A 72,089-nucleotide genomic window follows, 5' to 3' on the forward strand; every position below is an offset into this window, starting at 1 on the left:
ACATTTCGGATTTTAAAATCATTTTTCAAGCCAGTGTTATAAAGTATTCTAATTAACTGAGATAATGACTTTTGGGTTTTCATTGGCTGTAAGCCAGAATCATCAACATTAACAGAAATAAACACGTCAAATAGATCACTCTGTTTGAAATTGTGTCGCCCTCGCACACCCAGGGCAGCGGGGTACTCTGTACCGGTCCGTGGCCCTGGGCGCCCAATATCAATGGCGGTGATGTTAATGGTGTTAAAGTTTATATGAATAGTTCGTGACGCCACCCATGGTGTTTGGCAAGTAAGATGGTAAGCCAACGCTGCATACAGATCCGCTGGGACTGACGGTGTGGTGCAGCAGAGATGGTATAGCTCCCCACTGGTAGCTGCCCTGTAATCCCAGGGCAGTGTAGGTGCAATGGATGAGGAGAGGCACAGAATGGTATGGATGATGTTACCCAGATGTAGCGGTGCTGGAATAACTGGAGGACACCAGAGTATGCGGTTCCAAAGCTTTACTCACGGTTTGCAGTTCACACAACTGCCTGCCTCCGTACCGTGTTCTCCAGGTCAGGGCTCCAGCCAACCTCCAGGCAGGATAGGATTCTCCCCTCCACACTCCACCAACATGTACCTTACTGAACGACTCCTCCAATGCGCCTTTAGGTACGAAGCACTCCAGTACTTAGTTACCCTGGAATGCCTCTCTCTAGGTGTTCCTAGTCTTTACTTGTATGACAGACAGCTGTAGCCTGCTTCGGGGACTCCTCACTGCGTCCCGGCTCTCTATTCAGTTGCTGTTGTGTCCCAAGTCTATGATGGGAGCAAGGCGTTAGCGGCTCACTACTCCTCTGGTGTCTGTTGCTGGACATAAAGATCCAATCAGCCTCGGGGACCAGGCCCCGGCCTTTGCGCTCTCTGGACTGGAAGGGTTCTCTCTCTTTCTCAACCTGCTTCCCACCGTCCTTCTATTCTCCTTCATTCCGATCTGTTCTCTCTCTCTTATGGAAGGTTAGGTTATCAATCTTATCAGTCTCTTTCTCTGGTCTTTCTCGTGCCAGCAGCCCAGATCACTGGGACCTGCTGCAGCTCGTCCCTCAGACAACCATCTTCTCTCTTCTCTCTCCTCCAACCAACTAACTACTAACTTTCACTCTTCCCACTCTTTTGTATCACATCTCGTGTTACGAAGCAGGGTTCCATGAGGGGTGCTCTGCTGACCCCCAGCATGAAGCTGTTAGGTGGCCCCACTGAACTATCCTGTGTGTGGAATGCAGGTGTGGAGCGTGGTCAGGAGTTCCCACCTTACCTGGATGGTGGGGCACTACACCTTAGGAGAAGGTGCAGTACCTCTGTGGCGACTGAAGCCTCAGGGGCGCCACATAATGACTCTATATAATATGTGAGTTTCACTTTTTTGTATTGAAGAACGGAGATAAATCAACTTTTTGATGATATTCTAATTTTGTGAGAAGCACCTGTATTACATACTGTGTGCTATAGCCTTGTGGGGGATGGTGTATTGGATTTGCATGTAACAACTATAATATTTATTACTGCCGTGATAATGTATTTATTTTACTCATTTTATAGCACCATTAATTCCATAGCGCTTTACAGACATTATTGGCACTGTCATTCCCTATCAGAATGTCTTTGGAGTGTGAGAAGAAACTGGAGAACCCGAGGAAACCCATGCAAAGAGAGAACATACAAACTCCTTGGTGGGATTTGAACCCAGGACCCACTGCAAAGCAACAGTGCTAACCACTGAGCCACCGTGCTGCTGTCCGGCTGCTGATTTACTGTTTACAATTAGTGCATGGTGTATGCTCTCTTTTCAGTATATTTTATACATTGCTGCTAACGGTGATTATATCAGATCATGACACTGCATTACGCAGTTTATGCAATTCTGACCATGAGGAATTGTCCCATTTATTATTTTTTTGCACCTTATTAGATGTGTGTTCAGCCTTTTGTACTTATATTTTATAGTTTTTATGGATTGTACATTAATACAATTTGTCAGATTTTATTTGTGCGCATCCATATTGTATTTCTGTTTCTTTTCTGTGTTGTTTGCCATTGATACATGATGGAGCACGCTGTGGTCATATATAGCCTGTGCGCCCATTTTCCATATGTTAGGCAATAGGTAAAAAAAGTCTCAAAAGCGCTGAAAGAATTTATATCTCCCAATCAAAAAATGCACAGAAAAAAATGCACCTTGAGAAAAAGAGTTTAGACATCTCATTCATGTTGCTGCTGTAAAATGCTGAGATCCTTCCGCACAAGAAAAATGTTCGGAATTATGAAGCAAGACAATACCCTAGGGTTTTGCAGCATTTTTCTTGGTGATGATTCCTCCACTCTCACCCTGGCTCTCCAAGTATGAACTTATAACTTCACGGTGCACTCAAGAGGAAAATCCTAAATTATTTCCTGCATTTCCAGATTTGCTGCCCACTAGCAGACACGGGTGTGTATGTTGCTCAGGAAGCTTGAACGGAGACCAAAGGCTAATTGTTAGTGAAAGAGGCCTGAACTCCAGTTTCCATGTGTCTATAGCAACACTCCAGGATCTCTGTTGTGCCGTCCATTGACTACTGTGTCTTCAGTAGGAGACAGGTAGACCTTACAAAATCACCGCACATTCCCCGGTATCAGCGGCTTCAATGGCTGAAGCTAATGTGTCTCCGAGGAAGGAAAAATTTAGTATGTTAAGTCGCTTTGCACCATCTCCCTCCTTAGCGGAACTTCGGACGAGGGAGAAGAGGTTTGTTCTGGACTGTGTGGCTGTTGAAAGCATCTCAAAGGATTACGGCGTCTCCTTGCCAAAGCTCGGCTCTGTCATACCGCCTTACAATGCCCAAAAGGACCGCCATGTACAAGGCTATTTCCACAGTAGACCTGTGCCACCACTACTGAGGAGGACAGGGCAGGTGAGTACGCAGAATTGCCCCTGTTTGTAGCCCAGTCTCTTTAGTATACAGTTTGTGTCATATAGAGTCACTGTTGTGCGGTATTATAAGTGCACTATATGACACTATAATTTTGGTGTTTTTTAAAACAGCAATATCTTTTCCTTCTGTAAAAAAAAAAACAAAAACACCAAAACAGGAAAGGGGCACTAATGAACGTTTTGTGCAGGATCATCCGTAGACCTTTGCCTGATGCTGTTTACTAAACAAAAATGTTTGCATTTTAGGAAAGTTTAGAACGAAAAATGGTAAAGGTAAAGTATGTTGGGACACAATATATTTTAAAGAACATGAACACCTTCGGAGAATATTTTTTTTGTTTTGCAATTGGGTTTCACTGAAGATTTTGCACCATTTGGCTTTTACAGGCTTTTTGTATCACTGCAAATTGCTGTTTTTTTTTTTCTTATGAACTCATGATGATTTATGACCACAGATGACCTAAAAGTTGAGCTGAACTTTGATGTGGTCATAAATAGGCTAAAAAAAGGAAAAACTTTACAAACCCCTGTTAGAAAGAGCTCACTGCAGCCAAATGGTGTAAAAAATTTAATGAAATCTACGGTAACTGAAAAAAATAGTTTTTGACTAAAATAAATGCATTTACGGTAAATAGAAAACAACAAAGGTCTACAAATATCCCTTAAATAAAGCTCCCTTCCCTTGCAAGAATTATTGTCCTGACCATGAATATAATACGGCTGAGTGGTATTTGAGGCTTTAACGTAGTATAGCGCTCTGCCCTATGTTATTCTGCGGAGCGGTGCAGATCTGCATTAATTTCTCATGCCGATTCAGCATGAGAAAACAATCGCAGCATGCTGCAAGTGGCTCCGATATTCAAATCATACACACTATGGGTGCGTGTGAAACAATAGATCTGCATTGGAGCTGTATATATAGAGCAGTAAGGCATTTTTTAATCAAGACTGTTTACAGTAAAGTTTCTTCATCATAGCCGTAAAATTGGTTCTTAAATCTAAAGTTTGCTCACTAAGGTTTACCATACATTATCCTTATGAAAAGATGTTGAGGTTACACTTTCAAAAATGATCAGTTGTTGGAATCTATGGAATCTATCAGTTGTTGCTATATATATGGTGCAAAGACAACAGTTAGGCCAGGGTCACATTTGCGAGTGAAATGCGAGAAACTCGAGCAAGTTTCTCGCCTCAATACCCGGCACTGCCACCAGCACTCAGGACCGGAGTGTGTGGCTACATGTCTTTCTATGCAGCTGAACGCTCCAGTCCGAACCACCGGTAGCAGGGTATTGAGGTGAGAGACTCGCGCGAGTTTCTCGCATTTCACTCGCAAGTGTGACCACGCCCGGCCGTAGAGAGGGGCTTCATGTTATGCCCCTGATTCCTTTCTCTGACTTGTAACTGATACTTTGTTTTCACAGTCACACGGAGGGACATCTACATTTGGTGACCTCGCGGACCGTTTTCAACACAAGGGTGCAGCTGCGCTTTATCTACTAACCAGAAATAGCCTGGGGTCAGGTACAGTATCGTTTCTCTTCTATGAGGACATTTTTAGAAACTTTCTTTTAGCGGGGTATTTTCCTTACCTGTTTGCCTTCTTTGTTACATAGTTTGAAAAAAAGACCCAAGTCCATCAAGTTCAACCTTTCTCCACCAATTTGTCTTTTTATTATTTTATTTATTTCCTTCTTATTCTACTATTATTCTTATGTTTCTTCCTGGGTCTCAGTACAGGGATGTAGTCTCCTTGTGTACACCATTAAGGGCTCATTCTCACTTGCGAGAGACTCGCACGGTTCTCATGTGAGTGTAAGGGGGTGGTGCTCTTATGGGCAGTAAGAAACACACTGCAACTTTAAGAGACAGCACCCCCTTGTCTGGTGTGATGGAATGATCTGCTCCCCCTGTAAAGGACTGGGTTAATGAACTGCCCGAGGCTGAGGGGAAGAGTTGAGCCTGTGAGAGCGTGTGAGCTGAAAGCTGCTGCTGAGAGCTGCTGTGCATGGAGCTATCTAAAAAGGTCACACAGCCTGAGACTTAGTGGACTTGTGAGATTGAACAGACTCTTTGGGTGTAGCAAAGGTGGCTGTCCTGTGCTATTGTGAGAAGCCACGAAGATACCGAGAAAGGAATTTACAGTTTCCGGGGGCACCTCCAGGACCCTGAGGCAAGGAGAAGACCACGTTTCACTGATCTGCCAGACAGACGTGTGCACCACCGTTCAAGACTGTTGGGGGGCCCCCAGGACTGGACCAAAGTCCCCAACATTACCATGAGTTTGTTCCCGTTTGTGCACATGTTAGGGCCTAGTGTAGGCTTCAATAGAAAGAACACTGCAGTCGTGTGGCCTGTTTAGTAGAGGCCAGGGAGGCTACACGTAGAGTAGCATAATTCTGTGTTCATTGTTTGGATTTGCCTGTGTGAAAATATGTAGATCCTGTAATAGTTGAAGCACCATGCTATTTGACGGCCCAGCTAAAGAATACAAACTCTGGTAAATTATATTTTGCCACTGCATACCCCTGTTTGCACCTTCCCTATTCACTTCATTCCTTGCCTTCCAATAAATTTACCCTTTGTTGTTTGCACCTCATCTTGTGTACTGTAATCTCCCTGTACTGTGGTGGCTCCTGGCCATCACTTCACGAGTCTCTCGCATGAAAACCTGGCACTGCCGCCGGCACTCGGACCGGAGCGTGCGGCTAAATGTATTTCTATGCAGCTGCACGCTCTGGTCCCAGTGCTGGCAGCTGTGCCAGGTTTTCATGCGAGAGACTCGCATGAGAATCGTGTGAGTCTCTCACAAGTGAGTATGAGCCCTTATACGGATCTTCTACATAGTTTGAAAAAAAAGACCTTGATCCATCAAGTTCAACTTTTCTCAACCAATTTGTCTTTTTATTTATTTATTTCCTGCCTATTCTACCATTATTCTTATGTTTCCTCCTGGGGTCTCAGTGCAGGGGTGTAACCTCCTTGTGCACACTGGTAATACGGATCTGCTACTATCTGCATCTTTCAGGTCCCAGCAGTGGTCTGTATGGGCCGGTGTCAGTAATGAAGCCAGGGCAAAAAATTCTGCATGGTTTCTGAGCAATCTGGCTGTTAATGATTAGAGTTGAGCAAATTTTTCAAAATTTGGTTCCGATTACGATCAGTGGCGAATATTGTTTTTGCAATAGTTTCCGAACACAGCCGAATGTCATGGGAGTAGAAATGAACGTATATGTTCGGAACCGATCATCAAACATAAATTCGGCATGAAAAGGGTAAATTCAGATTCGTCAACTGATTCCGAACATATTCGCTCAACCATATTCTCTATCAATGATACAGTCTATAACCTTCTTGCCTATGACTGCACCGTGTCATCAGTATTCATGTCATGTCCTAGGTCATTCTGCAGAACACACCCGTGGCCATGGCTTGTTTTTATCTTCAATGAAGCCGGTGATTGGCTACAATGGATTCTACGGCTACCGACGAAACACCCCGTCGCTCAGAAGGATGCCTTCTCCATTTGGAATTGTCACCAAATCAGCAATTTACTAATATATTATTCTGGATTCATCAATTATTCTATTACAGGATCTCATATTCTATCTAATGCAGGTTCTATAGAAAGTTCCAACGTTACAATGTTGTGTTGCAAAGGTACATAGCACCATAAAATCTAATAAAAAATGTATATAGAGGGATTAGCTGCAAATGTAATTGTAATAATAAAAATCACATAAGAAGTTACTTGCCGGTCAGTTTTGTCATCATGTTATCACAAATATGGAATATTTAGGTGCAATTATTTCAAATAATGTGATGATGTGAAAAGTTGCCTTTTTGCCATTTTTCATTTATGTAATGTACTTTACAATTACTGTACTCGCAACACGATAAATAAACCAAATAAAAAATACAAAACCGCTATTTGTTATGGGTGAAGGCCAAGCCTATTCACACTAGTGAGATGTCACCTAGCTGCATTGTTCCTCAGTTGGTGTTGCGATGTCACGTATCCCGAGATATTAAACAGGAAAACAGAGGAGCAGCAGTTGGTGTGAACTCCCGTTTACTGGCTATATTGCCAAATCACAGTGGGTAAATCATCTATTCATCTATTGGTACTGAGGGACAGCCATGACCATTACATAACAGCTGCAGAGGTGTTGGAGAGTGTACAATGAAAAATGAGATTTCCCAGCGGTGTGCACCATTAGTGAGCTAAGACTGCCATCTGCTGGCTGGACAAAACCAGCCGGAATCAACTGGCACTAGAAGAATTGCAGGGGGACCTGGTCATGTACCTTGAGTTCTTGGATATAATAGCCCTGCGTGCCAAAACAAGAGCAAATTTGGTGCCAGGAAAGAGGTGCTGACGTGCACAGGAGAAAACACTGCGGCTAGAGTGTCAGGCCGCAGCAGGAAGCACGTGCCAGCAGAGTGCTGGATGCTTGCAGACAGGACCCAGATACTAGATAAGATCCAAAGACCCAACTACACCGGTCAAGACCCAAGGACCTGATCTACGCCGGTTAAAACTTAGCGTCCAGACTGTGCCAGTCCTGGCCCAAATTCAAGACTTGCACCAGTCAAAATACTGAACCCTGACAAGGCCAGTCAAGATTCGGAACCCAGCCCTCTTCTCCGAAGATCTGGGAGACAGCCGGCCTTGGTCGAGCACTGAAGATTCATGAGGAGTGGCGTTTCCTCATGAATCTTCAGTGGTGAATGTGTGGCGCAAGTGAGCCGGGCTGTTATTTCCAGTACTGATGTACGGTACAGGGGTCAGTCGGTGGTGGTTCAACACGCGGAGTGTGGACGGTTCAAAGTGCGACAAGCACAGAGAGCATTGGTAGACTTTGTCAAAAGAACTTGCGGCCTAGCGGCAAGAACCTGAGACCCCCTCTAGGGCTTACTAAATAAAGGTGATCATTATAGTAGTACCATTGGAACTGTGGACATTGCTCTCATAAGACATGAAATATCTGTAACGTACTGAGGGAGTGGGGACCCCAGGCAAATACCTAGCTTGCCTGCCCCTAACGCTGGCAAGGCAACAGGTAACCTCTTACCGCAGCTCCTCACTGGCCTTATCACCACCAATTCCAACTGCTGTTTCACAACTCCAATTTACTAACCTTCCAATCATTTTCTACCTACCATACAGGAGCAGTTAGCATTCCAAGTGACCCTCCAAGGTTTCCTCCTGTTATTTTCTCAGACCAACTGTAGCAGCCTGGTACCTAAACTATCCACTTGCCTCATATTTGAGGCTTGTCCCATTGGGTAAGTGCATGGTTTACTGTTTCATATTCTAGGCTTTCTCTACTGTTGTGGTGCAGGGCATCAACATTTCCCAAGCTGACACCAATACGTCTTTTGACCTGGTAGAACAATATTCTCCCTCTGTGTCCCTCTGAAGACTCTCTTTCCTCAAATACAACGTCCTTTGCAATGCAAAAGATGAACTCTGCAACAAATATGCAGTAAAAGCCGGATGTTAAACTTCCTAATATTGTAGGGGATTTTGCGGAAGATAAGCAGCGGCAAAAAATCAAACGCATATCCACTTTGTGTGAAGACATGCCTAACTTTTTTCAATGCAAAAAAATCAGCAGAAAATAATACATTCAGTGGGGAAAAAAAGTATTTAGTCAGCCACCAATTGTGCAAGTTCTCCCACTTAAAAAGATGAGAGAGGCCTGTAATTGACATCATAGGTAGACCACAACTATGAGAGACAAAATGAGAAAACAAATCCAGAAAATCTCCTTGTCTTATTTGGCAAGATTTATTTTTCAAATTATGACGGAAACTAAGTATTTGGTCATAAACAAAAGTTCATCTCAATATTTTGTTATATATCCTTTGTTGGCAATGACAGAGGTCAAACGTTTTCTGTAAGCCTTCACAATGTTGGCACACACTGTTGGTGGTATGTTGGCCAATTCCTCCATGCAGATCTCCTCAAGAGCAGTGATGTTTTGGGCCTGTCGCTGGGCAACATGGATTTTCAAATCCCTCCAAAGGTTTTCTATGGGGTTGAGATATGGAGACTGACTAGGCCACTCCAGGACCTTCACATGCTTCTTACAAAGCCACTCCTTCATTGCCCTGGTGGTGTGCTTGGGATCATAATCATGCTGAAAGACCCATCCACATTTCATCTTCAATGCCCTTGCTGATGGAAGGAGGTTTGCACTCAAAATCTCACGATACATGGCACAATTAATTCTTTCATGTACAATCATGGATCAGTTGTCCTGGTCCCATTGCAGAGAAACAGCCCCAAAGCATGATATTGCCACCCCCATGCTTCACAGTAGGTATGGTATTCTTCAGATGCAACTCAGCATTCTGTCTCCTCCAAACACGACAAGTTTTGTTTCTACCAAACAGTTGTACTTTGGTTTCATCTGACCATATGACATTCTCCCAATACTCTTCTGGATAATCCAAATTCTCTCTAGAAAACTTCAGACGAGCCCGGACATATACTGGCTTAAGCAGGGGAACACATCTGTCACTGCAGGATCTGAGTCCCTGGCGGCGTAATAATAATAATCTTTATTTTTTATATAGCGCTAACATATTCCGCAGCGCTGTACAGTTTGCACACATTTTCATCACTGTCCCCGATGGGGCTCACAATCTAAATTCCCTATCTTTGGAGTGTGGGAGGAAACTGGAGTGCCCGGAGGAAACCCACGCAAACACGGGGAGAACATACAAACTCCTTGCAGATGTTGTCCTTGGTGGGATTTGAACCCAGGACTCACCACTAACTAACCACTGAGCCACCGTGGCGTAGTGTGTTACTGATGGTAGCCTTTGTTACAGTGGTCCCAGCTCTATGCAGGTCATTCACTGGGTTCCCCCATGTGGTTCTGGGATTTTTGCTCACCGTTCTTGTGATCATTTTGACCCCACGGGGTGAGATCTTGCGTGGAGCCCCAGGCCAAGGGAGATAATCAGTGGTCTTGTGTGTCTTCCATTTTCTTATTCTTGCTCCCACAGTTGATTTCATCACACCAAGCTGATTGCCTATTGCAGATTCAGTCTTCCCAGCCTGGTGCAGGGTTACAATTTTGTTTCTGGTGTTCTTCGACAGCTCTATGGTCTTCCCCATAGTGGAGTTTGGAGTGTGACTGTTTGAGGTTGTGGACAGGTGTCTTTTATACTGATAGCAAGTTCAAACAGGTGCCATTACTACAGGTAATGAGTGGAGGACAGAGGAGCCTCTTAAAAAAGAGTTACAGGTCTGTGAGAGACAGAAATGTTGCATGTTTTTAGGTGACCAAATACTTATTTTTCACCATAATTTGAAAAATAAATCTTGCCAAATCAGACAAGGTGATTTTCTGTATTTGTTTTCTCATTTTGACTCTGAGGTTATGTGCACACGTATGCAGAAATTTCTGCATAAAACCGGACTCCCTTCCCAGAAAATGCGCGTTTTTTTCCGCGCATTTTCTGCACGTTTTTTGCACCAAAAAGTGCGGTTTTTATGCGTTTTTTTCCACACGTTTCCAGACCCATAGAAAATAACTAGAAACGTGGAATTTTCCGCGAAATTAAGGAGCATGCTGCGTTTTTTACTGCAAAGCGATTTTTTCACGGTGAAAAGCGCATCAATATGCACAAAAGGTGCAAAATGCATTGAAATGAATGGGAAGCTTTTTTTAAGCGTTTTTGAGCGGATTTTTTGGCATGTCCACGAAAAAAATGCTACGTGTGAACACAGCCTCATAGTTGTGGTCTACCTATGATGTCAATTACAGGCCTCTCTCATCTTTATAAGTGGGAGAACTTGCACAATTGGTAGCTGACTAAATACTTTTTTTCCCCACTGTACACACTGTATCTTGCAACAGATTATACTGCAAATCTGCTTGTATTACATGCAGATGTCCCAAGGCTTTTTGCTTTTGATTGTAACCCCCATCAGCTCCAATTTTTAATTAGTACTTGACTAGTTGACAGGACAAACACAAACTGACCTAAAGGTCCGTGCATGCTATGCAATGACCAATAAGCGACTGGCGAGTAGCGTTATCACCCGGTTCCTTCTGGGAAGTAATAGTGTAAACCTTTCTTAAGTGTAATGATCTTATGAAATGAACCCTGCAAAACAAATATTGTGTTTATCCAGCGTCTTGAATGCATTGAAGCAGAATCAGGATGGAAACAAAAGATCCACAGGTGTATACTGTGTAGAGCTGCCAGTCTTTATTTATTGAGATGGAAATGAGTTTGTGCCAAGGAGCCACTTGTCATTCATTTACATGCCAATACGGCCCTGTGATAATTTCAGCTACTTGATATTACCTTGTCCAATTAACATGGATGGTGTTGAGACAGCCGTGTGTATACAATATGTCTGAACAGAAACTCATCAAATTAAGCCCCTTACAACTGGCGGCGTGTGTTCGGGCACAAGACATAATGGAAAGACCTTGTTTTCGGTTCTGGGTGTTTAATTAAGTCTGACTTTCCCATGGAATCCAGGATATGTGGGAGAAATACCACAATGCCCCCATTGACCCCGTTTGTCATAGAAGGTAATTGTCATTATTAATTCTAAATAGATTTTCAACCGACGTGTTGTCACCTTCTATAAAGGGATAATGGAGATCTCTTCTGAACGAAGTTAACATTATCTCCTAATGCCATTAAAATATGAGAGTAGTGAAAGTGCTTATTATCTGCGAAAATAATAGGGGGATGTGACCACTCGTGGTGAAGGCCGGCCGTGTGGATGAATTCAGTAGTGTAAACTGTTACTTACAATGTACATCTGCTTGACACTGAATTATTTACTGTTCATAATAAGTGCGAAGTACTAATTTCAATGACTAAAAAAAGACAAAAATGAAATGTTTTGATGAGGATCATCTCATTAAAGGGTGCAATACATTGCTCTCTTTGTTAGATTATCTATTCTGGCTCTATTATAATCTATTTACCCCCACTTCATGGACCTAATAGACTTTGGCCATTACAGTCATTTGCTGTACTTTTGATGGAAATGGACTATAGGGGATGCAGGAGTAGTAAGAACACTTGGGTTCTGGTACTATCGTGGCTCAATGGCAACCGCTACAACATATGAAGATGCCAAGTTTATAAATGGTACATGGCATGTTCTGTGCTAATGTAAAGCAATGGACATACTGCCACGTACCCCCTTGAAGACATGAGCACCAGTGATGAGTGAATGTGCTTGGATAATGTATTATCCAAGAATCTGGGTGTGCTCGTATATTATGTTCGAGTCCCAGCATCTGCGTGACTTGCGTGTCACGACTCTGGTTTTGGGTGTCCTGAGACCACGGGACTGTTCCCTGTCCCTAATGCTAGGGGCGCCCTAGTTCACTCTGTTCCCCAGATTACTTCTGATGGTGAAGACGCCGGGGCCACGTACCTTGCCTTAACTCCTGAATCCATCTTCAGTCTGTACCCTTCCCCCACCCAGTGAAGAGGGAGTAGTATTCTACCATAATACACCAACCAGACTAACAAGGTAATACGAACAGGGGTAACAAAAAATACCAAACATTGAAATATACTCACAGATACAACAAAGGAATGGAATATGGGGTTAAACAAAAGTAGAAGGGAATTATCTCACACACAAAACCTAGCAACAGTCACAAATAAATCCACCAAACCTCCTTTTCCAATAACCACCAACAACAACCTCCAGCCATGCAGCACAAGTTTGCTCTGAAAATGAGTGCTAGCCATGGCCCAGATTATACAGGAGATGGGAGTTGCTGACAGTGCACAGCTGAGAGCTCCACAACCTCTCAACTGAGCAGTCTAATCCCTGCACTGCCTAAAGAAATTTACACAGTTTAATATGAAGGTGATGTGCTTGTAATCAGTGCAGGAGTAGGAGAAATCAGGCGCTGTGGTCTTCTGGCTCCACTCTGTCGCGGTAAACCCATTGAAGCTGCAGCCTCAACAAGTGGGGATTTCTTAACAAACAGGCAATCCACGCATATGTTGAGGTTATCTAACAGCCATAAATCATGCAGCCGCAGGGACTCTAACATAATATACGAGCACGCCCAGATGCACGGATAACACCTGAGCATGCTTTAATAAGATGTTATCCGAGCACGTTTCCTCATCAATAATTAGTACTGTTATGATGTATAATGTGTATTGTGACATGCATTATTAGTGACAGCGTTTTAGTTTGACCAATGGTAGGGAGAGTTAGGGTTAATGATTGGGACTAGCCCAGAGTGATAGAGGCTAAGGTGAAGGTACAGAGACTTTTTTCTGTCAGGATGTAAGATAGGGCCCAGTGCGCAAGAAAAGCAGACCTATGGTCTGACAAGTCAGCAGAGCTGTTTGATGAGGGTGTCCCTGATGTGAGAGGAGACCAAGACAGTGGTTAGCATGATCCTAAGCAGAGAAAGGAAAAGTGATAGAAGGATAGGGTGATGCACTGGAGACAGGTCCTGGGACAGGACACCTAGCAGTGTGGCCCCAAGTATATAAATTCGAGAGTTAACGAGCCAGGATGGAACAGAGTACGTAAGATGAAGAGAGTGCCCCAAGTGGGAGTTCCAAGGCGTCAGCAAGCAGAGAAGCTAAGTACCGTCCATATTGGCAAACTAGGTCCCTTAAGACAAAAGAGGAAACAGAACGTCGGGTTGAAAATAGGACTCTCACTAACTGGACTGTAGTAGTGTCCTGGGTTGTGGTGAAGGCAGAGAAACATGAGGCAGGTGTAAAGAGATGGACCAGCTGCCGTGTTCTCCAGTGAAAACATCAATGCTAGTGTGGTATACAATATGTAGGGTGTGAATATTTTGCTCTTGATATGTGTCCTGGTGATGTGTTAATTTCCCGGTGGGCTGAAGTACTAATGGTCACAAGATGTCACTGTCTAGAATGTAGGTGAATGGTGAAGTCTGCTTAGCAACACAGCAGGCACAGAGACAGTGTGAAAGTAAGGCCAGCCCATATTGGGGAGGGGGAACTGAGAGTTAGTGCCAAGTACATGAAGTAGAGTTCAGTGCAGAACCGTAGTGTGAAGTGTCAGCAGCAGTCTCTTGCATTAGGCTGCTAAGGACAACGTGGGCAGTGGATTGCCAAAAATACCTTTCCATGTGATTCTGTCTACTGGCCTGGGTAACCTCGAGATGGACGTCAGGGCCTTCGGGTGCACTCATCTTGTGAAGCTACAGGGAAAGACGGACTCCATGGGGCGGAAGGTATTGTAATCCTTGTGCACTGCTAGTGGTGAAGAAGAATTCCAAGGGCTATAGAAGATAGCAAGAGGGACACTCTACCCATTTCGAGAACCAGGGCTGAAGTTGTGTCCGGTACCTGTGGGAAAGATTACAACACATTGGACCTTATCTTATACCAAATTTAAGAAAAAACACACTGTGTTCGAAAAGGGGCCAGTATTTTATATCCTTGCACCTTACAAACCTCCAACTATGCCTATTTGGCATGTCGCATCAATGCCATTTGTTGTGTCCCACGAATGGGAACAACCTGTAATGTATATATCCCTGTGCTGAGTTTTTTCCTCCAATCAGCAAATTCTCTATTGTTACTAGGCAGAATTAGATTTTATGAAGATTGTCCCTATGCCCCTCCCATGGTTGGGCTCTGTATTAGGTTGCTCCTCCCTTCTTCCTCAGTTTAGTCTACAGCAGCCAGTACTCAAGACGCATGTGTACTTCCCTGTACAGATTACTGTTTTTTACCTACTCTTCATTGTAACTAATACAAGATTTTGGAAGAAAACAGCATTGTTTCTTCTGGTCTTTCTACAGTTGCAGTGCTGGTCGAGTTAAACTGTCTGCGGACGCCTGGTGGTGTTAGTACGAGTTATACAATTATCTAAGAAGTTGATAATTAGAAAGCTTGGGATTTGCAGCCATTAGGAAGAGGCAGAATACCATTGTCTTAAATATTCTAACAATAAAACTTGCTGGATTTTCACCTCCATTTGTGCACCTTGCTTCTAAGTCTGGCAGAGGCAAAATCTCATGCTCAATCACATGGAACATATTGGGAATCCTACAAGAGTACGCTGAATACTACTTTACTATGTATGACTTATCCTATATTCCAGATTGTAAAGACTGCCAACTGTCCAGTTAAAGTTTAATTATTCTTACCAATCCTGTGTCCCTTGGATTGATTGCTGTCAAGGTTCCAGAAGAGGAAAACCTGAAGGCAATGGAAGCCCGCGGGCAAGAAGTAAGTGTGATGCACCCTACGTACAGCAGCACACTGTGACAGGGACACATATTGTCTGTAGAGAGCCAGAGCGAGTGCGATCAGCAACTTTCCCATGACTACCTCGCTGGGACACTCTACACAGAAACAAGTACATCTGAATAGATAGAGACTGTGTGTGAAGTTTCATATTGTGAAAGAAACATTTGTGAAGTTTTGCTTACGTTTCCACCAACTTGATGCTGAGTAAAAGATTTTATTTTTGAGTGGTGGTCTCCTTCATTGAATTGTTTAACACCCGATCCTGGCCAGCTGAAGTCATCAGCATCATGCGGCCTGCAAGGGCTTAGCGCATCTTTAGACGAAGTCCACACTCCCAACAAGGGCCTCAACCTTCATGTAATGTGCCAAGAGGCGAGTACCTTGCCCATGGCTACCACCCCGCACAACTTTACATTGCAAGCAAAATGTCTACAGCTAAGCCACAATCTTAACACCACACAGTCCTTTTTGTACCCAAATGGAAATAGTGCCTCCCGTGAAGTCCCTCTGTGTTCCTCTACTCCAGTTTTTCCCAAACTCTAGCCCTCACAGCCCCCAACAGATCATGTTTTCAGATCATGCTTTCAGCCCCCAACAGATTATTTTTTAAGGTTATCCTTAGTATTGCACGGGAGAGGGAAATATTATGCATCAGAAATTGTCCCAGGTTCTCTCACCTGCACAATACCAAGAAAATCCTGAAAACATGATCTGTTGAGGGCTGTGAGGACGGGGTTTGGGAAAGACTGATGTACACAGTATGATGCCCCAAACATGCTGCAAGCATACTAATATCCCTTAGTGCCCATTACAAACACATCATGATGCCCATGTTAGAGGGTGAACAGGGTCCTGTCCCCCTCAAGAAGACGTAGCATGATGTTAAAAGTTATTTTGTGTGTGATTATATTTCTATGTTGTAAAGAAAATAATTTTACCCCTATGACCGGTTTGTGCGTGTCACGTTCCTGTAGGGTTAAGCCGCAAGGCTGTCCCCAGGGAGTGTAGGAGGGCAGCCCTATAAGGGGAACCAGTGGGAAGGTTATAGGGATATAGGAAGTACTTAATCAGTGTTGAGTAGGCTGTGTGCTGGAGAGGAGGTGAGGAAGAGAACAGGATCGTCGATTGTGGACCTACAAGGCTCAGCATGCAAAGAAGCTAGGCTACAGTGCCAACCCGCAAAGTATGATCCCCCTACACGATGCTTCAAAATATTATACTCCAACATTGGCTTCCTTATACATTAAGTCCTTCCAGTATCCCCACACAGTGATTCTCACACATACTGTATTACAATGACACCAGTGCTGTGCCAACCTAAAACAGTAGGATTCCCTACACAAAATCTCTCTTTGGTCCACCATTATACTCAACTGTATCTGTCAATACAGCTCTCCAAATCCATAATTGTCTGCAGGGTCCATGATGGTTGGGCGTTATGCTGTACTGTTCATACTATTAAAGTTAACCTCCTTATGCTGCATGAATGCAACTTGTGGCATTTCTGCTGTTGTAAAACTACAACCTCCAGCAAGACCTGACAGCCGCATGACACTTTGAGAGTTACTGTTTCAGAACTGGACTTCTGCAGGTTGCTGGATACACCGTAGGGAGGTTTAGTATAAAGCGCTCCAGCAACCTGCAGCACTCCAGTTGTGAGCCAGTAACACTCTAGTTGTCCTGTGGCTGTCGGGGTTTGCTGTGAGTTCACTGCAGAACAGTGGATAATGAACACTGTCCAATCAATAAACTAAGTAATGTGGATCCAATACAGAGGATCAAATACGAAGTGACGCATCCAGCCCCAACACACACAGGTCTCACACCTCTAGAGCTGGCGAAGATGATATCCAATGGAACACCGTGGCTTCTTTTGCCTCACTTTATCAGATCTAGGATTCAGCAGTGCTGCAATTAGGTAGTTTAACAGCATTAACATTCAACAGATAAATCTTCCACATGCTGCAGTTGTGTTTTTCCCAATGGCTGTAGACACTGCAATATACAAAGCTTATTGGCCCATTGCTCTTTAAAGGGGCTGTGCAGTGAAAACAAGTTATCACCTTTCCAAAGGATAGGTGATAACTTATTGAGCGGTGGGGGACTCATCCAGGGGAGTACCGCTAATAGCAGCAAACCACGTGGCCCTCATGGGGTCCGTGAGTCAAGGAGCACAGTATCGGCAGAGACCAGAACACTAGGGGAATGGGGAGAGGTGAGTAATCTTTATTTTATGAATGAATATGGGGATGTCATTATGTATGGCCATCATAAGAAGATGTAGAGTAATCAACTGTATGTCAGGGTAAACTGTATGGAGGTCTGTGTGGGGGTCATTATACAGTGTGGAGGGATGTGTTGGAGCCACTCTACTGTGTGGAGGCCATTATACGGTGCGGGGTGCTATGGGGGAACATTATACTGTCTGGAAGGCTGTGTGGGGCCATTCTAAGTACTAGAGGGCTGAATGTAAACTATTATATTGTGTAAAGGCCATCACACTGTATGTTGGGACAGTTGGGGGGCAATAATACAATGTGAAGGACTGTATAAAACCATTGTACTGTATGAAAGGCTGTGTGAGGCCATTATGCTTTATGGTGACCCATTTGGAGGCCATTATATTGTGTGGAGGCTATTATACAGTGTGGAGCACATCATACTGTATGGTGGGACTGTTGGGGTCAAAATATACTGTGTGGTGGGCTGTATGGATCCGTTATACTGTGTGGAGGGCACAGTGGGGGCATCATACCACTGTATGCATGTGGAGGAATTCGCTGTGGAGGAAATCGCTGTGTTTAAGGGGAATTTTTGTTGGCATCATACTTTATGGGGGTCATGAAAGGATTATCGTAGTGGATGAAAATACTAAGGGGTTTCAATAGGGGCAAAATTACTTGGTAATTGCTGCAATGCACATCCCTCTCTCGGTCAATATACTGTATGTCCCTCTCGCCCTTCTGTGACTATGCCTATGGATAGTAAAACTGTTTACTCTACCAAATATATATTATTTTCTTTTTTGGGGGGGTGGGAGGCACAATTATAACTTCTGATATGATGTCGCATGATATCTATGGGGCTGCCAAGGGCTGCTCTCTGCCTTTTCCAGAAAAAAACACAACAATTGAGCTTGGTTTGAGTTGGTATACATGTAGCATATAAACGCATGTTCACATTGGCCTTAAAGCATACAAAACCTACAAAAGACAAAATAAGAAAAACCCTGCTGTAATTAAATAAATAAAACGCAAAAGTGCATTTAAATAACTCAGAGTTCTTAGTAATACTATATTTGATCTCTGCCTTTTCCAGTAGCCCCAGAGAGGATGAATGTAGTGGTGGTCTGGCATCCGATCTGCTGCTCCATTTTGGCACGGGGATAAAAGGTACCTCATCAGGGATAAAAATTACCCTTGTAGCCGATCACTGCAGATTCAGCGGTCAGATCAGTATAAGGAGATGGACAAATGGAAGATTTCCACTGTGTCTGTAAGTGCCGCCATCTAGATGCTAAAGATTGCAAGACAAGAGAAAGTGAAAAGATTTGCATCAGTCGGAACTGTATAACGAAGCACATGGTTCCTGAGGAGGAAGAGACTGGAGGAGACACCAGGTCAAGTGATAGCTGTGGTTACTAATTATAAAAGGCCCGGAAGGGCAGTGAAGGGTAGGAGTCGGCACCTTAACCTGTAGCTAAATGGCTGTGAGGTGCAGCGAGGTTGACTTATAGCTGCCATTACGGTGACCTGAGTGAAGAATTGAGTGACCAGACTCAAGTGATGAATCAAGTTACTAGATCTGAGTGGAGAACCGAGTGAACAGGCCGGAATCAGAACTGAGTGGAGAACATAGTGACCAGACTGGAGCCCGAACCAAGAGAAGGACTGAGTGACCGAGACCAGAGCTAAGTGAACGGGGCCAGAACTGAGTGAGCAGGATCGGAGCCAAGAGAAGCGAGCCGATCATGTTAGGGGGACATTTGTGAAATTCGCGACTTGATGTGCAGAAGTACGGTACATGGGGGACAGAGGATGCACGTCATGTGATGAAGGAGGCCGGCGCATCTTGTGCTAGAAAAAACTCACTAAGAAGGGACTTGCGGCCTAACGATGCAGTAGCATAAGATCTCGTTAGGGCCCGGACAGCATGTGTCACTACCACCAGCATGATAGGGTAACACCGGTGACGGTAAACAGCTGACTGTGACGCACCATATAACTGAGCAATAGCATAGACACACTTGTATCTATTGTAAATGTTTTGCGCCTTGTATGATGGAATCTAATTGTTATAACTGTTACCGCTGCTTCTATCCAAAGAAGTAACTTACATTTAAATTGCAAAACATTTTATTGCTCTCCAATAATCTGCTTACCTTGTTCGATTTTATATCCGAATCATTTAAATTGCCGTGTTAGAGTAATAAATAGTCTTTGGTTAAGTTACCGCTGTGTCCTTATCTTCTGCGCTGTTGCATCCCAAGCGCCTGTATACACCTCCACCGATCAGTGAGCTATCACCTATCATGTGGATAAATGATAACTTGCATTCACCTTTAATAGCTCCCAGCTGAGCTTCCCCTATAAGTCTCTAAGGCTACTTTCACATTAGCGTTTTTTTGCGCAGCGCATTGTGCGCAATAGAAACGCATGCAAAAAACGCATCATGCGTTTTTGCATGCATTTGCGTTTTTTATGCGCATTTGTTCTCTAGGGGTTAAAACCAGTGTCTACACATTTTTACGCCAAAAACGCATGCGCACTAAAACGCAGACGAACGCATGTCCATGCGCACGTCTGCGTTCCCATAGACTGTAATGCGTTATTTTGTCACATTCTGTGCCCAAGCGTGCGCATGCGTTTTTTGATGCCTTTCGGCAGACCCAAAAATGCAACAGGTTGTGTCTGGCGCGTGGCGCGCCTAGGCGCACACCTTGAAAAAACGCATGCGCACAAAAACGCATACGAACGCGTGCAAACGCAAGACCATGCGTCCCCCATGTTAAACATAGGTACGCATGATGCATGTGCATGGACGCGCACGATGCGCTGCGCAAAAAAACGCTAATGTGAAACCAGCCTTAGCCATCCACCAGTAATTGTGAGTCGTGTAATATAGTGGTTCACTCTCTTACACAAAAGGCCCATGTCTGAGCAGTCACAGAGAAATGATCGCACACGTTTCCCAAGTAAAGTATTTATTTAACAAGTTGGTAACAATCTTCCCAAGTCTTTCCACCATTATTCCAGATCTGACTTGTAAGCTCAGCGGAAGTGGCCCTACTGTTCACCACACCAATAGTCTTCACTAGACATTGTTAGGTTCATAAGAATGTTGTAGGATACAGAAATATTACCCTTTACAATATAATACAATAAAATGTATATATATCATCCATTGTTATACAACACACAATGTGATCATATTTGCATATTGACAAGCGACAGCAAAACCGATCTGTCCTTTATTGTCAGGCTGCAGAGAATGCCAGAGACGGAGGCTTGTTTGGCTTAAAAATGGACAAAGGCTTTTACAGGATTAAGAACACATCGCTGCTATGTTCCAGAATCAGCGCCACTGCAGAATTAAGGATGTAAGAAGCTGTTATGAGGAGTCTTCACACTGTACTTGAGAAATTCTTTCGTTTTCCCGTTGATATGGATGGTAATGTACGCTCACAGGTGACAGGTAAATTCCAGAAAATTAGAAAAAAAAAGCAAAATAAAAACTTTTATGAGGACCTTGTCAAACAACTCCCAATATCTCAGCTTCTAGTACACTTGTGAATGTAACTAAAGCATTAGCACACTGTTGTCTTAGAAGGCAAGATTGAAGATGGGGACTCAACTGCACCTTTGCTTGACTCCGATTTTGAGGCTACAATAGCATATAAAGTATCTTGCTCTGTAAGATTGAAAATGAACTACTCCCTTAAAAGAACATGCGTAATCAGAAAAATTACCTATCGTTTACATCAGGATTTTTATCAAATGAATATACTGTATATATACACTCACTGGCCACTTTATTAGGTACACCTGTCCAACTGTGTGTTAAGACTTAATTTCTAATCAGCCAATCACATGGCGGCAACTCAGTGCATTTAGGCATGTAGACATGGTCAAGACAATCTCCTGCAGTTCAAACCGAGCATCAGTATGGGGAAGAAAGGTGATTTGAGTGCCTTTGAACGTGGCATGATTGTTGGTGCCAGAAGGGCTGGTCTGAGAATTTCAGAAACTGCTGATCTACTGGGATTTTCACGCACAACCATCTCTAGGGTTTACAGAGAATGGTCCGAAAAAGAAAAAAAATCCAGTGAGCGGCAGTTCTGTGGCTGGAAATGCCATGTTGATGCCAGAGGTCAGAGGAGAATGGGCAGACTGGTTCGAGCTGATAGAAAGGCAACAGTGACTCAAATTGCCACCCGTTACAACCAAGGTAGGCAGAAGAGCATCTCTGAACGCACAGTGCGTCGAACTTTGAGGCAGATGGGCTACAGCAGCAGAAGACCACACTGGGTACCACTCCTCTCAGCTAAGAACAGGAAACTGAGGCTACAATTTGCACAAGCTCATCGAAATTGGACAGTAGAAGATTGGAAAAACGTTGCCTGGTCTGATGAGTCTCGATTTCTGCTGCGACATTCGGATGGTAGGGTCAGAATTTGGCGTAAACAACATGAAAGCATGGATCCATCCTGCCTTGTATCAACGGTTCAGGCTGGTGGTGGTGGTGTCATGGTGTGGGGAATTTTTTCTGGGCACTCTTTGGGCCCCTTGGTACCAATTGAGCATCGTTGCAACGCCACAGCCTACCTGAGTATTGTTGCTGACCATGTCCATCCCTTTATGACCACAATGTACCCAACATCTGATGGCTACTTTTAGCAGGATAATGCGCCATGTCATAAAGCTCGAATCATCTCAGATTGGTTTCTTGAACATGACAATGAGTTCACTGTACTCAAATGGCCTCCTCAGTCACCAGATCTCAATCCAATAGAGCATCTTTGGGATGTGGTGGAACGGGAGATTCGCATCAGGGATGTGCAGCCGACAAATCTGCGCCAACTGTGTGATGCCATCATGTCAATATGGTCCAAAATCTCTGAGGAATGCTTCCAGCACCTTGTTGAATCTCTGCCACGAAGAATTGAGGCAGTTCTGAAGGCAAAAGGGGGTCCAACCCCTTACTAGCATGGTGTACCTAATAAAGTGGCCAGTGAGTGTATATATATATATATATATATATATATATATATATATTATGCTACCTTACATTGTAATGCTGTCTCTTATGATAATGAGACTGCTGAAAAGTCAAGTCATAACAGGAAGTATCAATCTAGCTAGAATGAATTGTTTTCTTAAACTATACAGATATGGAAAATTGAAAAAACATAAATAATAAAAATACAGTTAACATATAATGACTTAGCGTTTAATGACGTTTTTATGATGACAACTCTAAAAGTATTGTACTGTGCAATAGCCGTGTACATAGGGGACTGGATGATAAATGTTACACTGGAAACAATTGAATGCAGGAGTTCTTAGGAAGAAGCGGAACATCGGAGATAACTGGAGTCATAACAAACTTTCAGATTTTGAATAGAGTTATGAACATAATGGCATATAGATACAAAAGTATCCCAAACTACTGACCAGGAGATATACAATTTCTTTGGCTTCTCCTCCCTGTGCTACAATCTCTAGTCTTGAGTGGTAATATTACTCCTTTTGCAGATAACCAACTGGCTTAAGAAGTCATTTAGACTAGGCAATGCTCCCTGGGAAAATAGATATACAAATTAGCTCTCCTCCAACAGAAAGAAAACCATCTCTCTAGTGCCACCCAAAATTACCCCCCTGGACCCAAGTCAAAGGCCTCTCGGCCAGCCATCCAGTATATTCCTCTTCACCAATAAAGGGAAAGATCCCATAAACAACTGTGTACAGATAGGTTTCTCATTGAGAGGACTGGAGTTTGGCTTATATCATCCTTTTTGCAAGGAAAGCAGATTTGTTTCCAGATTTTACAACGCAAACTGCATCGATTTTTAAATAGATATTTTAGACCAGATTAGACTGATATATTTACTTTGAAAATCCACGTCCAAATAGCTGTATAATCCTAACATTATATTGATGAGCACAGATCGTACTGAGCAGCGGGAGATCTTAGCAGCACAGAGGGACAGTGAGGATCTATCAATCATTTTAGAACAAGTTACGATTATAGGCTGTGTTTAAGGATTATACAGCCATTCTGACATGGATTATTAAAGTGTCATATTTCCTTTTATATATTTCATACAGTTGTGACCAAAAGTATTGACACCCCTGCAATTCTGTCAGATAATACTCAGTTTCTTCCTGAAAATGATTGCAAACACAAATTCTTTGGTATTATTATCTTCATTTAATTTGTCTTAAATGAAAAAACACAAAAAGAATTGTCCTAAAGCCAAATTGGATATAATTCCACACCAAACATAAAAAAGAGGGTGGACAAATGTATTGGCACTGTTCGAAAAATCATGTGATGCTCCTCTAATTTGTGTAATTAACAGCACCTGTAACTTACCTGTGGCACCTAACAGGTGTTGGCAATAACTAAATCACACTTGCAGCCAGTTGACATGGGTTAAAGTTGACTCAACCTCTGTCCTGTGTCCTTGTGTGTACCACATTGAGCATGGAGAAAAGAAAGAAGACCAAAGAACTGTCTGAGGACTCGAGAAACCAAATTGTGAGGAAGCATGAGCAATCCTAAGGCTACAAGTCCATCTCCAAAGACCTGAATGTTCCTGTGTCTACCGTGCGCAATGTCATCAAGAAGTTTAAAGCCCATGGCACTGTGGCTAACCTCCCTAGATGTGGACGGAAAAGAAAAATTGACAAGAGATTTCAACGCAAGATTGTGCGGATGTTGGATAAAGAACCTCGACTAACATCCAAACAAGTTCAAGCTGCCCTGCAGTCCGAGCGTACAACAGTGTCAACCCGTACTATCCGTCGGCGTCTGAATGAAAAGGGACTGTATGGTAGGAGACCCAGGAAGACCCCACTTCTTACCCCAAGACATAAAAAAGCCAGGCTGGAGTTTGCCAAAACTTACCTGAAAAAGCCTAAAACGTTTTGGAAGAATGTTCTCTGGTCAGATGAGACAAAAGTAGAGCTTTTTGGGCAAAGGCATCAACATAGAGTTTACAGGAGAAAAAAAGAGGCATTCAAAGAAAAGAACACGGTCCCTACAGTCAAACATGGCGGAGGTTCCCTGATGTTTTGGGGTTGCTTTGCTGCCTCTGGCACTGGTCTGCTTGACCGAGTGCATGGCATTATGAAGTCAGAAGACTACCAACAAATTTTGCAGCATAATGTAGGGCCCAGTGTGAGAAAGCTGGGTCTCCCTCAGAGGTCATGGGTCTTCCAGCAGGACAATGACCGAAAACACACTTCAAAAAGCACTAGAAAATGGTTTGAGAGAAAGCACTGGAGACTTCTAAGGTGGCCAGCAATGATTCCAGACCTGAATCCCAAAGAACACCTGTGGAGAGATCTAAAAATGGCAGTTTGGAGAAGGCACCCTTCTAATATCAGGGACCTGGAGCAGTTTGCCAAAGAAGAATGGTCTAAAATTCCAGCAGAGCATTGTAAGAAACTCATTGATGGTTACTGGAAGCGGTTGGTCGCAGTTATTTTGGCTAAAGGTTGTGCAACCAAGTATTAGGCTGAGGGTGTTAATACTTTTGCCTGGCCCATTTTTGGAGTTTTGTGTGAAATGATCAATGTTTTGTTATTTGCTTCATTCTCTTTTGTGTTTTTTCATTTAAGACAAATAAAATGAAGATAATACCAAAGAATTTGTGTTTGCGATCATTTTCAGGAAGAAACTGAGTATTATCTGACAGAATTGCAGGGGTGTCAATACTTTTGGCCACAACTGTATATACGGAGGTGGCATCAGGCTCAGGAGCTCTGGGAGGTGCAAAATCTGTCCAGCCATATAGTTTAGGGTGGCTGGACCTCTAGAGCTATCCATTTTCGCAACATGGGTATATGGGTGCTGTCCTGCTGGAGTAATCAGCTCTCTACTTTGGCTAATGGGACAGCACCACACCCTATTAAAATTTCCATCTTCCTGCTGGGAGTTGCCAGTTATAATTCATATTATCTCTGGTTTACTCCTCATGTCCTGCTCCCGCCTTGCTTGAGTGATTTTTGTTTTGACCTTGGCCAGTTTACTGTCACTTCTCCTGACTTACGATTTTGTTCCTTTTATTATTATAGCGCCATTTATTCCTCATAGTGCAGAACAAAAAAATTACAAAATTATGGGTTACCCATGAATACAAAAAAAGCAAAAAAGGTAAAGAAAAAAATTATGACCTAACAATATTTGATCCATGGGGGAAGATGCTCATTGATCAAATATTAATGGCCTATGCTACCGATAGATAAGTGCTGGAAACTCCCTTTAACAAATTTCCCCTTATCTCCCTATATGTTGCTGGAATTTAACTTGGTTTGAAGCTGAGAGCAATACTGTTGATACAGAATCTCTGACCAGAAGGTTTGGGACCATCATCGAACACGTGACCAAGGTGAGCGTCACACTGTGAAAAGTTAAGATAAATAAGTCAGTCACACACAAAGCAAAAAAAGAGAAAAATCTATAACTGAGACTCATAGTTTTCCATTTGAGGAATTATCCCATTAGGGCAATCTAGTAATTAAATGAGGACCTACTAGAGATAAAATGATCCCTGTGGATGCCACAGATGAAATCCCTGGAGATCAGCTGTAATTTTCAAGGAAGATGTGGACAGCCAAAAAAGATGTAAGTGGATCCCAAGATAAGAATCCCTTCTACAAACTCCATTTCTCTAACTGCACATATGGACAGGAGTTCTCCTCATGGAAAAACCCATTTCAATGCCTACATGTGCTTCTCAAAATTAGAATATCATCAAAAAGTTAATTTATTTCAGTTCTTCAATACAAAAAGTGAAACTCGTATATTATATAGAGTCATTACACACAGTCATCTATTTCACGTGTTTATTTCTGTTAATGTTGATTATGGCTTACAGCCGATGAAAACCCAAAAGTCATTATCTCAGTAAATTAGAATACTTTATAACAACAGCTTGAAAAATTATTTTAAAATCTGAAATGTTGTCCTAATGAAATGTATGTTCAGTAAATGCACTCAGTACTTGGTCAGGTCTCCTTTTACATCAATAACTGCATCAAAGCAACGTGGCATGGAGGCGATCAGCCTGTGGCACTGCTGAGGTGTTATGGAAGCCCAGGTTGCTTTGATAGCAGCCTTCAGCTCGTCTGCATTGTTGGGTCTGGTGTCTCTCATCTTCCTCTTGACAATACTCCATAGATTCTCTATGGGGTTAAGGTCAGGCGAGTTTGCTGCCAATCAAGCACAGTGATACTGTTGTTTGTAAACCAGGTATTGGTACTTTTGGCAGTGGGGACAGGTGCCAAGTCCTGCTGGAGAAAGACATTTCCATCTCCAAAAAGCTTGTCAGCAGAGGGAAGCATGAAGTGCTCTAAAATTTCCTGGTAGACGGCTGCGCTGACTTTGGTCTTGATAAAACACAGTGGACCTACACCAGCAGATGACATGGCTCCCCAAACCATCACTGATTGTGGAAATTTCACATTAGGCTTCAAGCAGTTTGGATTGTGGTCTCTCCACTCTTCCTCCAGACTCTGGGACCTTGATTTCCACATGAAATGCAACATTTACTTTCATCTGAAAACACCTTGGACCACTGAGCAACAGTCCAGTTCTTATTCTCCTTGGCCCAGGTAAGACGCTTCTGGCGTTGACTATTGGTCATGAGGGGCTTGACACAAGGAATGTGACACTTGTAGCCCATGTCCTGGATACGTCTGTGTGTGGTGGCTCTTGAAGCAATGACTCCAGCAGCAGTCCACTCCTTGTGAATCTCACCCAAATTTTTGAATGGCCTTATCTTAACAATCCTTTCAAGGCTGCGGTTATCCCGGTTGCTTGTGCACATTTTTCTACCACACTTTTTCCTTCCTCACAACTTTCCATTAATATTCTTGGATACAGCACTCTATGAACAGCCGGCTTCTTTAGCAATGACCTTTTGTGGCTTACCCTCCTTGTGGAGTGTGTCAGTGACTGCCTTCTGGACATCTGTCAAGTCAGGAGTCTTCCCCATGATTGTGGATCCTACTGAAACAGACCAAGGGACCTTTTTAAACGCTTAAGAAGCCTTTGCAGGTGTTTATTGTTAATTATTCTAATTTACTGCGATAATGACTTTTGGTTTTCATTGACTGAAAGCCGTAATCATCAACATTAACAGAAATAAACACTTGAAACAGATGACTCTATAGAATATATGAATTTCACTTTTGTATTGAAGAACTGAAATAAATTAACTTTTTGATGATATTCTAATTTTATGAGAAGCACCTGTATATATTACTGATATGTCAGAATTACCTCCTTGCAAATAACTTCTGTTCCTGCACAACCTAAGGCGTTGTCCGACCTCCGCAATATATTTGTGCTTCTTTCATCATTGCCGTTGGTGCCATAGGCTTCCCAAAAGGAGGGCCAGCCTGTCCCAGAATTATATTTTGTCTCTGAACTACGAAAAAGAACCAACAACCAACAGAAGAATTAAATCACACATTCTATGGAAGAATCTGATATTCTGATTTTTTAATATATCAGTACTTCAGCTAATAATTCAGATGACAGCTTCAAATTTCTTTATTGTGGCTGTTATTTTATGCCTTAGGAATATTACGAAGAATTTAATAGGTGCAGTTTCTTAAGACAGATGTTTTCCATGTGCTATTACTAGAGACGAGTGAATATTTTGAAATTTGAACTCACCAGCTTTGCTGAGTCTTCACTTGAGATTCCCATGACAAACTCCCTATTATATGTGTAGTATTGTCTTTTCCTCGCACTCTAATCTTCTTCATTGCTATGCTGTCACACACTCACTATCTGTAATATTGATTCAGTGTTGTATGACTTTCCCTATCTTTATGGCTAAGTTGTGATCTTTGACGTCCTCTCACTATCCAGATTTACTTCAAAATGGCATCTGTATTTCCTGCTTCTGCTTTACTACAAGCTATTATAGTCCCTCTGTCACACTGGTGGGTGTAGACCCAGTGTACCATGGGACGGCCTCACCCTGAAGGGGCATGACTAAATGTCTACAGGGTCTTCACTATGGCCTGTGATGGTGAGGTGATGCTGGACTGCCAGTAGACACTAGGTACCACTCAGGGCACTTATTGGGCAAGTAGCAGCTGACCAAAGGGTCAGTGGCGCAGATACAAGGTACAGGAGGGCGATACTGAAACGTAATCATGAAGCCAAATCGAAACAACATGTAGATGCAGCGGTGCTGAGGAGTGCTGCAAGAGGCAAACTCAGCAAGATGGCCTGACACAAGGAGAAGCCAGGCGGTGACCACAGTGAGTAGGATGGGGCAGAGGAGACATGCAATTTACCCCAGTGTCACCTTCTTGATTTGCTGTGCTACACCCTATGATGTGAATGCTGCTAGGCATTATAAGGAAGAAAGACACCTACCTATTCTCCCTATCCCCCTGCCTAAGGTCATGTGATCCTTCTCTGGTTAACATGATTTTTTGCAATGTGTAAAATAATCTTGGTGATTTGCATGCTCATTTTTTGGAAGATCAGCAGCCTGAATAAACTGCAAGATTATCAAGACACGAGCATTCCAAAGAACGGTACTTCATGATAATCTTGCAGTGTAAATGGACCAAAACCGAACTTATCTGATATTTAAAATCTATTGTTCCTTTGCTATTTTATTTGACTCTGTTCACAATTGAGATCCAAAAGGATCCAGTATCAAAACAAAATTCATTTGACAGATGAAACCTGTGACAACTGTGTAAAGAGAGCCTTATCCAAACTACTGTCCTCTATTACGCCATTGCAGGCTGCAGAGTAATTCTTAGGGGATTACTAAAAGTAATCCCGGAAAATGTCAGTTCCCCATATGATCACCACTTTATGTCACTTGGAACCAATTTTGAGAAACTCCTGAAGCATTTATATATTTGTGTGTGATTGCTAATAGTAGCTTTATATGCTTTGCGCTTTGGAATACGAGTATGTTAATTCTTCCGTTTCTTTATCTGTTCCTTGCAAATATAAGCACAACTACCGCTCTCAATCCAGATTTCAGATTCTACGATACTAAATCTACCCACTTCTGCAGAGTAAAGGATGCATCAATACATCACTGCAATAAGTGACAGATTTGTACATTAGAAATTTGGCTAAAAAAACAGTAGGAGCTTTAATAGTGGCCAAATTGGTTGTGATTCAGTATTAGGTGATTTTGCATTTTGGAATTTATAGCCAATTTGCATGATTAATGATGTCATTTGAATTCTGCATGTATGTTTGATGATATAAGGTCAGAAGTAAGAGAACATCCACAGCTTGCCCCAAGAAAAAGCCAACAGGCGAAACCTAGAGTTGGGCAAGAGTTGGTGTGCCGCATAGGATTTTTATTACATATTTATATGCCATTTTTTGCTTGATTAATTAAATCCTTCAGGGAAACAACTTGTCTGAATGTTCAGTTAATCTTTGAGATGTTCTATGCAGGTGGAAATACTTGACATAGCAAGGTAAGAGGACAGCATCGTTATTGGAATACAATACAGACGGACACTGCGAGTGGGACGCAGGAGGATTTTTTGATTGGCACAAAAGACTGTTGATGCGGTAAAGTGATATTTAATCTGAAATGAAGGAAGCTGCCTCCAGGAACAATATAAGGCCCATTGCTCATGATAGAGCTCCCCACTATCCTTATCTAGCTAAACCCAAATAATCATAAACTTTGAAATTCATTATCTAAGCCCCTAACATGCCGACTAATAGAAGGAAGCAATTAGGCTGCAAGTAAGACTTCTAATTGTTATCCCTACACAGTATGCACTTGTGGTATTTCCACTCCTGCACATTCTTTTGTCTCCCCCACAATCAGGACTTGTGAGCTATGTTGTATTTTTTTGGGGGAGTAGACACATTGAGGAACACTTCCATAGACTATCTGTCCTACACAGAAATGTAATTAGATATAGCATCCGTTAAAAAATGTTTTTATGCAAAAACTAGAAGTACATTTCACGGCCCAGACCCAAAAAAGAGGTGACTTCCTTATTATACAGGTGTAGCAGTAGCGCAGCTACCGGGGGGGCAGGGGGAGCGGTGGCTCCGGGCCCCGCTCTGAGGGGGCCCACCGGAGCTACACTACACTACACCACTATTCTGCAGCAGAGCAGGGAGAATCGATCTCCCTACTCTGCTGCCTGGCCGCTATGGGCCCCTGAGAAGGCGGTGGGGGACCATGGTGCCAGCAGTGGGCCCCCCACCTCTCAGCCAGCAATGTTGTCCTGTGCTATTCTGTGTGCACAGGTCCTGTGATGAGGTCACCAGAGGGGGCGGAGTCAGCGGTAACACATGATCAGGGGTCTTCAGTGGCTGCAGGACTCTGCTGTCCTGGTTGTCATGGTGCTGGCTGGATGAGGTGAAGTTTCTGTGTGGGGTCAGGAGGGGTTTACAGGGTGGATATAGCAGAGCTGTGTGTGCATGAGGTGTACAGAGCGGAGTCGTGTGTGCAGAAGGTGTACGGAGCAGAGATATGCATGTATGAGGTGTACGGAGGAGCGGGCCATGTGTGTATGGGGTGAGCGGAGCCGTTTGTGTACAAGGTGTACGCAGCAGAGCCGTTTGTGTACGGGGTGCACGGAGCGGAGCCGCGTGTGTGCAAGGTGTACGGAGCAGAGCCGCGTGTGTAGAGCGTGTACGAAGCGGAGCCACATGTGTAGAGTGTGTACGGAGCAGAGCCGTGTGTGTATAGGGGGTGCGGAGTGGAGCCGCGTGTGTATAGGGGGTATCAGGTGCAGTAATAGGGACACATGGCAGCAGCGGCTCAGCATTGGGGTATCAGGGGCAGTAACAGGGACACATACGGCAGCAGCGGCTCAGCATTGGGGTATCAGGTGCAGTAATAGGGACACATGCGGCAGCAGTGGCTCAGTATTGGGGTATCAGCTGCAGCAATAGGGACACATACAGCAGCAGAGGCTCAGTATTGGGGTATCAAGTGCAGTAATAGGGACACATGCGGCAGCAGTGGCTCAGCATTGGGGTATCAGCTGCAGCAATAGGGACACATACAGCAGCAGAGGCTCAGTATTGGGGTATCAAGTGCAGTAATAGGGACACATGCGGCAGCAGTGGCTCAGCATTGGGGTATCAGGTGCAGTAATAGGGACACATGCGGCAGCAGTTGCTCAGCATTGGGGTATCAGGTGCAGTAATAGGGACACATACAGCAGCAGGGGCTCAGCATTGGGGTATCAGGTGCAGTAATAGGGACACATACGGCAGCAGCGGCTCAGTATTGGGGTATCAGGTGCAGTAATAGGGACACTTGCGGCAGCAGAGGCTCAGCATTGGGGTATCAGCTGCAGTAATAGGGACACATAAGGCAGCAGAGGCTCAGTATTGGGGTATCAGGTGCAGTAATAGGGACACATACGGCAGCAGTGGCTCAGTATTGGGGTATCAGGTGCAGTAATAGGGACACGTAAGGCAGCAGAGGCTCAGCTTTGGGGTATCAGGTGCAGTAATAGGGACACATAAGGCAGCAGAGGCTCAGCATTGGGGTATCAGGTGCAGTAATAGGGACACATACGGCAGCAGCAGCCCAGCATTGGAGTATCAGGTGCAGTAATAGGGACACATACGGCAGCAGCGGCTCAGTATTGGGGTATCAGGTACAGTAATAGGGACACATACGGCAGCAGCGGCTCAGTATTGGGGTATCAGGGGCAGTAACAGGGACACATACGGCAGCAGCGGCTCAGTATTGGGGTATCAGGTGCAGTAATAGGGACACATGCGGCAGCAGCGGCTCAGTATTGGGGTATCAGCTGCAGCAATAGGGACACATACAGCAGCAGAGACTCAGTATTGGGGTATCAAGTGCAGTAATAGGGACACATACGGCAGCAGCGGCTCAGCATTGGGGTATCATATGTAGTAATAGGGACACATAAGGCAGCAGAGGCTCAGTATTGGGGTATCAGGTGCAGTAATAGGGACACATATGGCAGCAGCGGCTCAGCATTGGGGTATCAGGTGCAGTAATAGGGACACATGCGGCAGCAGTGGCTCAGCATTGGGGTATCAGGTGCTGTAATAGGGACACATAAGGCAGCAGAGGCTCAGTATTGGTGTATCAGGTGCAGTAATAGGGACACGTAAGGCAGCAGAGGCTCAGCTTTGGGGTATCAGGTGCAGTAATAGGGACACATAAGGCAGCAGAGGCTCAGCATTGGGGTATCAGGTGCAGTAATAGGGACATATACGGCAGCAGCAGCTCAGCATTGGGTATCAGGTGCAGTAATAGGGACACATACAGCAGCAGCGGCTCAGCATTGGGGTATCAGCAGGATGAGGAGTTTGTGCAGGTTGGGGATACATGGTGATGGAGCTGGAATATGAGAAGTGAAACATGTCGTTGTTGTATTCTCTGTAGCAGAGTCGTGGCTGGAGGAGCTGTCATGTCGGTCTGGGCCAGATGGAAAAGACGTGAAAAGTGAACGATTCCATCAGAAAGATCATCAGCGGTAAGACACCAACTATAACTGTGCAGTAATCACTTATATGTTCTGTAGGGCTGGTATTTACCACTGACCATATGGTAGTAATATCAATATTGGTCTTTATATAGGGATTATTTTCAGTACAGCGGAGTCATCTCCTACATCCACTATTAGGGTGCATCACCGAGTTGTAATCAAAGTTACCTAGTTAGGGGCCCACTCAGAAGTTTCGCCCTCCCTGAACCAAAACCTAGCTACGCCTCTGAGGTGTAGGTATGGTAAGGACACTTCTGAATGAGGTCACCTTAGTGTATAGTAAATATAGTGAGGTCACTTAAGTTTTTGAAATATTTATATTTGTTTCTACAAATTGGTATATGTATTGGTTAGTTGTATAGATTTGGCTTTTGTTTCTTGAATTCTGTATTTTGGGTGCAGCATAGCGGATACTGAGCATTCAAGTTGAGCAACACAACAAGCCATTAGTAAAAACTTAATTATTTGAAATGCGTGGGTGGTCCTGTACACTCCCTGTCACACTTGTTTGTATGATTCGGAAGAAGCTAGGCGAAACACGCGTCGGGGTGATGAGACACAAAGCCCAGTTTTCCCTGTGTCTTGGTGACTACTGCAGTATTAGGTCATTTGTATCAACCTGTATTTTGCTTACACCTCGGGCAAGGTGGCGGGTTCTGATCTAGAGTCTGATCTAGAGTCTAGGCAGGCGCCTTAAAAGGGAACCACAGGATTTTTTACCCTTATGATGACACTATGCTTTGTACCTATTTGTTCACTATATGTTCTATGTTGGGTGTATTTTATGTTCATTTTTTGAGGCATTGCCTTTTACACTTTAATATTTTTATATTTGTTTCATTAATAAACTATTTGCGTTTTAATTATTTTGGATCTCTTCTGTTCTTGGGTAAAAACAGTGTGATTTTCAACATGAAGAGTGCTGAAATGCAAAAAAACGGATCCGCCATTTGTCTCTCTCTCTCTCTCTTGCGACGGATCCATCAAAAACGGATCCGGTGCATCCGTTTTTTGCAAATCTGCAACGGATCCGTTTTTTCACACTTTGACGGTTTGGAACTGACGTCAAAAGACTGAAGTGTGAAAGAGGCCTAAGAGCCACAATTGTCTCTAAAGTATGCACGCCTTTTGTAAAAATATGGTGCACCTCAGATAACATTACCTGAACAATGGAGTGTTGCAGCAGACGCAGTGGTATGTTCCTTCTTCTGTGTGGTTCAGGTAGATGCCACTGAAAGGCTAGGCAGACAGATATAAAGTCATTATTCTATAACATACCATTATCACCAGTCTATAAAATCTATGACCCCATAGTGAAGTTCCCAGATTCCTTCCGTGCACTGTGCACACTCATACATCCAGATGCTCACCAGTTCTGTGCCTTTTTCCCTGGTCACATAGTATTGCTCTGGGGTGAGTTTCTCTTGCCAGTCAGTGGAAACTACAGACTCGTCATATCTTGTAAGTGATCCTAATCCTTTGGAGAAAAAAAAAGTGAGAAGAGAAATTATTTGTAGCCAATCAGAAAATCACAAATAATATAGTTACAAGACAGATCATTACTATTGGTGAAACATCTGCCCATCATGGAGAAATCTACATCAGTTTTGGGCAGAGGGTGGAAACATTCTGTATGAGAACAGGGAAATAAGTCGCTGCTGGAAAGCTTGTGTTTTTCTTGAGAACAAAAGGATTGGGCATGCTGAAATTCTACTGCCCGATCCTTCTCTTTGCTGACATCATCTGTTGAGGGAGAGTCAGGATATTGCCATTCACATTAGAAGGTCATCCTGTTCCACCAACATTGTCAGATTAATCCAATGTGTATGAAAAAGTTAATAATAATTTTACTTTTATAGCCCTAACATATTCCGCAGCACTTTACATATTACATTGCAGAGTAAGGGTACCGTTACACCTAGCGATGCACCAGCGATCCCGACCAGCGATATGACGCGGTCAGGATCACTGGTGCATCGCTAGGTGGTCGCTAGTGAGCTGCCACACAGGCAGATCTCACCAGCGACATCGCTGGGGACGGGGGTCGCTACTTACCTGTCAGACTCGGCGATCCTGACGTCCTCCCGCCCGCATCCACGCGTCGCCGCCACAGGAAGCGCCGCAGGAAGTGACTGACGAGGAATGGTCCAGGAGCTTCTCGCGCGATCAGCGATAACCAGCGGGGGAGCCGGTCGGAGGTAAGTATCACATGTAGCGATATCGCTAGCAATATCGCTGCTACGTCACAAAATCGGTGACTTTACAGCAATATTGCTAGCGATATCGCAGTGTGTAACGTGGGCTTAACACAAAATTCAACAGCTACAGGAGGATGATAGTACAGGGAATAATATTTAGATTAGTGAAGTGATAGGCAAGCCTAAAGAAATGTGGTTTTAGGCCACGCTTAAAACTGTGGATACTAGGAATTAACTGGATAGTGTGGGGTAATGCATTCCATAGAACTGGTGCTGCACAAGAGAAGTCTTGATGAAGACTGTAGTGTGTGGTTTGGATTGAGAGATTGTTAGTCTTAGATCATTAACAGAATAGAAAGCATAGTTCGGGAGGTAGACAGATGAGTGAGGAAATGTAGGTGGTGCAAAACTGGGGATAACTATGTAGGTCAATACGATTAGTCCCCAATCCCCACAATTTTAAGCGTGCCCTGAAAACTCATTTATTCAGACTGGCCTACCGCCTCAACACATTAACCCAATCTATCCCTATGTGGCACAGCCAAAAGTTTTTTACCATAACCAGGTTCCCCGCATCATGTTCCCACATGATTTATACATCCATTAGCCCTCTGCATCTGTACTGTTACACACTTAACATTATGACTGGTCCATACAATCAGGGCAACTGTTACCACCCACCTTTCGTGTCTCCCCTTTTATCCTCATAGATTGTAAGCTGGCGAGCAGGGCCCTCATTCCTCTTGGTATCTGTTATGATCTATGTGATTATTGTTATGCTGTAATGTATATTGTCTGTATAAGTCCCCTCTGAAATGTAAAGTGCTGCGGAGTATGTCGGCGCTATAGAAATAAAATGTATTATTATAGGTGAGAGAAATAAGTTTAAATTGTACTCTGTAGCGGCTGGGTAACCAGTGCAATGACTGGCACAGGGTGGAGGCATCAGTGTAGATGGTGGCTAAAAATATGATCCTGACTGCTGCATTCGGGATATATTGGAGAGGGAAGAGTTAAGTAAGAGGGAGACTGCTTAGTAGAGAGTTGGAGTAATCCAGGCAAGAATGAATTGGAGCAACGGTAAGAGTTTTTGCAGAGGCAAAGGTAAAAAAAAAGGTTGGATTCTAGAGACGTTTTTGAGGTTCAGGCGACATGAGTGAGTGATCAGATGTAGGGAGTGAAGGAAAGATCTAAGTCAAATATGACCCCAAGACAGGGGGAATGCTGCTGGGGAGTAATGGAGGAACCACACATGGAAATAGCAATATCGGACATAGGTAGGTTTGTAGCGGAAGGAAACACAATAAGTTCAGTTTTAGAAAGTGAGTTTTGGAAAGATTCAGTTCAAGATAGAGGAAGAACATGATGTACAGTGGGTACGGAAAGTATTCAGACCCCTTTAAATTTTTCACTTTTTGTTTCATTGCAGCCATTTGGTAAATTCAAAAAAGATCATTTTTTTCTCATTAATGTACACTCCTCACCCCATCTTGACTGGAAAAAAAACAGAAATGTAAAAATTTTTGCAAACTTATTAAAAAAGAAAAACTGAAATATCACATGGTCATAAGTATTCAGACCCTTTGCTCAGACGCTCATATTTATCGCACATGCTGTGCATTTCCTTGTGATCCTCCTTGAGATCGTTCTACTCCTTCATTGGAGTCCAGCTGTTTAATTAAACTGATAGGACTTGATTTGTAAAGGCGCACACCTGTCTATATAAGACCTCACAGCTCACAGTGCATGTCAGACCAAATGAGAATCATGAGGTCAAAGGAACTGGCCAAGGAGCTCAGAGACAGAATTGTGACAAGGCACAGATCTGGCTAAGGTTACAAAAGAATTTTTGCAGTACTCAAGGTTCCTAAGAGCACAGTGGCCTCCATAATCCTTAAATGGAAGAAGATAATAATAATAATAATATAATAAATTTTATTTCTATAGCGCTGACATATTCCGCAGCACTTTACATTTCAGAGGGGACTTGCACAGACAATAGACATTACAGCATAACAATGATCACATAGATCATAACAGATACCAAGAGGAATGAGGGCCCTGCTCGCAAGCTTACAATCTATGAGGAAAAAAGGGGAGACACGAAAGGTGGGTGGTAACAGTTGCCCTGATTGTATGGACCAGCCATAATGTTAAGTGCGTAACAGTACAGATGCAGAGGGCTAATAGATGCATAAAGCATGTGGGAACATAATGCGGGGAACCTGGTTATGGTAAAAACTTTTGGCTGTGCCACATAGGGATAGATTAGGTTAATGTGTTGAGGCGGTAGGCCAGTCTGAATAAATGCGTTTTCAGGGCACGCTTAAAATTGTGGGGATTGGGGACTAATCGTATTGACCTGGGAAGTGCATTCCAAATGAATTGGCGCAGCACGTGTATAGTCTTGGAGACAGGAGTGGGAGGTTCTGATTAGTGAGGATGCTAACCTCAGGTCATCAGCAGAACGGAGGGCGCGGGTAGGATGGTATACTGAAACAAGGGAGGAGATGTACGGTGGTGCTGAGCCATGAAGAGCTTTGTGGGTGAGGGTAATAAGTTTGTACTGGATTCTGGAATGGATGGGTAGCCAGTGTAATGACTGGCACAAGGTAGAGGCATCGGTGTAACGATTGGCGAGGAATCGTTGGCGAAGATTGGGACCACCAGAAGTCTTCCTAGACCTGGCCATCCAGCCAAACTGAGCAATCGTGGGAGAAGAGCTCTGGTGAGAGAGGTAAAGAAGAACCCCAAGATCACTGTGGCTGAGCTCCACAGATGCAGTAGGGAGATGGAGAAAGTTTCACAAAGTCAACTATCACTGCAGACCTCCACCAGTCGGGCGTTTATGGCAGAGTGGCCCGATGGAAGCCTTTCCTCAGTGCCAGACTTATGAAAGCCCATATAGAGTTTGCTAAAAAAACAAACACATGAAGGACTCCCAGACTACAAGAAATAAGATAGAACTTTTTGGTGATAATTCTAAGAGGTATGTGTGGAGCAAACCAGGCACTGCTCATCACCTGCCCAATACAATCCCAACAGTGAAACATAGTGGTGGCAGCATCATGCTATGGGGGTGTTTTTCAGCTGCAGGGACAGGATGACTGGTTGTAATTGAAGGAAACATGAATCTGGCCAATTACAAAGATATCCTGGATGAAAACCTCTTCCAGAATGCTCCGGACCTCAGACTTGACAGAAGGTTCACCTTCCAACAAGACAATGACCCTAAGCACACAGCTAAAATAACAAAGGAGTGGCTTCAGAACAACTCTGACGTAAACCTGAGCCCTGACCTAAACCCAATTGAGCATCTCTGGAGAGACCTGAAAATGGCTGTCCACCAACGTTCACCATCCAACCTGAGGGAACTGGAGAGGATCTGCAAGGAAGAATGGCAGGGGAACCCCAAATCCAGGTGTGAAAAACTTGTTGCATCATTCCCAAGAAGACTCATGGCTTTACTAGCTCAAAAGGGTGCTTGTTCTCAATACTGAGCAAAGGGTCTGAATACTTATGATGTGATATTTCAGTTTTTATTTTTTAATAAATTTGCAAAAATTTCTACATTTCTGTTTTTTTTTTTTCAGTCAAGATGGGGTGCAGAGTGTACATTAGTGAGAAAAAAATGAACTGTTTTGAATTTACCAAATGGCTGCAATGAAACAAAGAGTGAAAAATTTAAAGGGGTCTGAATACTTTCTGTACCCACTGTAATTGACAGTGTACAGTCATTTTTATTTTGCAGTATGTGGGGGTGATATCAGGAGATGTGTATAATTGGGTGTCATTAGTATAGATATGGTATTGGGGTTGAAGGGAACCCTGTATATGTATATATAGAGAGAGAGAGCCATATAGCGTAAATGAAAAAAAAATAAAAAAAGCAATTTTCAGGGGAACAGTGGGAGTAAAATAAGAGCAGAAAATGGCCACTTTAGACCTGATTACAAGTTTTCTATCAATGTCTACACAGTATTTGAAGTTCTGCATTAGAAAAATAGAGGTCAGACCATTATAAAGATATCACAATATTCTATAGAGAAATGATAGATTAAATGCTCGTTATACAGATTATCCAGAATAGGAAAAAGGGTCCTTTCTTCATAACCAGTGCCACTCTTATCTGTGGGCTGTATCTGGTATTGTCGATCAAAAGAATTCCTGTAATCTATAAAAACAAAAAAACAGCCTTTTTACTAATCCTTTTTTTTTTTTTTTTTTAAAAACCAGTCCAAAATACACATGGTTCAAGAATTTCTACTTTTGCATGTGAAGAATGCGGCTGTACAGGACTGGAGTGATAGAAATAGTAAAAGTCGGCTCAGGTCACGTCTTGTTGGAGGCTCTTCATCACCTGTCTGTATATTTGCAGCAAGGACGCAGATGACATTATCGGGTCAGGCACAGGGTTACATATAAACCACACATCCTGTCATAGCACATTATGAGAACCAGCACTGATCACCGGGTATAAGCACCGCGCAGGAGACCTATGATAAGGGCATTAATAACAACGACGTGCAAGGAATTACTCTCTTATTACAGTATTGTATGATAATTCCAATGATGGGATAGAACGATCTTGTAGAGACTGCTTTCATTGGTCTGTAAATGGAGTTTCTTGTGAACGGCCACCGACCCAGCCGGGCTTCAGAAGAGCAACTTATGCTCTGATGACAAATCCCCAGGATATCACATATAACTTTACAGGTGCCATTTCCCCACTCTGACCCAACACTGTCTGGAGCACTGGGCTCTGGTGAGCTTTGTTCGTCCGTAACTAGCAGCCAAATGCTTCATTAAGCCCAAGAGACAAATTGTCACCCTTGCGTGCAGCCTTAACCCTCTCATATGAACAGTACTTGGCACCGTATACTTGAATCACTATGGATATACATCTAATTCATTTAACAATCTACACAGTTTGATTGAGGATAATGTCATATCTGAATGTAGCTGAAATTTGGGGCGCTGGAGTTAGTTATTGAGTGTAACCCAAAGTAACAAATCTCACTATGGTCTTCCTATTCCAGAAATTTTCATTTTTGACCACAGCCATATCTATGCGGGTTTGGCTTGCCTTTCCTACTATTTTCTTAAGATGGATATATGCACTTTATCCAAGTCTATGTACGCTGAGTATGGTTTTCTATGGCAATCCCATAGAGAATGGATAAAGTGGTCGGGCATATGCCAAGGAGCTTAATTCAAGCAGGAAACAAAGTGCCCCTGGCAATCGGAGGTCTCAGCAGTCATCTAGAAGTTATTACCGATCTTTTGGATAGCTCTTCCCTTCTTTTTATCTGGATTAGCCCTTTAATCAGGGGAATTTCATTCGGTCATACACTATATAATGTGATGTTTTGCCTTCGTTGTCAAAATGTGATAAAACATAAATGTAACACAAATGGTTATCCAAACCAGAAAACTGATTTAGGCCGGGACTACACACTGACTTGTTTTTGTAGAGCTATTACTGCAATTTATTTTAACCCCTGGAAGGAAGGAATAAACTGAGTTGCTCGGAGTCTTGTGGCTGCAGCTGTCACTCAACAGCTAAAAATAAAAGCAAAAAGTCTTCATGTAGAGTCTTCACAAGAGGTGGAAGCTCTCCTAGTCACAACATATTACATACTTTGCAACATTCTGTGCTGATAAATTCCCTTAAACATCTTTGTGATCCAAATTACCCCCAACGTAGAAAAAAAAGAGAGAAATAACCCATTTCTTACTGCCATCATCTTACAAAATTTCTGCATAACGTTTTATCAGTTAGTTTAACAGGATTTTATATGAGGTCCCCAAATCCTAAGAAACCGCTTCAGTGACATTTAGAACACAAATACATCTTCCCAGTCACAGAAGAAAAGATGCAGCAAGTCAGGAGGGAGTGTAAGGGTTTGTTTCCACGGTCCGTAATGGCAGCGCTTTGGACGCAGCTCCGTCCAAAGTGCTACCGGCTTTTGTATGCACGGAGATTTCACATGTGTTTATTGAACCATGCGGAATCACCGCATCCTATACATAAACAGTGATATGCTGTGGTCTATAAAAACGCACCGCATGTGCGTATACGCAGGTCTGCCACCTGTGTCTGTGTACGCATAATGGATATGGGATTTCATAAAATGCCCATCCTCTATGCTGTAACATCTGGCCGCTGCGGACTGGACACTGCGTCTGTAAGCAGAGTCCAATCCGCAGCAAGTACACCACGTGGAAACATACCCTAAGGGTAGATGGAGCGCCCCCAGGGTCTCACCAGGTCGGCGGGGTACTCGGAGTCGGGCCCGGTGGATTTCAATGGGAGTTGTCACGGTAGCTGTGACCCGGTCCGCGGCCCTGGGGGTCCATTGTAAAAGGGGGAAATGTTGAGTGTGCGGATGATGACCAAAGTTTATTAGTGAATGATTCGTGACGCCACCTGTGGTGTTCGGCAATGAAGATGTTAAGCCGACGCTGCAGACAGATCCTCTGGGACAGATGGTGTGGTGCAGCAATGGTGTTGTGGCCCTCCACAGGTAGGACAGTAGTCCCAGGGCAGTGTAGGTGAAGAGATAGGGAGGAGACGTATATGGTGCGGTGTCAGGCACAGTGATGTAGCAGTGCTGAGTGTGTTGGCGCAGGAATAAGTGGAGGACACCAGGGCATGTAGTTCCAAAGCTTTACTCACAGTCTGGGATGCATACAGGTGCCCGCCTCAGTGCCGTGTTCTCCTGGTCAGGGGCTCAGCCAACCACCAGGCAAGATGAAATACACCATTCCAACACTCCGCCAACATAAGTGCTTTTTCTGAACGTCTCCCTTTTGTGCCTATAGTGAAGTACTCTCAGTACTGAGTTACACTGGAGTTCCTCCTGTCAGATGTTCCTATGAACTCTACTTGTACGGCAGACAGCTGTAGCCTTGCTTCGGGGACTCCTTGCTACCAAGTCCTGGCTCACTAATATGTTGCTGTTGTGCCCCCAATTCTTGTATGGGAATAAAGTGGTGACAACTTCTATTCCTCCGGTGTCTGCTGCAGGACCATTAGTATCTGTACAACCTCGGGGACCGGACCCCGACCTTGCGCTGTGAACTTGGGAAGGGTTCTTCTCTAACTCTGATCCTTAGTCCTCCTCTCCTCACGTTCCATACTAATCCTTCCTTCTTCTGGAGAGAGTCAGGCTTCCCATCAATGTCTCTTTCTTGTGCCAGCGGACCCAGGTCACTGAGGTCGGCTGCAGCACTTCCTTCATCCATCCCACTCAGGGGATCTTCACTCCTCCACTGACTCTGTCAGACTGACCTCGTCCCAATAATCTCCTGCAGACTAAACTCCACCCACCTCCCAGCACGCTTCGTGTTCCAAGCAGGGAGCCACCAAAGGGTGCTTTGCTACACTACTATGTTGTGTGGGATGCAGGTGTTGGAGTGTGGTCAGGTGTCTCCACCTTACCTGGATGGTGGAGTACCACACCTCAGGAGGAGGTACAGTACCTCTGTGGTGACTGAACCCTCAGGGGCGCCACATAGACTGCTCTCAGTGAAGAAACACTCCCCCGGACTAGGAATAATGTATATCTTTGTACCGTGTTAGCCAGTAGATAGAAAAATATTCAGAATTGAGAGTCCTCAGTGGTTGATACCTTTTAATGGCTAACTGAAAAGATGGTAACACATTTAAAGCTTTCGAGACTACTCAGGTCTCTTCATCAGGCATAGACTACTACAAAATCTGAAGTCACATATTTATGCACAACACAGCACAGAAAAAAATACAATAGATAAGACAAGTGACGTGAAGCATAACTATCATACATCCAGATTTCTTATCTATGAACTGGTCCAATATTTATGTTTTTCCCTCTCCCATAATGATAGTTCTGCTTCACGTCACTTGTCTTATCTATTGCATTTTTTTCTGTGCTGTATTGTGCATAAATATGTGACTCTTCAGATTTTGTATTAGTCAATGCCTGATGAAGAGACCTTAGTCGTCTCGAAAGCTTGCAATGTGTTACCATCTTTTCAGTTAGCCATTAAAAGGTATCAACCACCGAGGACTCTCAGTTCTGAATATTTTTCCCCCCGGACTAGTCAGGTTACATGTGCATAAGCCGAGATTAAAAGTTTATTTTTCTTCTAATTAAAACTATAGTCTAACATACCAGTGGAGTTATCGGGAAGCTGGATTATGTGCTAATCAGTACTGGGCTGGTGTTTTAGGCTTTCAGAAGCTTACAGGTTCCCTTTAATGTATATCCCTTTAATGTATAAACAGTCAAGATAAAGCATCTAAGTTCCCTCTAGAGGTGGCTACAGGCAGTGATAATGTGACCATTTATGTCTCTCTCTTTGTTGGAGTATTGAAGCTCTGTATAAGATAACGAGACCTGGCCTGAAGATATATTATTAAACTAATCAACACCAAAGTTATAATCCATTCATAAAAAAATAAACTGAATAGAGTTCAATAATCAACATTTACTATATTCAATATAACATGCGAAACTTAAAGAGGTTGTCAACGTTGTAAAATAAAAACACCAAGTACTGATCTGGTGGTGCTCTAGCAATGTGGGCTCTGGGTCTCCCAGGGCTTGCTTGACATTGTTATGCCACGTGAGACCTGCAGCCAATCTGCTATTGAGTTGCTGTTGTGCTCTTACTACTTCTGCTTAGTTGAGGTTCATCTGAAGATGTGAGCCTGAGACCAACGGAAGAAGAGAGAGCGCAGAAGCAGCCCAATAACAACCACTGTTTGGCTGCAGGGCTCATGTAGCATAACAATGTCAAGCAAGCCCTGGGAGAGCCGAAGCTGAGATCGCTGGAGCAGCTCCAGTGAAAGAGGTGAGTACATGGTGTTTTTATATTACAAGGGCGGCTACTTCATTTACAAAAGGGGCTGTTCAGGTAGTTGATAACCCCTTTAAGAACATATACAACTTAAAACAAATTGATAATAGTTGAACAGTAATATCATGGACTACTTTGGAAGGGGATATTTTTCTCTAGCCAATATTTATAGTTTTATGGAAGCATTAAATACACATAACCCTGTTTCTATGTTCATATAGCTGATTTTTTTTGGATAAATGAATCAGATCTCTGTGTAGGGAAAAGCCTGAGATATACGGTACGTTGCAGTTTCTTGGTGGAGGGTTGGGCCACAGGGTGATTTGTGACTAATTGCCCGAAGGATCAGTTTATCCCTATACTGACTGTATCATCCAGCAGAATTGCAAGCCAGGCTATATCCGTGTATAAAATACAAATTCCATGACTATCACGAATCATTCTACGTTTAATACGATTGCTTATGTGTAATATGATTATTTGATTAAAACTGGCAGAAACGAAAACCTCTCAATACAGAATCAATACCATCAATATGTGGTAATATAAGTAATCTCTCATTATACTGCCGCCAGTGTTATCAGTGCAGGAGATATCTCTTCAACCATGACATTTCTTAATTAAAACCACAGGGCTTTTGGGTTAATTAACCTTCTGGATGTAATTCCCTGGAAATGACCACAGATGGTGCAAAGACAGTGGAAATTTCCAGCCAATGTATACAGAGTATATAGCTCTGCCTGAGACTATCTAAGAAGGATGTTTATGTTTACATAACAATGTTACAAAATGATAAACATAAGAACCCCTGGTAACGTTCTGTGCAGGTAAATACACATTTTGGGGACACATCATGTACAGTAAATACATGAACCTGGAGAGAGGAGAGGGTTTTATTGCAGAGATGCTCGGTGCAAATTATTCCCACACTCAACCTATATGTAAAAACATCAACAATAACCAACACATTACACATTAAAACCCTAGAGCTGCATCTTACCAGCCTCTGAATGCACCCTCCTTGCACTGCTCCCTAGGTAGGTGACAGGTGGAAGTCTTCTTTGCCTCATCACAAGGATGCTGAGGCTCCTCAGGAACCTGGCCATGCTTCAGAATTAAATATAAAAGCTGCAGAGAAACAGCAGAGCTGAGTTAGAAGCATGCACAGTGCAGCAGTGTCAGGCTCACCCTGCAGAGAGTGTAGCTGTGTGAGCTCAGCAGCCCTGTGCTCCTGTCACTCCCCCCCTGTGATGTCATGCACAGCACAGCACTGGAGTTAGTGGGTTAAAGGGCAGCAAGGATCCCCTCTCTGCATTCCTGTAGAGTGTCTGTTTACAGGACTGGGGTACAGTGTCTAGCCAGAAGTCAGATAACTGAGTAGAAAGAGCCATGGAGTAACATACAGGAAAGATATACTGTATATCTTTATACCTTTCATGGAGTAACATAGTGAACTGATTGCATCTATGTTTTGCTGAATGCAGTGTATAAATTGGCATATACACCTATCGATGCTGCTGTGTTCTCATCTAAGGCCGGGGTCACACTAACCGACGCAAAATACGGTCAGTATTTTACATGCGTAATACGGATGACAGACCCCTAAATAGTGCTCCGTATGTCATCCGTAATCAAGGTGTGGTCGCGTATTTTGCGCATGTCAGCATCCGTATGTAATCCGTATGTAATCCGTATGTCGAGATTTTCTCGCAGGCTTGCAAAATGGACATATAATGGATCCCTATGACAGGGTTTCTAACAGAAACCAAAGAATAGCTATAGACACATAGAATGCATATATATATATATATATATATATATATATATATATATATATATATTCTATGTGTCTATATTCTTTCGTTTCTTTATTAAACCTGTCAGTGTGAGATTACTGTATAGTGCACTGAATTGCCGGCATTGCTAAAAGACACCGGGTGCGTATTTCTCGCAAGTCACATGTGTGGTCCGTGTGTAATCCGTATTTTTTGCGCACCCATAGACTTGCATTTTCGTATTACGGGCGTAGTACGCTGACAATCGCAGCATGCTGCGATTGGCACGGACCATAGAATATGGATGAGAAATATACGGCTGGTGTGAGGGACCCCATAGAGAATCATTGGTCCGTGTCTAATGTGTGCTTTTAGCGCCTCTCGCTCGGCCGTATTCCTCGCCAGTGTGACCCCGGCCTAATACTTCTACACATATCAGACTTATACACTGTGTGCAGAATTATTAGGCAAATGAGTATTTTGATCACATCATCCTTTTTATACATGTTGTCCTACTGCAAGCTGTATAGGCTTGAAAGCCAACTGCCAATTATTAAAAACATATGTGACATGTACAAAATGTGAACAAGTCGGTCAGACAGTGCTCACGCCACCCAATGGCTGAAATACAACAAGAAAACACAAAATGACAAATTTGCAAAAATACTCTGCAGTAAAAAATATGGCAGTAATCAGCAAGTGCTGGATAACAAATACAGGGTATTTAGTCGATACATTTTTTGCAAAAAATATATGCCAAGCTGCTCCACCACGTCACAGTAACCCTTCACGGAGCAGTCCCTATCTAATGTATTTAAAACCTGAACATGTGAACAGTGTCTAAATGGACAGGATACAGACAGTCGCCTCCTAGTATATGGGCTTGTGGTTTATGGCAGCTCATTTATGTGCATGTTACACAAGAGAGGGGTGAGGTCTCCCAAACCATGCTGAGCAAGGAAAAAACGGATTAAAAACATATGTGACATGCACAAAATGTGAACAAGTCGGTCAGACAGTGCTCACGTCACCCAATGGCTGAAATACAATGACGGACGTCATCGCGGCAATTGTCGCAAAGGATTACTGGGACCGGGAGCGTGGAGAGAGGCGGGAAGGCTGCGCGGGACGTCGGAAGGTGAGAATAACAATATTTTTTATTTTAAATTCTATTTTTTACAGGGATATGGTACCCAAAGCCCAGAGGACAGTCTCCTCTCCTCCGGACCGTGGGTACCATCCGCAAATGTTCTGCTTACTTTTCGCATGGTGTGCACAGCCACATGCGGAAAGTAAGCAGAACAATGCATTCCTATGGGTGCGGAAGCGCCGCGATTCCGCGAAATGAATGAGCATGCTGCGTTTTTTACCGCGAAGCGATTCCACCGCCGTAAAAACCGCAGCTGTTATGAATGAGTCACCGAGGAGGAAAAAACAAAAAACAAGCTAAGCCCAGAAAACCGGAGAGGTTGGTAACTAGCGGATTGCAGACCCCTGATCCTATCCACAACAACTAGCAGTAGCCGTGGAGCGTGCCTACGGTGGTCCTAGACGCCTCGTCACAGCCGGAGAACTAAATAAGCCTAAAGAAAGAAAGGGGAAATCTAAACTGCCCCAGAGCAGACCCCAAAGCAATAGACAGCCCCCAACATGTATTGTCGGTGAAACAAGATGAAAACACAGACACAGGTAGAAAGATAGGCTGAGCAAACGATGGGGCCCTCGCTAACTAGAAAGGACAGGAAAGAAAAGCTGCTGTCTGCAATCACGCAAAAAACCCTGCCAAAAAGAATGTCCAACATGTCTGATAGAAAAAGGCCCTGAAGTCGCTAAACTTCAAATCACTATATCAGCACTCAGGTATATTCTGAAGACAGAGCAAAAGAGATCAACTGATCAGAGACAAAATGGGGATTCAGCCCAGTCCAAGCCAGGGCTGGCTGAACACAAAAACTAAGTAAACCAGACAAAAACTCATATGAACAATAGCAGAGAAAACTTAGCTTTAGGAAGGCAGGAACCAAACTGGAAACCAGGAGCCACAGTCAGGAAAAATCACCGGCAAGAAACTAGGGAGTCGGCTGCCTTAAATCCAATCAGAAACTCCTGATGTCCAATCGCAGTCCTCTTCTTCAGGTGGCCGGTCTCTGCCATTTAGATCAGCTTCATTACCTCCCTTCACCAACAGAGGGAGTCCAGATAGAGAACTCACTACTCCTCTGTCAGCACAGCCAGCTCCATAACCCTCACCAGAAGCCAGAGGCAAACCCAAAAATGAGCTCACAACACGCAGCATTAGCACAGCATTGCGGAATCCCATAGGAATGCATGGGATGCTTATTTTTCGCGTTTTCGTGGCAAAAATGCGCGGAAAATACCGCTGCGAAAAAAACACTATGTGTGAACGAGGCCTTAATGTGTAAAAAAAAACCTAAGATTAATTGTCTTTAAAGGCTAACTCAGCCTGAGTATTCAGGTAGTAGTAGTGCAGGCTGCTACCATGTTCTTTGTGGTTGTTACGCTACACTTTCAACTTGGCTCTGCACCAGTCACGTGTCCGGTTAGAAGCGCAATCCAGTATTCAGCTGCTACTATCAGCTCAACCCTTATGTTTCTGATGATCGCCATGCCCTCAGCTCTGCTGAATCAAGGTATCGACCAACCTACTCTTACCTGCTATTCCTGTGTGCTACCGATAGTCTTCACTCTTCAGCAAGGTGCCTGATGACCTATTCAACTCTGCAATTCCTGTGCTCTACGCACATTCCTGCAGCAAGATGCCTGACTGCCTACTCATCTCTACTATTCCTTTGTGCTGTGTCCACATTCTGCTGCATTTACTACTCCCAGCTCTGATGATCCACCTACTGTAATGCATATCCAGCTCTAGAAAAATATATATTTAGCCAGGGAAATTAAAAAAAAATTGAGAGCCCTCGTCAGATGTCATATTTTATGCATAACCTTTGACCTTTTGTGAATAAATATGTGACCCTTTAGATATTATGTTAAACTATGCCTGGTGAAGAGACCTGAACAGTCTGGAAAGCTTGCTATAAGTCTTCACCTTGTCAGTTAGCCATTAAAGAGTAACCATTGTTTTAATAGTTCACATAAAAATAAACAACTTTGCAATGAATCTTATCATAGAATTCTGCTTCATTCACATTCTGGACTGATCTTCTCAATGCAAGAGTAAAATCCCATTAATGAGATAAGAAATGACAATTGGTTCTTATAAGATTCTATGAAGGGAGGAGCAAATTCTTCTGAAACCAGAGTTACGGTTCTCAATAAAATGTTATGAGTGATGGGCAAATCTGTATTCCCTTAACACCAAATTTACGCAAGAATTGAGAATTTTTTAAAATGAAAGTCCAGAAGGAGAAAAAAAAGCAGATTTTGCTAAGGCTACATTCACATATCCAGTAATTATCAGTTAGAACGGATCCAACAACAATGCGTTGAGAAAAAGTGCAGATGTAGAATCTGGGTGTCTGTCTCCAGTAGGGGTGCAACACGCCTGAAAGTGATGCACGTCAGAGCGCACATTCACTCTGTCAGCACCATTATCGTCCATGGTCCTGTCTGTGCAGATGCCCTAATCCCATGATGTGGGACATAAGCCCTGACAGAGCCACTGAACGGCTGCCTGAACGCAGTGTGACAGGCCTTAAGGCCCCGTCACACATAGCGACTCACCAGTGTCAGGATCGCTGGTAAGTCGCTACATGATCGCTGGTGAGCTGTCAAACAGACAGCTTCACCAGCGATCAGGACCAGCGACGCCGAGCGCGCGGCGTCGCTGTGTACTTAGTTACCAGCGCGCTGATGCAGGGGGCTGGTAACTAACGTACACATTGGGTATCTAAGGGGCGTGGGTCACATAGAATCCCGATGTGTACCTTAGTTACCAGCTCCCTGTATCAGCGCACTGGTAACTAAGGTACACATCGGGTATCTAAGGGACGCACGCCCCTTAGATACCCGATGTGTACCTTAGTTACCAGCTGATCACTGGTCTCCCGCCTGTCACACGCAGCGATGCGTGCTGGCCAGCGGGAGACCAGCGATCAAAGAAATGTCCAGGGCTTTCCAAGAGCGATCAGCGATACCGGCAGGGGGGCCGGTCGCTGGTCAGTGTCACACACAGCGATCTCGCTGGCGAGATCGCTATGTGTGACGGGGCCCTTACTGTTTAGAAGGTATCAACAGCTGAATGACTTAAACAATATTTCTATTTTTTGCTGACGGGATAGTGTCTGCACTTCCATTATCTTGTCTGCTTCTAAAGGGAGAGAACAATATTTGTTCTTGGAGATAAAGGATTCTACTGTAACACCAGCAAAAAAAAGAACATGTTCAACATTAACAAGATCAAATGATCAAAGACAGAAGGATTTTTGTGTTATCTACAAGCGTAGTCAATGCTGTCTGCACAATTCTCATGAACTGATACAGAACTAACCCCTCTCTCCCATAAAGCGCTGTTCACATCTCATTATTTCTGATTTGTTTGGTCAATGTGCTGGGACAACTACTGACTAAATACAAATACTGAGCTAGTGATGAGCGAGTATACTCGTTGCTCAGGTGTCCTCCGAGTATTTTGGCGTGCTCGGAGATTTAGATTTCGTCATCTCAGCTGCATGATTTGTGACTTGTAGACAGGCTGAATACATGTGAGAATTCCCTAACAAACAGGCATTCCCCACATGTAATCAGGCTGTCTAGCAGCCGCAAATCATGCAGATGAGACGACGAAAACTAAATCTCTGAGCACGCCAAAATACTCGGAGGACACCCGAGCAACGAGTATACTCGCTCATCATCACTAATACTGACTAATCCAAGCCTTTCCATTCGGTGTTTTATTCATCAGTTTCCGTAAATCGTATACATGAAAGTCAGCAACATATTTCTTATCAGAGAAATCGGCTTCTTTCTCCTCCTGGACTGATCTTCCACTCTCAATTCAATAAGGAAATCTGTATTCAGTGAAGACAGGTTTTACCATTACTGGGCCAAACCTTTAAACCTAGGAAGGGTTGTCCTAGTAGTGGACAACCCTTTAAGGCCCCATACACATTAGATAAAAGTTGTATCACGGACAGGCACACGCAGCTGTTCAGTGTGGAGACCTCACAAACAGCTATTCATATCCCAGCTTCCAGGACTTCTGTGATATTGGGGTTCCCCATCATTACATCTTAGTTGTCAAGTTTCGAGTGGTATTATCCTTCTTATGTTTATGCGATGCCTTCTGGGGCGACTTCAGAAAGAACTGCAAGTTATTCTGAAAGTTTGAGGACAGGTAATTTGACAAAGTTGCGGAAAACAATCCTGGAGACAAAATGTTCATCAATGAAGTAAAGGAAAAAGAAGACACAAAGTATCCAAAACAAGACAAGAGGTATTAGTCTCTCCATGGTGACAGGACAAGTTTCTGAGTAACTTGCAAATCTGGTTCACAGTGAACAAGTCACACTGCCAGTACAAGCTATTACTTCCAGCTACTACAGAAACATGGTAGATAAGGGGGTGAGCTGCGATGGTATTACAAACACAATGGGATCCATTAAACTGGTTGTCTGGGAAACAGCTTTACCCAGAATCAGCGCCTCTCTTGTCTATGGGCTGTGTCTGGTATTGCAGCTCATCTCGATACAAGTAAATAGAAGCCACCACACTGACTATGGACATCAGTGGTGTTGCTTGTGGAAATGAAAGAGACCTTTATTTTTTTCTAATTCTGGACAACCTCTTTAATAAAGTAACATATATTTAAGTCTGATAAAACAACTCCCAGCATCTCTTTACCATTGTTAAAGTCAGAGTGGGAGTTCTAAGTTCATGCGATTCAAATGTATATGGGGTGGACCTGACATTACAATTGATGTATGTGACGTTTAGGAGCAGGCTACGTCCGAGAGTGGACCCTCTGGATCGCGGATCTGGAGCCCCTGGGCTGAGCACGCCAGGTGAAGACCGACCCCTATACAGGGATCGTTTGGGGCAGGACCACAGGGGACAGAAGCGCGACAGCCGGTACCAAGAGGGACGGCTCAAAGGACAATAAGGCTAAGGAAGATAGACGGAACCTAGGGAACTAGAGCAGGGGTTCCTGAGCAGGGAAGGAGGAACAATAGAGGCAGCAGGGGAAGGTACAGAGAGCGAAGGGAGTCTGATGAGGAAATCCCAAGGGCAGGAATGACAACGGACGGATAGAGGACGGAGGACATAGGGAGGCAAGGAGACAGGCGGAGAGGCTCATACATAGCCGACAGACTGGGAAGACACTGGGGGAACGCACAAACAAGGCGAGGCAGAGGCAGGCAATGAGGACGGCAATGGAACAGAGACAGAGGCGGAACAGACGGGTGACAAGGAATACACAAGAAATGAGGACTACAGTGGAACTGTAGCGGCCAGAAAGGTGCAGGGGTTCCACACGATCACCAGGCGCCCTCCTCATAGGGAGGACGCCTGAAATATCTTAGCGCCCGGAAGTACGTCCCCCAGCCCTGCCCCTCAGTGACGCCCACCGCCAGAGGAAGAGCGCGGGTGGACGCGCACCCGCGACCTAAGGCCGGTGCGAGTGCCCGCAGCAGGGCGGAAGGCAGAGCAGGTGCGCGCGGACGGGGGCGTGCAGGTGAGGGGACGCTGCGGGGGGCGCCACCGCTGAAGGGGCATTGGTGAGCACGGCCGCCGATGTCACAGTACCCCCCTCTTTACACCATTTGGTGAAGGAGAGGCAGTGGAAGCTGGTTGGAACCGATTCAGAACCACAAGTTTCAGGAGCGAGACATGGAAGGCGTTAGGAACCCGGAGCGAAGCAGGCAACCTCAGTTTATAAGCCACTTCATTAATGCGTCCAATCACTTCGAAAGGCCCGATGTATCGGGGACTCAACTTGTAAGAAGGGACTTTCAGGCGGATGTGTTTGGTTGAAAGCCAGACTTTGTCTCCAGGATGGTACGGAGGAACGTCCTTCTGTCTCTTGTCCGCATGTTTCTTAATTCGGGTACTGGCATTCTCGAGCGCCTCCCTGGTCTCCCTCCAAATTTGTGAAAATCCCTTGGCAAGAGTATCTGCTGCGGGAACTCCTGATGACGTGGAAAAGGGCAGCGGAATACCAGGATTCTGACCTGTTACCACAAAAAATGGTGACTTGGCGGTTGATTTGCTGGGATGATTATTATGCGCAAATTCAGCCCAAGGTAGGAGAGAGACCCAATTATCCTGATGGGTGTTGGAAAAGTGACGTAAGAAGGTAGTCAACACTTGATTAATCCGTTCCACTTGCCCGTTGGTCTGAGGATGATATGCAGAGGAAAAGTCGAGAGATGTACCCATAAGCCGACAGAGAGCCCTCCAGAATCGAGAGGTAAACTGGACCCCCCGATCCGACACGATCTGCTGAGGAAGACCATGCAGCCTGAAGATCTGGTGGATGAAGATCTCGGCCAACCTCGGGGCTGACGGTAGTCCGGGTAAGGGAATGAAATGGGCCATCTTGGAGAAGCGATCTGCTACGACTAAGATGGTGGTACATCCAGCTGAGCGGGGCAGATCTGTCACAAAATCCATAGCAATTTGCTGCCAAGGAGTTTCTGGAACTGGTAATGGGTGAAGTAGTCCGGAGGGCAGAGTCCTAGAGACCTTGTTCTGGGCACAGGTCGTGCACGAGGCTACATAGTCCATCACATCATGGCGAAGGGCGGGCCACCAGTAATAACGGGAAAGTAGCAAGAAGGTCTTCTTAGTCCCAACGTGCCCAGCAACTTTGGAGGAATGCCCCCAGCGCAGCACCTCCGTACGTTTGTCTTGAGGAACGAAGGTTTTGCCTGGCGGAGGAGTAGAGAAATTCACAGGAGCCACGGTGATAACTTTAGCAGGCTCGATAATATACGATGAATCTTCATCCCTCTCTGGCGACTACAAAGACCTGGAAAGTGCATCCGCTTTGATGTTCTTATTGCCAGGTCGTAAGTGGAGCTTAAAATCAAAACGGGAAAAATACAGAGCCCATCTGGCTTGCCGGGAATTAAGTCTTTGGGCGGACTGCAGGTAGGCCAAATTCTTGTGGTCCGTGAAGATGGTGAAGGGGTGTACTGCCCCTTCGAGTAAATAACGCCACTCCGCCAAGGCCATCTTAATGGCTAGCAATTCCCGGTCTCCAATGGAGTAATTGCACTCCGCAGGCGAAAAGGATTTAGAAAAAAAACCCGCAAGGCACCAGACGTCCAGATGAGGCCTGCTGGGACAGAACCGCCCTAGCTCCGGTGGAGGAGGCATCCACCTCTAGGACGAAGGTCCTGCTGGCTACCGGACGATGTAAGATTGGTGCTGATGCAAAAGAACGTTTCAGAGCAAGGAAGGCGTCTTCAGCTTCGGGAGACCAGCTGTTTGACTTTGTTCCTTTACGGGTCAGGTCCGTGATGGGTTTGGTAACTGTAGAAAAATGAGGCACAAATTGTCGGTAATAGCGAATCCGAGGAAACGCTGGATGGCTTTTACACCAACGGGATGAGGCCACTTGAGTACCGCAGAGTTTTTCTGGATCCATCTTCAGACTGGAATCTGTGACGATATATCCCAAGAAGGGTAAAAACGTTTGCTCAAAGAGGCATTTTTCAATCTTGGCGTAGAGTTGATTCTCTCGAAGGCGATGCAGGATCATGCATATGCTCCTCCGATGAGAGGACAGATCGGGCGAGAAGATGAGAATATCATCTAAGTACACCACCACGCAGGAGTAGAGTAGATCCCGGAACACCTCGTTAACGAATTCCTGAAACACAGCCGGGGCATTGCAGAGACCAAATGGCATGACTAAATATTCATAATGCCCATCACGGGTATTGAAGGCCATCTTCCACTCATCCCCTGCGCGGATCTGGATCAGATTATAGGCTCCTCGCAGATCAAACTTCATGAAGATCCGAGCCCCTCTCAACCGGTCAAAGAGTTCTGGAATCAGCGGGAGCGGATACTGATTCTTAACAGTGATGTTGTTCTGACCCCGGTAATCAATGCACGGACAAAGAAAAAACCCGTACCGCAGGGGATGAGGACTTCCGAATAAACCCCTTGGCCAGGTTTTCTTGTATGTATTCCGTCATAGCCGTGGTCTCTGCTGGGGAGAGAGGATACGTTTTTCCTCTGGGAGGAGCGGCTCCGGGAATCAGGTCGATAGGGCAGTGATAGGACCGATGCGGTGGCAGAGAATCCGCTTCCTTCTTACTGAAAACATCAGCGTATGCGTGATATGGCGCAGGAAGGCGCGGGAGATCGACTGGCCTAGGCAGATAATGAGGTCGAATAAGGGCCCGCAGACAGCGTTCATGACAGGAGTGCCCCCAACGCAAGATCTCTCCTGAGCGCCAGTCGACAACTGGCTCATGCAGCCTGAGCCAGGGTAACCCTAGGAGAACAGCATGGGACAATTGAGGCAGGATGTAAAAGGCTATTTTCTCGCAGTGGAGTGCACCAATTTGCAGGTCAACTTCGGCGGTAACCGTGGTGATGAGTTCAGGTAGAGGTTTGCCATCGACGGAGGTGATTGCACGCGGGTTTCTTATGATGACCACCGGAATCTGGAGTTTGTCAAGCTCTTCTTGGCGAATGAAATTACCTGCTGCGTCCGAGTCCACATACGCCTCCACAGATATACGCCCCCGATCTGCAATAATTAGATCTGAAAGGGTAAGTGGTAGAGAGGAGTTATGATCACCTAGGAGGTCCTCTCTTACCTGGCCTAGGTGGAGGCGTTTCCCAGTTTCTCAGGACAGGTGCGCACGAAGTGGTTGGCTCCACCGCAGTACAAACAGAGTCCATTTGTCATCCTTTCCCTGCGCCGTTGTTCGGACAGCTTGATTCGATCTATCTGCATGGGCTCGGAAGCGGAGCTAAAAGGAGGTACGGAAGAACGCGGAATTGGAGCTTGATACAACCTAAAGGGCCTTCTCTCCCTGGCCGACTCTCTGGAGCGTTCCAAAAAACGCAGATCAATATGAGTAGCCAGAGAGATGAGATCTTCCAGGGTGGTGGGAGTGTCACGCCCGGCAATCTCGTCCTTAATTTTACTAGAAAGGCCTCTCCAGAAAGCACCCACAAGATCTTCATTATTCCACCCCAGCTCCGAAGACAGTGTACAAAAGCACAAACCAGCAATAGGGACAAGGATAGGGACAGGGAGGAATAAACTAAACAGGATAGGAACATGGACCATGAGATAAACACACACGTACTACAGCAAACCAAAGATCACCACTACAACAACTCTACTCCAACCACAAAGCTTTAGCACATAGCACAGGAAGATGAATCTTTCACCGGCAGGGATAAGAAGGTCTGACCAATTTTTATAGGAAGAGGTGTGGCGCCCCCAGGAGTATGGCCGCCACAGTGGCTTTGCCTTCCTCCAGGGGAGGGTAATGCCAGGCTTGGAGGCAATGATGGGTCTCTCTCGCAGTCAATCCATACATGCAACACAGTTCCACTCCAGGCCAGCAGGGGGAACTCTGAACCAGGATTAAGGGGAGGGGTGCCCTCTGAGGGCCAAGAGGAAGCAGTGGATAGTCTGCGGAGGGTGAAGTGTGCAGACGGGGAGAAAGAAGCTGGAGGTTGAGCGAGGAAGGAGAGCACCCTCAGCTGAGAGTGCACGAATTGGAGCCTGGTCTCCACGGCTGTACGGATACTAAAGGTCCTACAGCAGATACCAGAGGAGTAGGAGGCTGTAAATGCCCTACTCCCATCTAAGACTTGAGGCACAACAGCAGCTTGGATAGAGAGCCAGGACTAGAGAGGAGTCCCTGAGAGAGGCTACAGCTGTCTGCCGTGCAAGTGAGGTTCTTGGGAACATCTGACAGGAGAACTCTAGAGTAACTAAGTACTGGAGTGCTTCACACCACAAGGCGCTAGGAAGGAGACTCCACAGCCCGTCTGTGAGAGAGAATCCCTGAGTTGCTTCCAGGCTAGCCTGCTCCAATACCATCTGTAATCAGGACCCTGGACTGCAGTTACCAAGTAAAGGTACAGAAATTGCACCCCGCTGTGTCTTGTCTGCTTCCTACCCTTACGGCACTGCTACATCACCGTGCCAACCACCGCTACACTGCCCTGGGACACTAGCCCTGCCTGTGGAGGGCTATACCATCACTGCTGCACCACACCATCTGTCCCAGCGGAGCTGTCTGCAGCGTCGGCTTAACATCTCCCTGGCCGAACACCACAGGTGGCGTCACGAACTATTCCATTCCATTAACTACATCCCCCATTACTTGGGCGTCCAGGGCCACGGACCGGGTCACTGCTGCTGTGACACATCCCCCTGACACCGGCCCGGTACCGAGTACCCCACAGCCCTGGGAGGGCGCCCAAGAGGTACTAATGAACAGATCAGAAGCAGATGAAATCGAGCTGCATGTTTCTGACCAGCATAGAAAGGGTCTTTAACCTCTTCAGCACCAGTGGAAACTAAATCCATTTAATATGGGACACAAATCACACCATCTCTAAAGAAGACCTGTGATTAATTACCCGAAGTGACCGTCTAACTCCAGGTTTTCCCGGGGGATGTGACACCTAGTTAGGGAATACAATAAACAACATGGTGCAATTACTAAAATTCACTTTAGCAGTTTTAAAGGAGCTTGCCTGAAATTAGAAAAGGTTTTTTGTCCCCTAATACAGCGACACTCCTGTCTATGGGCTGTGTTTGGTACTGCAGCTCTGGGTAATTTTAGTAAATAAGGCTAAATTGCAATACCAAGTACAGCCCATGAATGCAAGCAGCGCTCTATCAGATAAAAAGCAGATTCATTTATTTTATTTTTTTACTCCATACAATTCTCTTGATAAATGCCACCTAGCACCTATCAGGATGGTAAATAAAAATATAATGCACAGGACAAAGCTGCAGCTAGGCTGATAATATCATATTCTATGAGCACAGAATGTAAGCATCGTTCCTATTCTGCTGTGTTCCGGACTTTGCCCTTACTGTTGCCCTTAAGCCTGGCTTCGTTCGGCCATACTGGTTCCTGTGACATCACCGCCTGTTGGTCCCGCCCGCCGGGTTTAAATAGCTTTCCTGGACGTGACTACCTTGCTTGTATATCTCGTCCTGTACCTGATCTGCTAGCTGGGAGTTGCACGCTGTGCTACCTCCTTCCTTCCTGCTGAATCCACCTGGATTACCTGCTGCCTAACTGCCGCTGCCTGGACCTTCTGACGGGGTCGGCCTGAAGGCTCCTTCCAGCCCTGCCTCCACCGCTCACCGCTACTACAGCACTCACGGTATGCGCTGAAGATCTTGACTGCTGTGTGCGTTCCACCTGAGAGACTATCCCTGCTACCTTTGCACATCCAGTATCAATTACCTAGTGACTTTCTCTGCCACTGCACTGTGCCCGAAGATTCCCCTCCCGCAAGGGAGAGGGCTAAGTGACTCTCCTTGCCTGCATTCTTCAGACTGTGTCTGCTTACATCTACACAGTGCCGGTGTACAACTTGCTATCTACTGGACTGAGTTCTGCTGCTGTTACCACTGCTGTCATTATCTGGCTCCGCCAGCACCTGTGCTGTTCTGTGCTGCTTGTTTAATACAAACTACTTTCACGTATACCTGTGTCTGTGACTCTATCATCTAGCCACTGTCTTCATAGAAACCTACTATACATCATTACAGGATATACAAGCCACCAATATGGAGACCGCAGGTGTAGAGTCCCTGGAGAAACGTGTAAGCAAGCAGCTTGCTTTGATACGGCAGGATGTGGCAGGCATTAGGACCCAGCTGGACACGCTGGAGCAACGTATCGAACACAACGCCGGGGCAGCAGAGGCACAGTTGCAACGACTGGCAAATCGGATTACGGCGCTGGAACAAGCAGCTCCTCTTCAGGGTGATCGTGTTCTGGCGTTGGAGCAAGCGATTCCTATGCAGCTCGATCGGATTGCTGCTCTGGAACAGGCCCCAGCCGCGCAGGTAGCAGGTGTTGCCCGGGATACTACACCGACCTTCCCGAAGCTTCCACCCTTCCGGTTCGCTGGTGAGAGGGATAAATTCCGAGGATTTTTGAACCAGTGTCGGATCTTCTTTGCTGCTCATGCCCCACAGTTCACTACGGAACGCTCCAAAGTTCTGACCATAGTCATGCTGCTGTCTGGTAAGGCGCTCGCGTGGGCCAACCCTTTGATTGAGACCGACGACCCTCTGCTTAACTCTATGGACAATTTCATTGCCGCAATGACGCAGATGTTTGATGACCCGAACCGAGCTAATACTGCTGAGACGACGCTGCTGACCCTTCGGCAGGGGAAGCGTTCGGTGCTGGAGTATGCATTGGACTTCCGTAGATGGGCTTTAGACACCACCTGGAACGGGGCAGCCAAGCAGGCCATCTTCCGCAGGGGATTGTCTACGGCAGTTAAGGATGAACTGGCACGCGGGGACTCGCCCGTGCTTCTTGGGGACTTCATCAACCACTGCATCCGCATTGACAATCGACTCTCTGAGCGCAGACAGGAGCGCTGGTCTGATCTACGGTTTAATAACACTGTTCCGTTCTCTTCTACCTCCAGAGATGTCACCAGCAGGAGGAATCCCGAGCCCGAGCCCGAACCGATGCAGGTGGATGCCGTACGTAGAAATCCTCCTGATGCCCGCAAGGAGCATCGCTTTAAGGAAAACCTGTGCTTCTACTGCGGGGGGACCGGTCACTTCATCTCCGAGTGTCCAGTCAGGAGACGTAAGACGGCTGCAGCTATCATTGATTGTAACTCCGAGGCGGGGGAGTCCTGCGTCCTAGATCTGAACAATTCGGGGGGCAGAGACAATCAGAGAGACCTGGACTTTGCCGATATGAATTCGCTGGCATCTCTTCCATTGAACGCAGTGGTGATCTCGATGACATCCGTCGTTTCCTCCTTCGCTACTAAGAAGAATTCCCACTATTACCTATCCTTGAGGGTCTGCTTCCAGGGTCGGTGTGTCGAGAGCGCCGCCATGTTGGACTCCGGGGCCAGTGGAAACTTCATGGATATCGCGTTTGCAAGGAAGCATGGAATCAGGGCAGTGAAGAGGGAGTCGTCAGTCTTGATGGAGACAGTAGACGGGTCACCACTTACATCGGGACCGGTAACCATGGAGACTGAGTCGGTGAAGGTATGCATTGGAGAGGAACATGTGGAACATTTGTCCTTTTTACTAATATCTTCTCCTCACTTTCCTATTATCCTGGGGTTACCTTGGCTCCAGGTTCAGAATCCTCGCATCAACTGGGAGACCAGGGAAGTGCAGTTCCCTCCAAGTTCTAACAGCAACCCCGCTATTCCTAAGGTCGCTGCTATCCCCAAGGTAGTAGCTACGACTGAGGGACAATTACCAATGGAGTATCAGGATCTGGCAGAGGTATGTGATAAGAAGAGGGCAGATATGTTACCTCCCCACCGGCCTTATGATTGCCCGATAGAACTGATATCTGGGGCGGAGATCCCATTCGGGCGTATTTACCCTTTGTCTGGTCCTGAATTAAAGGCCTTGAAGGACTTCATCGACGAGAATCTCGCCAAGGGCTTCATCCGACCGTCTACTTCTCCTGCGGGTGCACCAATCTTCTTCGTGAAGAAAAAGGACGGGGGTCTGCGTCCTTGCATGGACTACCGTGATTTAAACAAGGTAACGGTCATGAATCGGCACCCGCTACCCTTAATCTCTGAACTACTGGAGAGGGTGAAGCAGGCTAAGATATTCACCAAACTGGATCTTCGGGGAGCCTACAATCTCGTGAGAATTCGGTCTGGAGATGAGTGGAAGACGGCCTTCCTCTGCCGTTATGGACACTTCGAATCACGGGTCATGCCGTTCGGACTACGAAATGCTCCTGCAACCTTTCAGCATTTTGTTAATGACATTTTCCGAGATGTGCTTGATGTATTTATGGTTGTGTATCTCGATGACATTTTAATCTTTTCCAGTGATCTCGAGGAACATCGGCTCCACGTGAGGACAGTGCTGCAACGCCTGCTGCATAACCATCTTTACATCAAATTGGAGAAATGCGAGTTCCACAGGGCAACAGTGCAGTTCCTCGGTTATGTCATCTCTCCACAGGGTCTCCAGATGGACGATCAAAAGACCAGAGCGATCCAGGAGTGGCCAGCGCCAGGATCGGTGAAGGAAGTTCAGAGGTTTGTGGGATTCGCCAACTTCTATAGGCGCTTCATCCGTAACTTCTCTGAGATTGTGGCTCCCATCACCCAACTGACCAAGAAGGGGGTACCGTTCCGGTGGACTCCGCAAGCCCAGGAGGCGTTCACACGGCTGAAGGACAAATTTGTGTCGGCTCCCATCTTAAGACATCCAGACCCAGACCTGAGCTTTACTCTTGAGGTGGACGCATCGGATGTCGCCATCGGCGCAGTGTTGTCACAGAGAGGAGGTGAGAAGGCAGTTCTTCATCCTTGTGCCTTTCTTTCTCAGAAGCTATCCCCGGCGCAGAAGAACTATGACGTAGGGAACAAGGAGTTACTGGCGATTGTGACGGCATTCAAGGAGTGGAGACACTTGCTGCTGGGGTCCTCAACTCCGATTACAGTTCTTACCGACCACCGAAACCTGGAATTCATGCAGTCCGTAAGATGTTTGAACCCACGTCAGGCACGTTGGAGCTTGTTTCTAAACCAATTCAACTTCATCTCCTACAGGTCGGGGGCACGGAATGGTAAGGCAGATGCGCTATCTAGGATTGCTGCTCCTGAGGAAGTGATTAAGTCGTCTCCTAGTACTGTTGTGTCTCCCGCTCATTTCATCTCTGCAATCCATCATCAGGATCTTCTGCCTGAGATCAAAGCAGCATACGCAGCAGATCCGTTGCTAAGGCAACCTACCCCCGAAGTAAGCCTAAATTACAATGGAGGAGTGTGGTTACAGGAGAATCGGCTGTATGTACCAGAGGTGACAAGACTTGAAGTCCTCCGACTGATCCATGATTCTAAGATTGGGGGACATCGTGGAATAACGAAGACCCAAGAGTTCCTGGCTCGGTACTTCTGGTGGCCTTCGTACCGGAAGGACGTGGAGGGATACGTGTCATCCTGCGAGGTATGTGCTCGGTTCAAGACGCCTCGTGCGTCGCCTTCCGGGTTGTTACAACCCTTGCCTATACCATCTCGTCCCTGGAGATCCATCTCAATGGACTTTATTGTTGAACTACCGGTCTCCAAAGGTAAGAACACCATTCTAGTGGTCGTGGACCGCCTCACTAAGGCAGCACACTTTATCCCTTGCGCTGGATTACCCACAGCAAAACAGACTGCAGACTTGTTGATTCAAGAGGTGGTCCGTCTGCACGGAGTCCCGGATGAGGTGATCTCGGATCGTGGGGTGCAGTTCACGTCTAGGTTCTGGAGGTGTTTCTGCGCGGCTCTGGATATTAGAGTAAGTCTGTCTTCGGCTTACCATCCACAGACTAATGGACAGACGGAACGTACGAATCAGACCCTGGAGCAGTACCTCCGTTGCTACTTAAGTCATCTGCAGGACGATTGGGTAGATCTGCTTCCCCTGGCAGAGTTCACATATAACAACTCGCAGCACTCCTCGACTAAGCAGTCACCGTTCTTTGCTAATCAGGGTTACCACCCAAGCATCTTGCCGCAGTTCCCCAAGGAGGCTGCAGTGCCTGCTGTGTCTGACCATCTTTCTTTCTTACAGCAGAATTTGGAAGCTCTGAAGACCACCTTGACGACTGCGCAGGAAAGGTATAAGATAGCAGCAGATCGTACCAGGAGGCCGGCTCCGGTGTATAGGGTGGGAGATACGGTCTGGTTGTCTACCAAGAATCTGAGGGTGAGGGCACCGACTGTCAAGCTGGGGCAGAAGTTTGTAGGGCCATACAAGATCGTGGCTCTAGTGAATTCGGTAGCGGTGCGTCTGAAATTACCCCCTGCCTGGAAGGTTCACCCGGTGTTCCATGTTTCCCTACTAAAGCCAGTTGTACCAAATTCTTTCCCAGGGCGTACTTCCTCTCCTCCAGCTCCAGTGCTCGTTGATGGACATGAACAATATGTCGTGGAGAAGATTCTGGATTCACGGATCTTCAGAAGGAAGTTGCAATATCTGGTCAAGTGGCAAGGATACTCTGTCGAGGAGAATTCCTGGGAACCGGTGGAGAATATCTGTGCTCCGCGGCTGCTGGAGCAGTTTCATCTAAGGTACCCGGACAAGCCTGGTCGAAGATTGTCCGGAGGACATTCTTTAAGGGGGGAATAATGTAAGCATCGTTCCTATTCTGCTGTGTTCCGGACTTTGCCCTTACTGTTGCCCTTAAGCCTGGCTTCGTTCGGCCATACTGGTTCCTGTGACATCACCGCCTGTTGGTCCCGCCCGCCGGGTTTAAATAGCTTTCCTGGACGTGACTACCTTGCTTGTATATCTCGTCCTGTACCTGATCTGCTAGCTGGGAGTTGCACGCTGTGCTACCTCCTTCCTTCCTGCTGAATCCACCTGGATTACCTGCTGCCTAACTGCCGCTGCCTGGACCTTCTGACGGGGTCGGCCTGAAGGCTCCTTCCAGCCCTGCCTCCACCGCTCACCGCTACTACAGCACTCACGGTATGCGCTGAAGATCTTGACTGCTGTGTGCGTTCCACCTGAGAGACTATCCCTGCTACCTTTGCACATCCAGTATCAATTACCTAGTGACTTTCTCTGCCACTGCACTGTGCCCGAAGATTCCCCTCCCGCAAGGGAGAGGGCTAAGTGACTGTCCTTGCCTGCATTCTTCAGACTGTGTCTGCTTACATCTACACAGTGCCGGTGTACAACTTGCTATCTACTGGACTGAGTTCTGCTGCTGTTACCACTGCTGTCATTGTCTGGCTCCGCCAGCACCTGTGCTGTTCTGTGCTGCTTGTTTAATACAAACTACTTTCACGTATACCTGTGTCTGTGACTCTATCATCTAGCCACTGTCTTCATAGAAACCTACTATACATCATTACACAGAACAATCGTATTAATGAACATCTTGTACACATAGAATGTTTGTCTACCTGTCTGATAGGCCAGGAAACAAGCGCCATAGGCGTGAATATAGTCGATCGTTTGATAGACTGGATCGGCCCATATAAAAGAGGCTTAAGTTCAGCCTGATCCTACACCAGATTTGTAAACTTTTCTAAATTTGTTTCTGTAAAAAAAGAAAAAAAAAACTCACCTAAATTCCCACGGTATATTGAAACAGCTATTCAGTCACATATATGCAGAGTCCAAAGTGCAGTATTTGGACCTAATTGTGAGTCTAGGGTTGCAAATGATGGCGTCCTGTCTGATGACCTTTGAACACAAATTACTGATGATGTTTGCTCTAAAGATTCCTTTGGTTTACTATAATCGCTTACAATATTCACCAAGATATAGCACAACACACTCGTATGCTGCTGCATGTGCTTCAGTCTACGCACACTACTCTTCTAAAAAAAAGTGTTGGTTTAAAAAAAAAGTATGTTATAGGCCCAAAGCTTGAGACTGCACAACTGGGAGATAACTATTGAAATATCCAGCTCAGAAGAATAAAATCCAAAAGTCTTTATTAAATTTAATAGAACATGAAAAAGGCTTGTAACAAAACCGACCGGTATGTCCGGAGGAAAGGTTGCTGTTGGGAGACTGGACGCGTTTCGAACAGCCGATGTTCTTAGACTGAATTTAATAAAGACTTTTGTATTCTATTCTTCTGAGCTGGATCTTTCTTTCAAGAGTTATCCGCTTCATCGTTTGACAGAGACGTGGTCCGTGCTGGGAAGCTATATTGGAATTCAAAGTGCGAACTAATTTCTTACTGTACAACTGGGAGATCCAGATTACATTCTCTTATTTGGTTATACAGAGACAGGGTATGACAAGGACCAGGGGCAAAACTAGGGAGGGAAGTGGGGATCTTGCTCTGGGCACAGCCAGCAGAGGTATGCAGTGAGGCCGACTCATGTGGTGGTCCAAAGTGTCTCCCAGGGGCCGGCATTTTTGTGCCCCCCAGGAGTAGGTTTTGAAGGTTCTCCAAGCCTGCATTTCCGCGATGGTCAAGGCGATGTTCAGAAGTATGATGAGATCACCTTACCATGCTGTTATTGTCACTCCTTTGGTGCAGAAGAGTAGAAGATGGCAGTAAGGGAAGCGCACAAATTGAGACGAAGAAGCAGAGAACTTTATTGAGGGATAGTGTGAGGGGGTACTGTATCGAGACTGGGCAGTATGGGGGTCAGTGTGGAGGACAGTATAGAGAGGGGCAGTGTGGGAAGAAAGTGTGAAGGCACAGTATAGTGGGAAAAGGGTGAAAATGGGGCACTATAGGTGTGTGTCAGACAATACAGTATGTGTGTGTGTGTATAGGGGGCACAGGATATAAACTGGACAGTGTGGGGAGACAATATAGGGAGGGGTGACTGTGGAGGACAATGTAGAGAAAGGACAGTGTGAGAAGGGGGACTGGGCAGTGTGGTGGGTGAATAGTGTGACGGGACAGTATAGGGGTGTGTGTCAGTGTGTGAGGGGGCAGAGTTGTGGGAGGAACGGCCCCCGTCGAATGTCTGGGCCGGAACCAAGGGAGCAGTCATCCGGGTTCCAGGGGAAACTGTCCCCGGGGGCAGAATTCGGGGACGGACCATTGTGACAGACAGATGGGCTGGGGGAGGGACCAGTATAAAGGAGGCGGGGAATTCCCAGGACGATGAGTCAGCAGACCGACACAGAAACAGCTGGAGATGGTGGGAGTGGCTGAAAGCAAGGGCGACTCACCAGTGCTAGGGAGGACGCTCACCAAGGACTCCAGAAGGACTGTACCAAGGCGATAATCCGGGACTTGCTGTCCCGCTCCAGTCCACAGCCACTGCGGCCCCAGTTTGACCCGCGGCCGCTGCCGCCTCCCTTCAGCCCGTGGCTGCGGCCTACCCGCGGTCACCCGCGGCTGCTGCCGTCTCATTCCAGCCCACGGCTGCGGCCTGCTCCCCGCCACCTGCAGCCGCCCTGTTCTCACCAGTGGCCGCGGCAAGTAGAGTACCGCCGGCGGCCTCCACTGTCCCGCTACGGTCTGCAGCAGGGGCCGGGCCTCTGCTGACCGCGGACTCCCCGTCGCAGCCGTTAGCTGCACAGGTGGCCTGTCATTCGCCACCACACTTTGCTGCCGCTTGCCCCAGGCCAGGAGTTGCGGCCCAACCGTCAAAGGACTCCGCCGGAGCCTGTGGGGCTCCAGTGTCATCAGCGCGCCGGAGCGCGCAAAGGCTTCGTCATCGCCTCAGCAACTGGGCCCAGCAACTACTACGCCGAAAGACCACCAACCCGAACGGCGAGGGACGTCTGGACGGCTAAGTTGACTTCATAATTAAGGACCCGTAGTCGGCCATACCGCGGCCCTATAGTGACCGGCTATTGCCGGAAGTAGTCGTGTTCTACCGTTTGTGTGTGCTTGTATAGAACCCCTGCGAGGGCAACCTGTGTTACCCCTTTGGTGATCAGGCCGGGACTGAGGAAAGTTCCCTCTAGTCTTATAAAGCGTTATTATAGAAAGAACCTAATTGTCTCGCGGCTCGTCACTGCATCCTGCGTACCTGCAAACACCAAACAGTATAGAAGCGTGGCAGAGTAAATTGACAGTATAGAGAGGGGGCATTGTTGGGGGTCAGTTCAAGGGTCTGTGTGGAGGTCAGTATAGAGAGGGAGCAGTGTAAAGGAAAATGTGGACACTATAGGGAGATAGCAGCCTGAGTTGACAGTGTGAGGGCTCAGTATGGTGGGAAAAAGTGTGAGAAGAGAGGCACAGTATTGAGATTAGGCAGTGTGGAGGCGACAGTATAGAGAGAGCACAGTGTGAGGGTAGAGTATGGGGGGGCTCTAAAGAGGGGGCACAGTGTAGAGACTGCGGGAACACATTGTGGGGGCACAGAATAAAGTGGGGACAATGTGAAGAGGGTGATTGACTATGTATGAGGGGAGGACAGGTAAGATAGGGAAAATATGAAGGTTATAGCTAATAAGGGTGAACAGTGTGGCGGTTATAGAACATAAGGGGAGACAATGTGGAGGCAATATTTTATAGGAGAGGACAGTGTGGAGGCCATGTACCATAAGAGGAACAGTGTGGTGGTATATATTTTGTACAGGGAGCGCAGTGAGGCACAATTTTTTACTCAGGAGCACAGTGTAGGGTAGATATTTTTATTCAGGGACATTATAATGACACTGCTATTTTTAACGGCACTGTGTTTGGATGAGCTGCAGAAAATACATGAATAGCAGAATTTTCGAGACATCCTCTTGGTGGCACTCTAAGACCTGCCACGAAGAATGGTATACAAACTGCATAAATCTTTTTTTTTTCATTTAAATTGTCTCACTCTGCTTTCTATCTGGGAATCCGCTCCTGGCACAAGTTAAGGAACGACTTTTGTAAGCTGAAGTGCTCTTACATCATTCTCGTGTAACGTAAGAACAATGTATTCCATTAAGTACAATGAGTAGCACTTTTTACATCCCCATGGCTGGAACTACTTATCACTATAAATCTAAAATGTATCGAAAGTGAAAGAGGACATGTAAGGAAATATGTGAAAGACATACCCAATCCTATCCCATTGGAAATACAGTTGTGATATGTGATTATCTTCAATTTTTCTGTTGGAGTGTTTTGTGCCTTTTCATTGGTACGACACATGGTGTCTGAGCTGTATGACCCATCAATGCTCATGGTGACACTTCTCTTTACTAGGAGGTTACACCCATTCACGGGAGTTACAAAATAAGTTCTTCCTGAAATTCTGGCCCTACTGGAGGTAACCCGGGTTTTCCCACCAGGCCGCAAGTCTTTCTGACCAAGTCTAGTAAAGCGCATTGAGCCTCCCACTCACCAACTGGCCCCTTCCCAACATGATGTCATAGCCCAAGCTCAGCCCCAGTATCGAATGTTATAACCGGAAGTGACAGCCCTGCTTATTCGCACTGTTCCTCTGCATCCGCAATTGTGCTCCTCTGATCGCCATCTCCTCGCGGGTGTTCATTACTTGACTGTCGGCAGCAGGGCTGCCACCAGGAATTTCAGGGCCCCATACTGGCAAAATTTTCAGGCCCTCTTGAGATATTGCACAGGCTCCACCCCCAGCTCCTCATCCACCTCTCAAACCTTTCACAGTCCTACTGCCCACTCTTGGAAAAGCTCCACTTCTTTTTTTAAATTCGTTTATTGAACCTCAGGACACAAAGAATGTACAACACACATATTGGCTTATCACCAGTGATATTATACACAGAAGCAGGGCTGTGGAGTCGGTAAGCCAAACCACCGACTCTGACTCCTCAATTTCTATGACACCGACTCCAACTCCACAGCCCTGCACAGAAGTTCTGCATATAGTGTATAGTATACAGGTAATACATTGTATACAGGTAATACATTGATCACCAGTGACATTATACACAGGAGCTCTGTTTATAGTGTATAGTGTACAAGAAATACAGTGATCACCAGTGGCATTACATAGAGGAGCTCTGTATATACTATATAGTGTATAGGTAACATATTGCCTTACCAGTGACGGCTCTAGTTAACCCCTTTGTGCCATGAGACGTACTATCCCGTCCATGTGCCCTGGGAGTTAATTCCCAGGGACGGGATAGTACGTCATAGCGATCAGCGGCGCCCACGGCAGCCAGGTGTCAGCTGATTATCACAGCTGACACCCAGCACAATGTGTCAGGGGCGGTCACGGACAGCTCCCGACTCGTTAACCCCTTGTACACCGCGATCAAACACGATCGCGGTGTACCGGGGGTTAAAGGGAAGCATCGGCAATTTAAAAAAATTTAAAAAAATCGCCAAATAAATTAGAAAAAAAAAATATATTCCCCCAATAAATTCATTTTTTGGAAATAAAAAAAACCAAAACAATAAAATTACACATATTTGGTATCGCCGCGTCCGTAACGACCCGACCTATAAAACTGTCCCATTAGTTAACCCCTTTAGAGAACCCCTTAAAAAATAAAAATAAAAAGCGAAGCAAAAAATAATGATTTATTATCATACCACCGAACAAAAAGTGCAATAACGCGCGATCAAAAAGATGCATATAAATATCCATGGTACCGCTGAAAATGAAATCTCGTCCCGCAAAAAACGAGCCGCCATACAGTATCATCAGCAAAAAAATAAAAAAGTTATAGCTCGCAGAATAAAGCGATGCAAAAATAATTATTTTTTATATAAAATAGTTTTCATTGCATAAAACCGACAAAACATAAAAAAAAGACCTAAATGAGGTATCGCTGTAACCGTACTGACCCGAAAAATAAAACTGCTTTATCAATTTTACCGCACGCACCCCCCAAAAGAAATTCATGAAACGCTGGTTTTTGTTCATTCTGTGTCCCAAAAATCGGAATTAAAAGCGATCAAAAAAGTCACGTGCCCGAAAATGGTACCAATAAAAACGTCAACTCGTCCCGCAAAAGATAAGACCTCACATGACTCAGTGGGTCAAAATACGGAAAAATTATAGCTCTCAATATGTGGTGATGCAAAAACTATTTTTACAGTAAAAAGCGTCTTTTAGCGTGCGACAGCTGCAAAACATAAAAACCGCCATAAATAGTAAATCAAACCCCCCGTTATCACCCCCTTAGTTAGGGAAAAATAATAAAACTAAAAGAAAATGTATTTATTTCCATTTTCCCATTAGGGTTAGGGCTAGGGCTAGTGTTAGGGCCAGGGCTAGGGTTAGGGTTAGGGCTAGGGTTAGGGCTGAGATTAGGGTTAGGGGTGTGTTGGGGTTATCGTTGGAGTTATAATTGGGGGGTTTCCACTGTTTGGGAACATCAGGTGCTCTCAAATGCAACATGCGTCTGATCTCAATTCCAGCCAATTCTGAGTTGAAAAAGTCAAATGGTGCTCCTTCCCTTCCAAGCTCTGCCATGCGCCCAAACAGTGTTTTACCCCCACATATGGGGTATCAGCCTACTCAGGACAAATTGCAAAACAACTTTTGGGGTCTAATTTCTCCTGTTACCCTTAGGAAAATAAAAAATTGGGGGCGGAGCTGAGCCGTATGTGTACGAGATGTGCGGAGCAGAGATGTGTACGGAGCGGAGCTGTGTGTGCACAAGGTGTACGGAGCTGAGACGTGTGTTTACGGAGCTGAGCAGAGCCGTGTGTGTACGGAGTGGAGCCACGTGTGTATGGAGCAGAGCCGTGTGTGTATGGGTTGTGCGGAGCCGCGTGTGTGCAAGGCGTACGAAACGGAGCCCTGTGTGTACGGAGCGGAGCAAAGCCATGTGTGTACGGGGTGTACTGAGTGGAGCTGCGTGTGTATGGAGCGGAGCCGTGTGTGCACAAGGTGTATGGAGCGGAGCTGTGTGTGTCCGAGGGGTACGGAGCAGAGCCGTGTGTGTACGAGGTGTACGGAGCGGAGCCGTATGTGTACAAGGTGTAAGGAGCAGAGCCGTGTGTGTACGAGGTGTACGGAGCGTAGCCGTGTGTGTATGAGGTGTACAGAACAGAGATGTGTACTGAGCGGAGTCGTGTGTGTACGAGGTGTTCTGAGCGGAGCTGTATGTGTACAAGGTGTACGGAGCTGAGCCGTGTGTTTACGGAGCTAAGCAGAGCCGTGTATGGAGTGGAGCCATATGTGTATGGAGCGGAGCCGTGTCCTCCTCTGACAGTGTGGACAGCGGGATTGCCTTGGACTCAGGGATGTTGGCCATGTGAACGGATTATGATATGTCCTGCATTGGGAGGCTCAGGTGGGCACTATAATGTGAGCCGGGATGCTATAGTATCTTTATAGAATCTTTATTTCTTTCTCTCTCTTCTTTCTTCTTCTTTCCCCCCTTCCTTTCTCTCTCTAATCTTTCTTTCTTTTTCTTTCTGTTCTTTCTCTCGCTCTCTGTTCTTCCTTTCTCTCTCTCTGTTCTTTCTTTCTCTCTGTTCTCTTTCTTTCCCCTTTCTTTCTCTCTGTTCTTTCTTTCTTTCCTCTTTCTCTCTCTCTCTGTTCTTCCTATCTCTCTCCATCTGTTCTTTCTTTCCCCTCTTTCTCTTTCTTTCTTTATCTTTCTTTCTCCCTCTCTGTTCTTTCTTTCCCCTCTTTCTTTTTTTTCTCTCTCTTTGTTTTTTTTTGTCCCCTCTTTCTCTCTGTTCTTTCTTTCTTTCTCTGTTTCTTTCCCCTCTTTCTTTTTTCTTTTTCTTTCTCTCTCTCTGTTATTTCTTTCCCCTCTTTCTTTCTCTCTCTAATCTTTTTCTTTCTCTCTCTGTTCTTCCTTTCTTTCTCTCCTTTCTTTCTCTCTTTTCTTTCTTTCTCTCCCTGTTCTAGCTCTCTCGCTGTTCTTTCTCTCTGTTCTTTTTTTCTTTCTTTTTCTTTCTCTCTTTGTTCTATTTTCCTGTCCCCTCTTTCTTTCTCTCTGTTCTTTCTTTCTCTCTTTCTCTGTTCTTTATTTCTTTCTTTCTCTTTCTTTCTCTCTCTGTTCTTTTTCTCTGTCCCCTCTTTCTTTCTTTCTCTCTCACTCTTCTTTCTTTCTTTCTTTCTTTCTTTCTTTCTTTCTTTCTTTCTTTCTTTCTTTCTTTCTCTTTCTTTCTTCTTTCTCTCTGTTCTTTCTTTATTTCCCCTCTTTCTTTCTGTTCTCTCTTTCTTTCCCTCTCTGTTTTTTCTTTTTTTCTCTTTGTTTTCTTTTTTCTCTCTCTCTGTTCTTTTCCTCAGTACCAGTCAGTCAGTGTGCCAACAGTACCACTACTGTGCCCATAATGCCAACCACTGTGCCCTCAATACCAGTCAGTGTGTTCAGCAGTGCTAAATGGGTGCGGTTGGGGTCTGGACATGGGTGTGACTAGTTGTGAAATGAGTGTGGTCGGGGCATGGCCTAAAATTTACTGCAGCCTTTGTCCCTCTTACCCTTCTTCAAAAGTTGGGAGATATGGTATATGGAACGAGGCATGATGTCCCAGATTGGATTCAAGTCTGGGGAATGGGCAGGCCATTCTATAGCATCAATGCCTTCATCATACAGGAACTGTTGACACACTTCAGTCACATGAGGCCTGGCATTGTCATGGATCAGAAGGAACCCAGGGCCCACTGCACCTGCATATGGTCTCACAATGGGTCTCAGGATCTCATCCCGGTCCCTAAAGGCAGTCAGGGTAGTTCTGGCTAGCACATGGAGATCTCTCTGGCCCTCTGAAGAAATGCCTCCCCACACCATTACTGACCCACTGCCAAACCAGGCCTGCTGGAGGATGTTGCAGGCAGCAGGACGTTCTCCACAGCATCTCCAGACTCTGTTA

At 45.3% G+C, this 72,089-nt stretch overlaps 2 protein-coding genes across 2 annotated transcripts; one reads left to right on the forward strand and one right to left on the reverse strand.

Moving 5' to 3' along the window:
- Positions 1-2,535: 2,535 nt before the first annotated feature.
- Positions 2,536-6,877, forward strand: LOC141095956 (sperm microtubule associated protein 1-like). The gene is made up of 3 exons (XM_073582298.1): positions 2,536-2,935; positions 4,380-4,479; positions 6,356-6,877. Exons 1-3 carry the CDS (start codon positions 2,669-2,671, stop codon positions 6,511-6,513), a joined length of 525 nt encoding a protein of 174 aa, XP_073438399.1. The 5' UTR covers positions 2,536-2,668; the 3' UTR covers positions 6,514-6,877.
- Positions 6,878-25,115: 18,238 nt separating this feature from the next.
- MSRB2 (methionine sulfoxide reductase B2) lies at positions 25,116-45,215 on the reverse strand. Its single transcript, XM_073581807.1, has 5 exons — positions 44,985-45,215; positions 34,313-34,419; positions 34,105-34,181; positions 27,724-27,871; positions 25,116-25,840 (listed from the first exon to the last, which is right to left on the reverse strand). Exons 1-5 carry the CDS (start codon positions 45,088-45,090, stop codon positions 25,742-25,744), a joined length of 537 nt encoding a protein of 178 aa, XP_073437908.1. The 5' UTR covers positions 45,091-45,215; the 3' UTR covers positions 25,116-25,741.
- Positions 45,216-72,089: the final 26,874 nt, after the last annotated feature.

Source organism: Dendrobates tinctorius, unplaced genomic scaffold, assembly GCF_039654945.1.
Source record: "Dendrobates tinctorius isolate UK_male_01 unplaced genomic scaffold, ASM3965494v1 ptg000070l, whole genome shotgun sequence".
Classification (NCBI taxonomy): Eukaryota; Metazoa; Chordata; class Amphibia; order Anura; family Dendrobatidae; genus Dendrobates; species Dendrobates tinctorius.

Excerpts from the sequence above, each read along its gene's own strand:
- MSRB2 (XM_073581807.1), bottom strand. The coding sequence starts at position 45,090 with ATGGCCAGGTTCCTGAGGAGCCTCAGCATCCTTGTGATGAGGCAAAGA. Across the intron at positions 34,420-44,984 it reads GAGGGTGCATTCAGAGGCTG|GATTAGGATCACTTACAAGA; the intron begins GTAAGATGCAGC and ends TTTTCTCCAAAG. Across the intron at positions 25,841-27,723 it reads CAGAAGTTATTTGCAAGGAG|TGTGACGCTCACCTTGGTCA; the intron begins GTAATTCTGACA and ends AACTTTTCACAG.
- LOC141095956 (XM_073582298.1), top strand. The coding sequence starts at position 2,669 with ATGGCTGAAGCTAATGTGTCTCCGAGGAAGGAAAAATTTAGTATGTTA. Across the intron at positions 2,936-4,379 it reads TACTGAGGAGGACAGGGCAG|TCACACGGAGGGACATCTAC; the intron begins GTGAGTACGCAG and ends TTGTTTTCACAG. Across the intron at positions 4,480-6,355 it reads CAGAAATAGCCTGGGGTCAG|GTCATTCTGCAGAACACACC; the intron begins GTACAGTATCGT and ends GTCATGTCCTAG.